The 72,089-nt window shown below is 43.6% G+C and overlaps 2 protein-coding genes across 3 annotated transcripts; one reads left to right on the plus strand and one right to left on the minus strand.

The window, feature by feature from the left end:
- Positions 1–14,088: 14,088 nt before the first annotated feature.
- Positions 14,089–16,679, plus strand: LOC133799532 (uncharacterized). 2 transcript variants are annotated; one of them, XM_062237542.1, is made up of 5 exons: positions 14,089–14,296; positions 14,877–14,986; positions 15,525–15,736; positions 16,037–16,190; positions 16,303–16,679. In XM_062237542.1, exons 2-5 carry the CDS (start codon positions 14,950–14,952, stop codon positions 16,437–16,439), a joined length of 540 nt encoding a protein of 179 aa, XP_062093526.1. In that variant the 5' UTR covers positions 14,089–14,296; positions 14,877–14,949; the 3' UTR covers positions 16,440–16,679. The 2 variants fall into 2 exon arrangements, with proteins under 2 accessions (XP_062093526.1, XP_062093530.1); XM_062237546.1 differs by having other exon boundaries at positions 14,096–14,296; positions 14,882–14,986.
- Positions 16,680–18,951: 2,272 nt separating this feature from the next.
- On the minus strand, positions 18,952–21,935 carry LOC133799525 (psbP domain-containing protein 2, chloroplastic). Its single transcript, XM_062237537.1, has 3 exons — positions 21,575–21,935; positions 21,305–21,463; positions 18,952–19,472 (listed from the first exon to the last, which is right to left on the minus strand). Exons 1-3 carry the CDS (start codon positions 21,872–21,874, stop codon positions 19,212–19,214), a joined length of 720 nt encoding a protein of 239 aa, XP_062093521.1. The 5' UTR covers positions 21,875–21,935; the 3' UTR covers positions 18,952–19,211.
- Between the last annotated feature and the right edge of the window lie 50,154 nt (positions 21,936–72,089).

Raw genomic sequence — 72,089 nt, forward strand, 5'->3', positions numbered from 1 at the left:
TTGCAAACTCCAGGTAGAAGTGAACAAGGACTGGACTATGATGAAAGATCCCTTCCGGAAGAAAAACAACTTCTGAGTTTGGAAAATAATCTGTCCATTGTGAATTAACCAAAGCTCGATCAATCTTTGAATAAATCTTCTCCTCTGCCCTCTATTTGTTATTCCAAGTATAGAAGCATCCTGAAAATTTTAAGTCCTCCAAGTGACAGAATGACAGGCAATCCTGAAATCTGCTAAAGAGTTTAGCAGTAACCTTTTTACCTATTCTCTCATGAAGAGAAAGAATCTCATTAAAGTCCCCTATCACCATCCAAGGAACAGCTATAGATACAGCCAATTCCTGCATATCTTTCCACAATTGTTCTCTAGATAATTCATCATTAAAACCATACACAAAAGTGATAAAGAAACTTCCTGCCCGATTTGGTACTTGTACCAAACAGTGAATCAACTGAGTAGTACATAACCTAATATCCAGATAATACACTTTCGGATTCCAAGCAACTATTATTCTACCTTTATCAATCCAAGGATTATTATTAGTGAAACACCATCCAGAAAACAAACTAGTATAAAGGGAACCCATATTTTTATTCTTCACTTTTGTTTCGAGAAGACTAACCAACCCAACATTCTTTGAAAGGATTAAATGTTTAATCTCTCGATGCTTATGTTGGCTGTTAATCCCTCGTACATTCCAGCAAAGTATCCTATCCATTGAGTATAGAGGGAACTCCCCCCCTCTCTTCCTGTATTGGTCCTCTGTAGCAGGTCTGTAATAGAATCATCTTCCAACATTTGAAACTGATTTGTCACACTAGTTAAAATGGCATTAGATTCCTTTATCTTAACCCCTTTTATCACTGTCTGAAAACCTTATGCATCTATATTTTCTTGACTTGAAAGTGGCATTGAATAACTCTTTTTAGGAATCCATGCTTGCTTGACTGATTTTCTCTTCCTGCATAAATGAGACTCATGTCCTAAACCAGAACAAATTTTACAAGAAATGGGTTTCCATTCATACTCCACCTAAATGTCTACTTCCTGATCAAATTCATTCATAAAAATTATTTGAGTAGGAAAATCCTGAGCCATGCTAACCTCAATAAGAATTCTGGGGTAGACTAGACGATCTCTGTTTTTGGTAATGTTATCGACTTGGATCGGCTTCCCAATCTGACCCAAAATCTTGAAAATGATCGATCTCCCCAATATTTGATATCTAGATGTAACGCCCTGGTTACCCCAGAACAGTTACGGTGAACAATGAACCGGAAATTTGACCCGCTACCCGAGTCCTTTGGTTAAAACGTGATCTAAGTGTTATTATCAGGTTAAGGTGGAAAACCAGTAAAAAGGAAAGGATGCATTTCATTAAGTAAACAAACTGCTCATGAGCCTTTCAAAATGTTTACAAGTAGTTCGTAATACAAAAGAGTCGCTACTGTTTCAAATTTACAATCTCCGCCGGCCTAAGCGGCAAAAATAGGGTAAACCCATAGTCTCTCTGAGAACACCTTGACCGTGGCGGTCAAGCGGCCCTGTATGTACACAACGTCGCCCAAGCTCTCCACTCAGGGTTGGTTAAGCTTCTCTTTTCCCTTACCTGCACCACATAGCACCCATGAGCCAAGGCCCAGCAAGAAAACACAATAAGACATGATATAATATCAACAACGATCATAATAACCACTCAGGACTATCAGTCCAAACAGATAGGTGACAATAGCCAAAAGTCACAATAATGAGCATCGCTCCCTCTAGCCATGTGACGATAGGGTCACCAGGGCTTAACGGGTAAATGATTCTTTCATAAGCTTGCTTAGGACAGGTGCAAGGGGATTAGTCACCAACATAACCTTCCTCACGACCCTAGAGTCGAAGCTATGGACAACGTCCCTTAGCCATGTGACAAACGGTCACCGGGGTCATATACCTTGGCTATAGACATCTGGTCGTAGACCAGGCAAGCGCTTATAAGTTCTTCGACCTTAGGGTCGGTCCCGCATTAATGCCATAGAGCCATTCAATGTGTGATCATCGACTTTAGAGTCGGTCCCTGACTAGTCAGTGTCTCAACAGGTAATCAGCGTTCACTAGCATTTAGTATGCAATCTGTGGATGCCAAAAATCCACCCAGAAAAAAAATCCCTAGTACGTGGTGAAAATACAAGGCTAAAGGTCACTTAGTCACACTATCAGGCCCAGACCTATAAGTCTTGTGAAGCCGGGATATTTTCCCAAGGGAAGCATCACTTAGTGGGCCATGAAGTGTGGCCTTTGTGGATGTCCAATATCCCATGCCCATAAAAGAACCAAGCCCCGCAAAACGCCCCTGGGTACCCAAACTCACGCCCCAGTAGCATCGGCCTCGCGAGGCCTCGCGTCCGAGCGAGGCCCCTGATGCGCACGCCTCGCGTCCGAGCGAGCCCCCGCCTCGCGTCCGAACGAGGTCCCTGACGCGCGCGCACCTCGCGTCCGAGCGAGGCCCCTGCTGCACACGTCTCGCGTCCGAGCGAGCCCCCGCCTCGCATCCGAGCGAGCCCCCGCCTCGCGTCCGAGCGAGGCCCCTGGTGCGCCCGCCTCGCGTCCGAGCGAGGCCCCTGGTGCGCCCGCCTCGCGAGGCCCCTGACGCGCGCGCCTTGCGTCTGAGTGAGCCCCCGCCTCGCGTCCGAGCGAGGCCCCTGGTGCGCCCGCCTCGCGTCCGAGCGAGCCCCTTGATACGCGCGCGTCGCCTCGCGTCCGAGCGAGGGCCATGATGCGCGCGCCCCCTTCGCGCCCCGAGCGAACTGCACCATCGCATGGCCACGCATGAGGAAGGGAGCCTCATGACGCATGGCCTTGCCAAGTAGGGCCTCGCGTAGCCTCGCACGGCCTCGCCACGCATGGCCTCGCCAAGAAGGGCCCCGCATGGCTTCGCCAAGTAGGGCCTCGCATGGCCTCACATGACCTCGCCCAAGCATGGCCTTGCGTGGCCTCATAAGAGGAGAGGGGCCTCGTGAGCAGCTAGGGAGCCGAGTCACCAAGGAGGTCGCAAGGAGGGCGTCTCGCCACGCATCCTTAGACGTCCGCCAAGGCCACATGCCTATCAACCGAACTCATGAGTGACCTCGGGAGGCTTAAGGAATCTCATGCCAAGGATCCAAGATCTCCACCTCACGCCGGGACCATAACACATGCCCAAGGTCCCATTCCTTACACCTTGAGACCCCTATGCTTAGAGGCTCCAGTACGAGTCGAATGGGACACATTTGTACGACCTAGTACTGAGTACGGATACCAGTGCCAGTGGGACTGCTGGGGCCAGAGTCATGGTCCGTACGTCTACGGCCATAGGTCAGAGCCGACACCGCTACCTCCTGCGCCACGACGCCTGCCACCACTCATCAGACATGGGTACAGACAAGTAGTGGGGGCATTCTCCTGACACCTGCTCCAGTGCTGGATGTACGACCCCAACCTCTGAAGCCACTATCCTGCCAGAGTACTTATGTACCACTTGGTCTCCTGGACCACCATGTATCCCAGGCCATCAGAGCCTACTATAAAAAGGACCCTTCTCCCACATGGGAGGGGGTTGGAAAATTCATTGTAAGAAAAGGCTGTTGAGAAATATACCAAGGCTTGCTCTATCATTTATCTGTGTTTACCTTTCCTTAAAGTTTATTCACAGTTCTTATATAAACATCACCTGACCTACCTTTGAGTTTTTCCGATCTAATTTCGTTGACGAGATTTCACCGTCAACACAATCCATGTCCACATATATCAACCAACATGCCTCAATAGCAAACCTTGCATGTCATATACCTATACAGGGTGCAACTGTATTCATACACTGCTTTCTTACCTTAGGTTCGAGTGAGAAGTATGATAAGGACGACCCCTGAGAACGATCGATCTTTTAGTTCCTTAGCGGTTACCTAATCACAACCAATTATAACCTCCATTATTGAGAATCCATAACAATAGGGTCTTAACCTAAGCACCACCCTCAGGACCTCGAAACATGCCCACACGGTGAGTAGATTCGATCCCGGGCCTTAAGGATTGAAACCCCAAGTCAAAAACCCTTAAAAACACTTAAAATGGGACTTAGAAGGAACAGGGTAGCGCTACAGCGCTCAACCCCTAGCGCCACAGCGCTATACTCAGAACCACCCAAGTGCCAGAAAGCCTCCTGAGGAGCGCTATAGCTCCCTAAGGTGGGCGCTGTAGCGCTACCTCCAGACCCAATCCCCCCTGAACCGACCTTCTTCAACTCCTTCGATTCTAACTCGATTCTAACCGACCTTCTTCAACTCCTTCAAATCCTATTCTTGATGCCAAATGATCCCAAAAACCATTCTAACACACCCCAAACATCACAAGCATGGGAAACCTAGCCAAAACTCCCAACAAAACCATGAATCCACCCTAGAAATCTCAGCTGCAAAATAAAACTAGAACAGAGCAAACCAGAGAAAACCACGGTTAGAAACTTACCCAAAGCTCGGCTTATGATGGTCTTCAATGGTGGAACACACTCCCAAACTCCCAAGGCTTGCTTCCCAAGCTTGAATCCTCAAAATTGGTTCAAAGACCACAAAAAAAGGTGAGGAGAAGAAGGTACGGGAGAACTCTTTTGCATACTCTGTTTTTCCACTTTCTTCAGCTGTCAAAGGTTATATCTATCCTAGGGGTGAAATGTCCATTTTACCCCTAGGTCAACTAATAGTTTCTAAAGACTCCCAAGGGCATATTTGGTACTTTCCTCCTATCCCGTTAATCATAATTAACGCTCTCCAATTCCCGCTATTCTCAATAATCTCAAACACCAATAATTCACAACCTGTTACCCTTTATCTCCCGGTAACGCTCTAATCATCAAAATCACCCCGAGACTCAACCCAAGTCCCGACACTTAAACCTGTTGTGACTAAACTGCTAATCAATATTCTAAGATCGTCTCATGTCGAATAGCTCGAACAAACCCACATCATAATGTGGTCTCAACACATATCATCGACATGCATACAATTAACATTATATTATAATATAATTCTCATAAACACATTTAATGGCATAATTAAACAATTATGGCCCTCTCGGCCTACTAATCCAGCCATTAAACCACATTAGGGAATCTGGGGCATTACACTAGACCTCCCAATTGAATCCAAGTTGAAACTGAAGAAATGTCTTCTTTAGAGAAATCATCAACAGGATTCCAAGGATTCATAATCAGAGGTTTTTTGCCAAAGAACAAGTAACCCCCATCCAACACACGATCACGATATTCCATGGCCAGAAAATGAATAATGAAAATACTTGAAGAAAGGATTCCTACTTTGTCCACCTGATCTTTCCATAACCATCTCACGAAACCCTCTAGGACTCGAATTGGGGGATTAGCACCGAGCACATAGCAAACAATCGAAGATTGCCAATAATTCATCTCCTCAACAATATCCTCCATATCTATTTTGATCCCTGGAGTCTTCTCCTGATTCATAGAATAACCATTGCCAGCCACATTCTTCCCACTGTAACTAGCACGATTCTCACCAGACGAGTTAGAATGTAAAATCGGAGAAGAAGCATTCTTACCCATATCCACATCCTGCGTTGCTTACTTTGAAACCGATAACCAATCCTCCACATTCATGCAGACTTCTTGTCGTTGTACTGGTATTGAAGCATCAAGAAACCGCCTCGCACTTGCCTCTTGCTTATCCTCAATCACCTCCAATTCTTGAACCCCTAAAATAACATCCATCCATCGAGTTTTGATGACCCTATCAGTAGATGAAGGTCCAGTTTTCTTAATCTTGTTCTTCGATTTGGCTTTCCCCCCATTCTTTGATCCCTTTGCCATGGCACTGATGAGAACACCGAGAGAGAAAGAGCGGGAAAAAAGTTTTTTTGCTCTGCCTCATTTGCTTTAGGGCAAGAGGGAGATTGTTTGGATTAGTGCCCTTTACATATGTATTGAACAATGTTTTATGAAATAAATAATTGAAATGAATTTTAGTGTATAGTTATTGTTTATTATTCTTAATATTAGAATAATATCAGAAAATTTCCAAATTTGTTATTGTGACTAGAATATTGTATTGGTACGAGATGATTCAGATTGTAAAGAACGAATTTAAATAGATTGCAAAAAACAAAGGTATATGGAATCTTTGGATTGAATACTGTAAGTATGGTTAACTAGTATTATGAATACATGTAATCTAGATCTAGATTACCGATGTAGTAGGACATCTTAGTGGAGGTACTTTGTATAAAGTGGTTATACATGAGCGAGACCCGATATGTTATTAATAATTAATAATATTATTTACTTTATAAGTATTAATTTAACATATTAATAAGATGATCATATACAAATTGATCTTAATTCTGAAGTTATTATGAACTCCTGTTTATGTCATATGAGTTCTTTAATTCACTCGTTATAGTTTGTCAGAATGACCAGGCTGAAAAATTTTGTTTTGGAAACTCATTGATGTAGATGGTTGGGGACATAATATACAAATATGAAATTTATACCTTTCCGAGAGGAATCGAATAATGGTTATCTTAAGGGTTGACTTTTGGAACTGAAAGGTTACTAAGCTCAAATTCATAAATTAGTTTATGAATTAACCTTCACCAGTAAAGTTAATAGTACTTAAGGAAACAATATATAATTAAATAGGTTAAACGGTAATTAATTCCTACTTTAATTATGAATCATTAATAGATGATTGAATTGTATGTAGTGATTAAATCGATAGACACTTTTTATATATTTAAAAGTACTCAATAAATAAATATCTATAATTACAAAAGTGTTGTCTCATATTTTTAGTGGAATAATATTGAGATTAATAAATTAAGGTGTTGACGGTGAAATCTCGTCAACGAAATTAGATCGGAAAACTCAAAGGTAAGTCAGGTGATGTTTATATAAGAACTAAGAATAAACTTTAAGGAAAAGTAAACACAGATAAATGATGGAGCAAGTCCTGGTATATTTCTCAATAGCCTCTCCTTACAATGGATTTTCCAACCCCTCATTCTGAGGGGTCAAGCCCCTTTTATAGCTGGGCTCTAATGGCCCCTTATACATGGTGGTCCCGTGAGACAAAATAGTATAAAAGTAGACTGTCAGGGTAATAGCACAGGTGGCAGTGGTGTGGGAAGAGTGGTGGAGCAGAGGATCATAGTGTCAGCCTGGTACATAGTCAGAGGCGTGCATATAGTGCCTCCACTCTCTGGACTGATCCGTACCCCCACTACCTGTGTGGTACAGGTGTCAGGGTCATGCTTCTGTCCTCCCCATGGTTGTACGTCATGCACCCGTACACATACGGGTACTATGTACCCAATGGTTATTCCACGTCCTACTAAGTGTAGGGAAGCTCAGGAAGAGAGATAAGGCTTCTTCAACGGGGCCTGCTGCGTGTGTGATGAGGCATGATGCCTACAAATGAGATGAGGGGCTTATCTTGTGAAACCATCACTTTGCATCCCCCATACTACGAGGCTCCTGATATATGGCCGAAGGGTGTTTAGTGGAGGCTATGTCTCTTGAGGCCTTTGACGTGGCCGGTGAGCGAGGCGAGGCACACGTGGCCCTTGGGCGAGGCCTTTGGGGACGAGGCCGCTATATACACGCGTGATTCTTGGGCGAGACCCTTGAGGGCGTGGCCGCTAGGCATGCGCGACCCTTGGGCGAAGCCTTTGGGGGCGAGGTGAGGTGACCTCACTGCGAGCCCTTGGTGTGCGAGGGCGCGAGGCCCATGTGCGCGCGAGGCGCATGTGCGCGCGGGCGCGAGGCCCCTGGTGCGCGGGGCGCGAGGCCCATGTGCGCTCGGGGCGCGAGGCCCCTGGTGCGCGCGGAGCGCGAGGCGCATGTGCGAGCGGGCGCGAGGCCCCTGGTGCGCGCGGGCGCGAGGCCCCTGGTGCGCTTGGGGCGCGAGGCGCATGCCTTGGTGAGACATGGGATACATCCTAGGTGCGAAATGTCTTCTTGGCGTGAGTTCCTTGGTGTGGGACACCTCGGGGCAAGGCTAGGCGCATGAGGTGTTGGCATGCGCGGGGTGCAACGGGGTGCTGCTAGAGTAGTGTTCGCGAGGCTGGGGCCTTAACTTCGAGGGGCATGGATAAGGGCCATGTGTGCATGACAAAGGCGTCTAACAAGGTGATGCGGCTTGGGGGCCTGGAATGACCTCGTGAGGCCTAGAGCCCTGCGAGTGTTTAACACTTTGATGGCCTATAATAACCTTCTGCCTTCATCGCGTACTTGGCGCCTTTGGTGCCCCTTAGCTGTTTACTTCTTTAAGGGACTAGAAACTTCTTTTGTTTTTCTTACTTGGTGGATTTTTGGCATCCACATAAGGTTATTATATTAAAGAGCTTTAATTAATAATCTAAATTTATTGGAGCTTGAAATTATATGTCCATAGGTCCCCGAGATGGCTCTATCAGCATTATTCAAGATAAGAGTTGAAATTGGGAAGAATCAGAAAAAGTGAATATTTGGAATAAATTTGTTCTTCAGGGTCAATTATGTAATTGAGACAAATTAATTAATATATTTTTTAAAAATTATTTTTTAAATAAAATGACATTTTCGAAAATAACATTTGAATAATTAAAATAATTTATTTTGAATTAATTATTTTTATTTATTTAAATAATGTGAAAAGATATTTTTGATAATTCAAATTGGATTTGAATTTGAAATTATATTTATTCATTAATTAATCTGATAATACAAGTTATTAGGTTTAGATATTTTTGAATAAATAATAATTAAAAGAAAGTGGTTGGAACACATACCTGGAATCAGGGATGTGTTACACGCCAACTACAGTGCATGGATTGTAGTTGGCGTGTAACAAAGTCCAAAAATGTGTCTTGGATATTTCTTTAATTTATTTAATTATTTAATAATTGGTTTATAATTTGAATTTTCAATTTTAAAATTTAATTAACGCTTTTATAAATCTATAAGAAAGAAATTATTTCATAATGAAGATACGCTTAATTGAGAGAATATTCTAGAGAGAAAATTCTAAGCTTTTCATAGAGAAAAAAATATAACGTAATATTTTTCTATCCCTGAAAACTATCTCAGACCTAATATTCCAAGATATCATGAGTTGAGTACATCTTGTGAATAATAAATTTTCCCACCATTACTCTACGCGCACACACACGTCTTGAGGTGTAGAGATACATTTTGGAAGATCTTAGTCTGAGTATACAAAAGACTGCTTTGGATTGGATGTTCGTTAGAGTTACTAAAAGATAGCAAGGATTCTTGATTGTTCTACAACTGGTAAACCCTTATCTTTTTCTTTCTCTTTGATTAATATTTTGCATGTTAATGGATCCATCATTTAAAGATTGTTTAAATTTTTTTTTTTGAAATCTCTGGGCCCACCACCCCGTGCTTTCTGCTGCGCACATGGTAAACTAGTTGCCAACAAGGTCTACCTGCTATAGTTATGATGTCCACTCCTTCCACTGGAGGCATTATGAGTGGATTTTTTGGAGCAGGTAGGATTACATAGGGTTTGGTTGATTGCCCGGAGCTGGTCGTTGATTTGGGACAACCTCCTGGTTGAAAGCTACTCGATTTCAAGCATATTGTGCTAACGACCCAGCTTAAATTAGTGTCTCAATCTCGTCCTTCAATTGACGATAACCATCTGTAGTGTCACCAATGTCATTGTGAAAACAACAAAACTTTTTGGGGTCTCTTTTAGCTCGCTGATTCTTCATGGGCTCAGGCTTTTTCCAGGGAAGGCGAGCAGAGTTAGCTAGGTATATGTTTTCTAGTGTATCCTTTAAATTAGTATACACTGTGAAAATAGAAACATATTTTTCCCCAGCCTTGTTCTTCTTGGCCCTTGCCTGGTCGCCGTCATTGTTCCCCTTACGCTTATTATTACCGACCTAGTTGTTGTTGATAATTGGCAAGGCTGGTGCTACCGTATTAGGCACTATTCCAATGGGCTGAATTGTGGCATGGTTTGCAGCCACCATTGTTGATTCTGTCTCCTTGAGATTTATCCATTCTTGAGCACGAGACAAGAACTCATCTGTGTTCTTGACTCCTTTTCTTTAGAGGTCTTTCCACAAATATTCTCCTTTGATGATTCCAGCTCGCATGACCATAAGCTTGGCACGGTCGTTTGCATCTCTGGCCTAAGCAGTAGCATTGGTGAATTTGTTTATGTTAGCCTTAAGAGATTCAATCGGTTGTTGTTTTTCGCTAAGGAATTAACTTCTACCCACTTTTCCTTAGCAGCTCAAAGTTGTTTCTTGAAATCTGAGGACAACTGATTCCAGGAAGTGATTGAGTGTCTTTGAAACTTTTCAAACCACATTTTTTCAGCCCCTGGGAACAAAACACATCAGAGATCGATGCTCACATTATGAGCTCGCATCAAAATGTTAAACATCCCGATGTCGTTAGACAGGTTAGTGGTCCCATCATACGTTGTCATGTGAGGCATCTTGAACCCATGTGGGTAAGGAGCTACGAAAATATGGGGTGCAAAGGGCTCAAGCTCTTCATCAGAATCATAATCGTCATTCTTCTTTTATGATAGAAGGGGTCTCATTTGATCTTCAATTAGCGCGAGTTGTTCATGGCTTGGATCATTTATTTTCGATTGATGGGAAGCTAATTATTAGCTCCCACCCCTGGCTGCATGTTATCCAAGCTATTGTCCCTCCAAGTGTGAGCTCGGTTATATGGGACATTCTTGTCTTCATGCCTAACAATAGGGTTGTCCCTTGGCTGAATATAACTTAGTTCACGGACTTGGCTCTATTGCCTTCGATGTGAGTTAAGATGCTCACGCAGGTCGGGTTGATAGTTACTGCAGATACTATGAGCATAATTTAGGTGATCTTTCAGGTCGGGTTCTTGCCTCTGAGATAAAGGGTTATGAACACTTTCCGACCTGTTCTCCTGACGGCTCTCTATCTAGTAGCTTATTTCAGCAAAGCTTACCCCCCGTGGTTGTGGTCGGTGATGTTGGTTATTGATTTGGACTTTGATCCAGTGTCACGAGATCGAGTGACATGTGTGAATTCTATCTGAGAAGAATTTCTTCAAGCTTGATTTAAAGGAGTCGAAGCCCAGGGAGGTGAGAGATGATGTGAGGGAGGATACCGTATAGGATAAGCGACTGGTCGACCACTTACATTCACAATCTGAGGTCGCCTTTCATCCACCACAACCTTTTTTTCTATTGGTGGTCTCTCCTCTTGATTTTGATTGTTGGATGAGACTCGAGGTGGTGAATTTGGGGGAATCCCATCTCTGTTTGCTCGCACCGAATTGGTCTTAGCTCCCTGAGCAGGTTGTTCATTCCTGGGAGCTTGTCCCGAAGGTATGGAGCTGGGAGTAGCGATTCTGACCGAGCGACTAAGATTTGCGCAATTACGTCCATGTGACTTGGTCCTTTGAGAGCCACCAACTCTCTTCCCAATATTTGGGTCAATTACAGGGGGTAATCGAGACATTATCTCATCAATTCACCTATTGGGGTGGGCGAGCTGATCCTTAAGCTCAACATTCTCATGTTTGATAGTACCACGTAATACGAGGAATAATAAGTTTCCCTCATGGGACGTGTCAACGAGCTGCCTGTATCCTGATTGTTCTCAACATTGTTTTGGGGATGTTTCCCAACACGTCGGGAAGTACCTTCTCCAGTAGGGATTGGCATTTGATGGTCTATTTAGTCAATAGGCAGGGCTTACTCATCCTCCCGCATCGATCTTCAGGTCACCATCACCATCTTTTTCAGAACTTTTGAATAAGAATCTCAAGCCTAATTTTATCTTTCAATGAAAGCACCAAACTGTCAACACGCTTTTTTGTCAACTGAGAATAAAGAATTTTGGAAGAGATGATTAGGCTTGCTATAAATCGTAAATAATTGACACACACTTTTACGTGGTTCACTAATGACAATCCACTGTTGAGTCTATTTTTAATGCAGTTTTTAACATGTGTTTAGAGCGCGTTTGAGTCTTTGAAGCGGATTTGTGCGATATTATGTGTGTGTTTGGTGTGTGTTTTCAGGGTTCAATAGTAGATAAAGGGATGGCGCAGATGTGGTGATAAATATGTTGAAAACAAGAAGATTTGAGAGATTTCTGCATGGAATATTGAAATGTGATGTTCAAGGGTGTCTAGAAGGATCACAGCAGTCACAACAGGGTTTAAAAAGTGATTGAATTTTTTTTGTGATAGAGCTGCGACACTTGTTAGTGGGGTTGCGACGCTCAATGGTAGGGCCGCGACGCTTGGACAAGTCAGAGACTAAAAATTGAGTTATTTGAGACAGGTCGCGGCGCTTGGTTGTGAATGTGACTGAATGAAGGGCATTGTCGTCCTATTTGGCTTCACAATTTTAGGGTTTTGTATTAAATACATTTTTTTAGAAGTTTTAGATAGAGGATATCAATTTTTAGGAAGGGAGGCAAGGAGAACGATTTCAGAGATCAATTTTAGAGTTTTTTTTCCTCTACTTTAATTTTTTTTATGTTAGATTTTAGTTTTTATGGATTTCGTTGATATGTTGATGAACTAATTTCAGTTTTAGGGTTTCTAATTGATTCTCTTGAATTTCTTTGATGAGTTAATGCAAAGTTTATGATTTCTTTTCTTCTCTATTGAGATTTGTTCAATTTGTGGCCTTATATGTGATTGATTAACCATCTATTTCCATAATTTATACGATTTTGAATCAAAATCTGAAAAGTGAGATTTGAATATGCTATAATTGTTCAAACATAAATTTAATATTGAACGAGAGTATCATGATTATTTGTGTGGTTTTTGAGTTTTCAGTCTTAATGCTTCCTTTATATGAATTTATCATAGAAATATAGAGAATTCTCATTTAGGTTGAGTTTAATATTTCGTAATCTGAATATTAGAAGTTTTGGTAAACTTGCCATCTTAATGAAGAAGGAAAATTGACACTTTTCCATTGATAAATAAAAGGAAGGATAGTTGATGAAATTTAATTCTCTAATTTGTTTTATTTCCTGAATTAATTCCTTGTGTTAGTAATTAAGCGTTAATTTAGAGTTCTTTATAATTGTTTATTCATTTATCTTGATTATTAGTTTATTTTGACAAATGTTGAGTATTGATCAATCAAATAGAAATTGAAATTAATTGTTGGTAATTGACATATAGTCTTTGTGGACGATACTCGAATTTACCAAACTTTATTACAGTTGTGATTACGTATAGTTGCATGGCATAAATTTCGCAACATCCACATAGTCCACGAGTCAATACTATTACTATATTTTTCTCAACATGATTGTTTAAGGCAATTTCTCCTGAATTTCCGTATACCAAAGCTTTGTCCATTTTCTTGTCCATTCCCTCTTTATTTATAGGAGATTAATTGATAGGTTTTGGTAATTTACAAAAATAAGTAACCATTTATTATGTTGATTATATTAGTTGCCTGATTAAGTGCATTTAATATGCAAAATCGTAATAATATTTATACAAATGTAAATCTCAAGCCATCAGGGATTCGTATTTGTACCTCATTCCTATCAATCATGAGCTGAATACTTACTGTGCGAGCTCAATCGCTCCATGATAGTTCGATCTGCTTATCAGGTTACACGAGCTATGTTTAGGCAACCTTAGGATCTACCTAAACAATCTCCTTGATTCCTCGACGACCTATGCTTGGACGAACCTAAGCATCTGGTAGTCAGCATCATGAATTTGGAACTAAAGAATTATTCATTAAATGTTGCACACTTATATCGCAAACAAGAACACTGTCATCGAACAAGAACTGTCATCATGAGTTTTGAGTTTTGATAATTTTTCACCTACAACAATTACAATAATTAGTTTTGATTTGTTAGATAATTATGAAAAAAAAATTATAATATCAATTATCAAATATATTTGAGTTTGTTGAAATTATGTATAATAAATTTAAAATATAAATATTAAAGTATTTTATTTTACTAGAACTTTTATATTAATTTTTTAAAATAATGTATAAAATGTAATCAAATATTCATTCCCGAGCTCAATTAAAGAGGCTACAAGTTTCCATACAATCCTATCTTCCCCTTGCCATTTCCATCCATCAAATAATTAGGCTCAGTCAGCAATTTGTCGATTAAGTGAAAACACAGTATCTCGTTTTCAGAAACCCTAAAATAAATTATCGTCAACTTTTCTTCTTCTTCTTCTTCCTTTCCATTTTTCACAGATCAACGCTCGTCTCCTTCCTGCCATATCCAGGTTTACTTTTATATATGTAATTATTATCTCGGGTATTGGAATCATTCCGTTGTTTGATTTTCTTAAGCATTTTTTAGCTTATAATCTTGGTTTCATTTTGTTCCCTTTTGATGTTGAAAGCCGTTGTTATTTGAGGATGTTGTGATTTGTGGGACTTCTTGTTTTGTGGTTTGTCAATATTTATTTGACTTTTTATCGTATGCTGTTGTAGCCCTTTACAAATGATGTCTAGAGAGTTATGTAGAGAAGTGTGAAGTTGGATTTGGGTAGAATTGATAACATTTCTGTTTGCATATTGGAAGAAAAAGTGTGAAATTGATGAATGGTCATGTCTTGTTGAAGTTGTTGGTTTCATTGTAATTTCATCCATTAACTCAAATATACAGCTTGTAAATTGATGGTTATCCACTAACTCAACTTAGGTTGGTTATGTCTAGTTGAAGTTGTTGCTTTCAAATCCACTTATCTAATATATTGTATTGATCAGTTCATTTGAAGTAAGTACATCAGTTGTTAGTATCACTTCTTGTTGGAGCTAGCAGTATTTATTTTTATTTTAATTTTTTAATTTTTTTTAAAGGTTAGAAGAGGAGGAGGAAGAAGAAGAGAAAAGGTGGGTTGGCTTGGAGCTCGGGTTTTGATTGACGGAAACAATGTCGGGAGGAAGCTCAAGGTCCACCATTTACATAGGTCACTGTTCCCTTTACCTTATTTACTTTTATTCCTTACTCTCTTTTTCGACTAAATGTAATAATGGATTTTTCATGAATTCGTCAGTCGCAGAGAAAAATGCTTTTCGGGAACGATAGTTTGGGGAAAATACATTGGTGTTAAATTATTTGCATTAGATCTAAGATTGAACTTTTATTCCAAATTTTCTATTTTTCTTTATTATTGAAATTTACTTTTTTTTTTCTTTTTCAAATTTTCTAGATAAGAAAATTGTTAGTGTTTTTTCTTGAAGAATTCAAATCAAGTAAATTTTAAGCTCTTAAGCTGAAATAGAAGAAAAAAGTAACAATCGGTATGAACTCAATTGAATTAATTTGGATTTATATAGAAGCCAAAATCTGGGAAAGGCTGACAGATAGGGAAGGAAGCAGAATAAATATAATTGTTAGTTTGTTTAGTGTAATAATCTAATAGTTTTACTATATGTTTTTTTTTCTTTAATTTGTTTTGTATTGTATTGTCCTGACTTTGTTATATGTTTCTGCATGTCTAATAGGCAATTTGGATGAGCGGGTTAGTGAGAGGGTGTTGTATGATATTCTGATTCAAGCAGGGCGAGTACTTGATTTGTACATTCCTCGAGACAAAGAAACTGATAAGCCTAAAGGTTTTGCCTTTGCTGAATATGAAACCGAGGAAATTGCTGATTATGCTGTCAGGCTTTTCACTGGTCTGGTCACTCTCTACAACCGGACTCTCAAGTTTGCTGTATGTTCCTTTTTGTTGTGCTCTCCATGGTCATACTCTCTTCAGTGGATTATATGCGTAATGGATAATGAGATATTTATATGATTAAGGATTTTATACTATCATAATGATTAGGTTATGTTTAGGATTAGTGTTAACCTTATGTTGATTTCTTAGGGCTGTTTCTAGTAGAGTTAGAATTGCTTATCTGTTGAAAGTTGAGTTAGAGATTACCTTCTTCTTGCTTAGAATAAGGTGCATTTTAGTGAGACTTCATGTTAGCTGAAGATTTTGTTAACAACACTTATTTTTTATGAACAGATTTCTGGCCAAGACAAGCCGTCACTTAATATAAATCCTGGAACTACTCCCACATCAAATGTTCCTCATAAACTGAGATCTCATCCTACACCGATTAACGAAATGGAACGAATATCAAACAGATATACGTCTTACCCTGTAAATTTCTCTCAAGGTGATTGACGTTTGTAATAATTATTGAGTCATTTTTCTATCCTCTTCTTAATCAAATTGCGACTAAAATCATATTTGAAAGTTGCTAAATAATATCTTTATTTCTGTATCAGTGCATCCTCCAGGTGTAAATAATGGAAACAATTTTGACCATAGTCGTCAAGTTTTTGGGGCGAATTTGGATAGCATTAACCGTTCTAGGTTAAGTCGCTTTGACACGAGTAATCCTGTTTCTTACTCTACCTACTAAAGTTGCTATAATATTAGTGTAGGTTAAAATCTCATTTTGGCAACTCTTTATGGCCTCAAATTAAATGGTATTCTAGGCAGATATTGAAGATAGCCTGTAAGCTCCGCCGCTGGAGTCAATGAGCTAATTTAGGTAAGCTAAGTTAGATGCCATTGTCGAATCTTGGTTGTTGTCTACCCATGTATGTGTGTGTATACAAGACTCGCCATATCTAATAGCAATTCTTTTTGTTCCGGCTTTTTTTTTTATTCTAATAATGCTACTATTTAATACTGTACTTTAAATGTCAGAACCAAATTAGCTATCAATTGATGTTTATTTGTTCTTGTGCTCTTGGCATGTTGAGTTAGAAACATAAATACCAAATAAAAGGAATTGCTTCAAATGCCCATAACTAACCATTTGATAAAAGTCAGAAAACTAGGTCCTGTAATGGAGAAAAAAGACCTCTAATGTTTTCTTTTTCCTGTAACATAACCACCAAACCAACCATCATTGTCTTTGAATTACATTCACTCCACTTAGCTCTGCGACGCTTGATACAGAATTAGAATATGCATCAGTAGGCCTTTTGTTTTAAGAATAGCAAATTAGATTGTGCATCAATCTATTACAAAATTAATTGTAACCCAAGCACTAAAACATCCAATAAGATACCCAAGTAAATAAGGTTTTTGGCAAAATGACTTATTTTTTAAAAATTATTTGATAATTTTTTGCAAAGAGACATCCGACACTTCAGACAATTTCATTTTTTAGACAGTTGATCATAATTTTAAATAGAAATCATTTTGCAAAAAATTATTAAAACTAGGCCAGGGTGCTTCAGAGTAAATGTTAGCGTTAGCTTTATTTGCAAGGCTTGGTTCATGACTAATCCTACATGGACAATAAATAAATTGTCCTAGTATAATATAAATGATTGTTTCTTAATGGACAAATGTAATGTCTCAACACTTAGCACAGGGCACCGTAAATATTTGACCCTCAAACCCCCAACCAGAAAACTCGATTTTTTGCAAAACTCATTGACTTCGGGTGAAATCTGATCCGAACCCGACATGGTTCGGGTTTTAAAATTGAGGACACAGGTTCGGGTGAACCCGAACATAACAAAAAAACAATTCAAAAAAATTAATGTTTTTTTCAAAAAAAAATTACTAAGGCCCAATTTGTAAAAAAAAATCAACATTATCAAACTAACAACAAAATTAAAAACAAAACATGTGATTAAAAAATAAAAGTGTCAAAAAAATAATATTTTTGAATTTTTTTTACCAAGACTCATTTTTGGACCAATCTCACCCGAAACCCGAGACCCGACCAAACCCGAAACCCGATATCACCCCAAAATCGAAAAATTTCAGACCGGATTCGATACTACTTTCTTCCATCTGAAACCCAATGCACCCGAAACCCGAAATCCCAACCCATGTGCACCCCTACGAGACACAACGCATATAATTCTTATTCTTGGTTAGCCAATCTTTCTCTCTAAATTCAGCTTGTGCTGTTCTTATGGTTTGTACTACGTGAAGGGATCTAAGACTCCATTAAGCTCTCGAGAAAAGAAATATCTTGCTGCTCCTACGATGAAGAATTTTATTTTAGTATCTTGCAAAATAGCTAACAAGATTTCAGTTAGACGACTTTATCCAAGGGAAGTTAAACGTAGTTCAAGTTTATTCACGCGAAGATCAGTTTAAACCCACACACCAGCTTCTTCTACTACATTTGTGTTTAATGAAAATTTCTCAGCTCAAATAACTGATGATATAAGCAAAATGGGAAAAAAAAAAGTTGTGCATTCAAACTCAGTGTCTCAACTTTCAACAAACTTCTCAACATTATGCTTTAACTTAATTTTCACTTCATGTTCGAGATCCAAAGGACATCATAGGAAGACCAATAATAAAATTACCGGATTGTTTATTGAATTATTCAGAATTTGAATCTTTAACTTCAATTTCACTAAACCTACAATAAAATACTTGGCATGACATATTTCCTAACTCACTAGTCATAATATGCAGAATAGAGTCATTGCCAAAAAAAAATACCATGAATCATGACCAGTATACAAATGGAGGTCCATAGATAATCCTGTTTCCTTACATAACACATCCATCTTACCTTGAATGATTTCCCTCCTACAAATTAATCCTCGGTTATAATCTATAATAAAATTTCTTTGTTTTAGAGCAATGCAGACATGTACACAAAGTGAAAAAAAATGATTGGGTAACAAGATATTAACAGCCTGAGTTTTGAATTATGGTGTAAGATCCAACAGAATTTCTAAGTGCAATGATCCCATATTTCAAACTGCACAATGGTGCATAATCCATGGAGTAAATATTTGCTTCAGAGGTAAGTAGACTGACTACATAGAATGAACCCGTATCATACGTGGATACATATTTGTCCATTTGTGCACGCATATTATGTAGTATCAAGTATGTGTGTTTATGCTATCCAATGATGTTTTCAATGATCGTAAAAACAGGTAGAGTTAGAAAAGAAAGGCTCTAGCTTGTAAGATTATACACGAGTACATATGTGCTCATACACATTAGGGGATTAGGCATGCATGCACAATCTCTAGGATGCTCAAAGTTATGCTATCAAAATGACAAGAAACATACAACAAAGCAAATTAATTTTCATTGTTGTTCCAGAATTGCCTTACCTTGGCCATCAAACGTCTGATAATAAGTGGTGAATTCAAATTTACATAAGCTGCACAGCACCTAGGCATCACCATCTTACATATTATACCAGAGGAGCTGAATCAAATGAATGAAGAACTTGCTCCAGTACTGTTCTTGTGTGGGTGTCCAGTGGGTTCTCAGGTTTATCAGAGTGAGAAATATTAAGAAGGTACAGCTTCTTTGAAGCAACAAATGCCGCTGAAAAGACCCTCTTCATTCCTCCCCTGGTGCTATCAACCTTGTACTCAAACTCATACACTTGCGAACCTCCCTGGCCTAATCTTTGTGCAACTGCAATTACCTCAGCCTCTTTGGTACTTTCCTAGATAACAGAAAAAATTGAGAAAATGGGGACTAAACTTTTCCAGATAGAGAGAGAACACATAAAGAAAGAAACTACATAAAGCTCAAGCCAGTATCACTCCGCCAAACTTATTTACATTTATTTCCCAACAAGATTTAAAAGGTTGACTACTATCTATGCTCTTTATACGTAGCAGTTGCAAAACATCAGCTGGGCAGTACATTGCTATCAATGTAACAACAAAATGTCAACGTAGCGTATTTTTTTTTTCACATGAGAAACAAAAATGGCGATGAAGATTTCAAAAATGATACTTAATAGGGATAAGGTGCCCCCAAAAGAGAAAAATTGAGAACAGAATTACTGAATAAAACTCCATTCCATAATCAAATTCAAAAACAAAATATTCAACTCTTTTCACATCAATTACCTATAAAGCCACCCAATACTTCAAGCTTCACCACAAAAACTCAATATCTTCTTGCTTATCCTAGAAGATATTATATTTCTTTCCAGCCACAAAGACCAACTGTTGTGCACATTTTTAGCACACAAAACGACCAAGAGTAAATGCGCAATTTTGCTTGAAGAAAAATGCAAGTTCGTATCACTTAATTCAAGCGATGAGCTAATCCTAGTGAGGATATTAGTTAACGAGTGGTAAAATGTATGAAGGCAAAGTATAAGCTTGTGGAGTGCTCGCGTATGATGGTGCTCTTGTGATCTTACAAGAGAAATTTTCAGTTTTCTCAAAACCTCCTCTCCTCTGCTGCATCTCACAATCTAACTAATTCCAATAGCAACAGAAAATCAGCAATTTGTGTGACTTCCCTTCCTTGGGATTTTTGAAAAGATGAAGCTCCCAAGCCCAAACAATGGGAGCAGAAGCTTGCTACTAGTGCATATGCAACTCTGAAATTCTGAATAACGCATTAAACCACTCTTAATAAAATTAGCTCATCATTGAGCCAAAAATCTTCTCCAACCAACAAATGACTAATAAACTCCATGGCATGGACTGGATTTAAAAATCCAGATAATAGAAATTATCAACACATATTAATAAGTTTAGCTATCCATTCTATGTAGGTTCCTAACAAAGTCTAATAAATGAAAGTAGGTTTTTAACCCATGAGTTATGTTGAGCGACTAGGCCAACAGTTTGCTCCCATTATGATATGTGCACTTCAAGTATGCACCAAAACATTACACACAATGACACAATAACTATATTTTTTAATATTGTGAGTCTCATCTTAAATAAATATAATTGGTTGAAAAAAATGTAAAGTCAGTTTTTTTTTAAAATATTTTGAAAAATGTGAACTCAAATGATAACCTTTTCGCTCTACATGGTTCTACAAGATATATACCATTATTCCATGAAAACAATGTTATGGGTGATAGTATTTGACTTTGATATATAATCTATTAACCAAAAAGGAAGCATTTGAGTTGCTCTGCATAGGATTTGACTGAATAAAAATGCATCATATCTGCTTATTTAAAAAGATTATCTATTCCTGAACTTGTCTAGCAGTTGCTGTGACACATTACACCGTTGTTACCATTTGAGTTCACATTAGACATTACACATTACACAGCAAACAATAAGCAGAGCTGTGACTTCTTATGAAACCCAACCATGCATCTCACACAATAAAATAACCTATGCAAATCCTGTCTATCAGGCCTTCATGGCTATTCCATGGAATTTTTCTCCGTTTTCTGATTACTTATCATTTTGGTAGAACTTTAAAGCCTTGGAAAGATATTCTATATACTGAAACCTGACAATGTAAGCTATTCCACCACGAAACTATCAGTATTTGAAATATCAAATTCAATACCTTGCGCCTTTCAGCGTGTATAAGTTTATCAACCACAAATTCAGGACTACCAAACTCTGTGAGAGCATTAAGACGAATTGGGTTCACCAAAACTCCAACATTGTTAGTACTTCCCTTATCAGCCTCCTCAAACAGAATAGTTGCTCCTGCTTTTTCAACCTAAACCATCCATAACCCAACCAAGAAGCTTATTTAATTACAAGGAAAAAATCTAAAATAAGAAAGAAAACCCTGAAGAGAGTAAAGTGGGCGGGTTACAAACTTGAACACCTTAATCCAAGAAGAAGGCCTGAGGAGAGTGAAACCCTCCTTTGAATCAATGTACCTCTCAAGCTCCAATTCTTGCGCAGACATGGCCATTGGCAAGTTTGGGAAAAACCCACTTAGAATTAAGGACAGGGATGAGAGACCGAGCTTCCTCTTGCCCAAGCATGATAATAGCGGTGGCTCTCTTTGAGCTTCATGGCGCCTGGGATTCAGAGAAGCTCGCGGGACTGGATTTGGGAATGCCGGTAATAAGAAGATATTGTAGTTAATGGAGGAAGCACACGTCCATGCCTTTACACCCATTGTTTTTTCTTTAATTACTTTCCGTAGCGTTTTGTGTGTGAATAATATATGTAATAGTGGTGAGGAGGCACAATGCCTGTTTTTATTTTATTTTTTGGAAAAAAAATGAAATATCATTTTTCATTTTCCAGAAATAGCACTTAGTTTTTATATTGTATGGCGGTTGCTAAACTTTACGTGTTAGTTTCCATTTTTTTTTTTATAAATTGGTCCCTAAATCTTTTATCTATCCAGCTGTGACCCTAATGTTAAAACTTTAGGAAAATTTCACTCTTTATGCTTAATAGTCTCTACTATTACCAAAAAATATCACCACTATTGACTCTTTCATTTTGATCCTAAACATTCCACATATACCAAAAATACATCTTCCATTATATCACGAAGACCAAAACCCTCTCTTCCTCTCTCTTTCTTTCTTTCTCACGAAACCTTCACCAAAACTCATGGTGAGTACCAAATTTCTTGTTGAAATTGTTGTTAGTCATCTCCATTGTCTTTGTAAATATCTCAATATCAAAGACAACATCCATTTTGAGGGATTTTGGAAGAGAAAAACTATGGGTAAAAAGATTGTTCATTTTTTTTGTATTAAGTACTATTTTTTTTACTTTTTTTTTGCTATTTCGAACAGATTTGACTATATATTAGTGTATTTTTTGGGTTTGTTACAGAGATTTTGCGATCTGCGTTTTTCTGGGTTTTCTACAACTTTGTTCAATAACAACTTGATAGGGGCTCGATACTATGTAGAAGACAATTAAGTTGTGAGCTTGATGTTGCTTGATAGTGGCTCGATTATAGCTCGATATGTATAACATTAATTTCTCGATGGTGCTCGATAGGGGTTCGATTGGACCCTTGACTATTTGGTTTAGTTATATCTCGATACGTGCTCGATGAGAGCTCAATAGGGGCTCGATAATAGGCAGATGGTGTGTATTCTGTTAAGATCTCGATTGTTGCTCGATTGTGGCTCAATTGTGAATCGATAGGGGTTCTCGATGAAGCTCGATTAGTGCTTAATAGTGGCTCTATAAAATGTTTGTTTATGGTCATTTTTGGTGATAAACTTGTTATTCGATATATGTTCGATTGAGGTTCGATAAGAGCTTGATAGATTTATTTTTTAAGCCTGAAAAAAAATTACAATTTTTTTTTAACAATTTCTTGGTTTTTTTTCATTACAAGTTCTATTGTTTATGTTTTTGTATCTTACAATGGTGTTTGAGAAATAGAAGGGAGGAAGTGGATTTTCAAGGATGCTTAATTCATGGTGATACCGTTGGAGAATGATGTAACGTACTTGCAACTTCTTGACATATTGCATAAGGAACTTCCTGTTGATAAACAAATTTATGGGTTGAAAATTGGAGGTTCCTTACACATGCGACAACCAATCGTTTACACTCATTCATGTTGAAAGTGATATTGGTGTCTGTGCATTCTTAGGAGTAACAACGAAAGAAATGATTGCCTTGTGTGTCACTCATGTTAAGAAGATTGTCATTTCATATCCATATTTCACTCCCAGTCCAGTGTTAATAAAGCTCATAGTGAGGTGGACACTTTTGTTCTAGAAAGAGATCTTGTGGGAGATCATGTGGGTACTGTTGGTGTTGATCCTATGGGTACTGTTGGACTTGAGGGAGATCCTATGGGAGGTCCTATTGGTGACCTGAGGGACAACCAGTATGAGTATGACCCCTATGTGAATGACAATCCAGTAGCTGAATTTAATGAGGGGTTGAGGTACGATTTAGAGGCATATTATAGTGCAGAAGTGCCGATTGACAGGTCTGATGATTTGCAAGTATAACAAGTACAAGAATAGTCAGTACGTCCTATTGCACGGGCGAACCTACCAAGTCAAGGACGTCGAACACCTGGCACCTGCACTAGCCGTTGTTGCGAAATTAATTAGCAATATAAATGTGTAAGTGTACATAGTCGACAAACAAGTAATAAAGTGATAAGTGAGTATCGTCTCCACAAGGATTGTGTTAGCAATAAATTGTGTAAAATCAACACTTAACAAATTGGAATAAAGCAAATGATATTGATTTGATTAAACCTAAAAACTAAACAAGAAAGTAAATAAAATAAACAAATGAATGAGAGAGCAAGACAATGATGATGAGCTAGAATAATTAATTCCTCATAAAATGTAAATCTAATGCTAATGATGCAGTAATGTTGTGGCAATCTGAGAATAATTAATCTAGAATTCCAATTTAGTTCATAGGCTTCCATCGAAGTCACTATGGTCAATTCTCTAATTAAACTAACATATGTTTATACAATCTAATTATAAGAATACATTCCCAAGCACCAATTCTAATAGATTATGCAAGGTAACAATATATATCTATATCGTTACAAAATTAAAATCAAAAGAAATTAATCTTGCACCATTCAAGTCTTATGTCTATTAATTATAACTCTTTTCAGCAGCCACAATTAATTCAATTACTCACTAAAGGTGATCAAGCAATAACAAGCACCAAGCATGAAAAATACTTGAATGAATAAAACTCAATTAGCATTTAGCATCCATAAAAAGTATCAAAATTACATAATAGAGTTCATTAATTATCCTAGCAATGAAAAGTTTAGCTCATAATCGATATCTCAAAAACACCCATTACAAAATAACTCATATTTTAGAAAATACAAGAAAAAGAAAATAAAATATTAAGGAGAAGGGTAAGAGAATCAAGCCAAAAAGATGTTCCCAAAATTGTCTTCCTCTCTTGAATCCTTCTCTTTCTTCTTATTTTTCTTTTTCTTCATTCTCCTCCTTGTTCAATGGTGGTTGCCTCATTTTCTCCCTCTGTACGTGTGTGTCTCAAAAAAGGGAAAGGTTCATAATACATTAGGTCATTCCCCCATTTACTACCCACGTGGGCCTCTTTTCCACTCCTCTTCCTTTGGTAACAAATGGACCCAAAGGTAATTAATGGTCCAATAGCCTTCTAATTAATATTCAACCTAGCTTAAAATGAGTCCAAGAACCAATAGTTAAAACTAATGGATTAGCTTCCACGTGAGAATCGATACAATATAATGACAAGCAACTACGCCGAAAGCTTCAACAACAAAACCAGAGACGCAAGAACCTTCCCAGTCACTACTTTTGTGGAATTCATTCATTTCACACTTCAGTCATGGTTTGCTGGGTGCCGTGATGAGGTAGAGAAGTGCACATCCAAATTATCACCACTGATGAAGAAAGATTGGGCAGGTATTGCAGCTAATGCAAGGTACTTGAAAGTCTACGCTCTTGGACAATTCGAATTTCATGTGGTAGACTCACTGTGTTCCCCATTCTACACTACTGAGATGTGGAGGGAGTCATATAAAGAAACAATTTACCCAATTGGCAACGAGGACGAGTGGACAATTCTGAGGACATAAAGAATATGAAAGTTAGGGTACCCGTTGGGAAACAACCAGTTGGTTGATCGAAGAAGAAAAAGGTTGGAAGAACGAAGACAAAACGTTATCCATCGACCGACGAAGTGTTGCGCAGAGAGCCTAAGTGTAGTATGTGTAACGACCCCAAATGTGCTAATGAGGCTTAAGGGCCTTGATTAGTGTGCCAGGAGGGCATTATTGGGTTTAATGTGATTTGAATGGTTTTATAGATTTAAATGCATAATTATATGATTAATAATGCTTGTATGATTATATTGGTATTAATGTGATATATATGGTATTATGAGAACCACATATTATGTGGGTAGGTCTTCAGAGCACGACTCGAGGCGATCCTAGGGCTAGATAGCGGGGAAAAGTCACAACGGGGCTTAGCAGTTGACTTTGAATAAGTCAAGGGTGTTTTAGGTATCGGGTAGCTATTTAGACTATCGGGATACGAAAATAAATATATGGAGATATTGTAGAGTCCAAGAACTTTACTTAGCTAGTTAGATAGTAGTATAACAGTAATAGTAGTATTTTTGTTATGACTGTGGATTTATTGGTTCAGACCAGGATTTATTTGGACACTCATAGTAACACTTGTAGATTTTCTAAGTTTAACCTATAGTCTAGGAATATTAATTTTAACCTAAGGTTTGATTAATATGACTGATATTGAGGGTAATATTTATTATATTATAAGGTTTAGATAAGACCCAATAAGATAATAGCACATGTCATGTGTATGTTTAATAATGATTGAGTATTTTGAGGATTAAATTTATTAAGGTTAAAATTTGAATATCCTAGGGTCAGTCAGCAGCTTTGAAAACGTTAGAGGGCTTAGTCAAGGTTGTTTACTCAATTCAAATTAAGCTAAAAATGTGTAATTTCGTGTTTAAATATTCAGCGTATGCCGATATATCGTAGCTACAGGGGGCGATATATCGCAGCACGAGAAAAAAAAAACGTCACACGATTGCCTCGGGCATACTGGCCCAGGCGATATATCGCCTACAAGGGGCGATATATCGCCTCCTTCAGGGCATTTTGAAACTTTTTGAAAATGTTCTCCATTCAAATCTTCAACCTCTTGATAAGTCCAGCATCTTTCTGAACGAGTCTTCAGCCTCTACTGAACGATAATTCAAATATTTTTCACTTAAAAAGCCATTATTTTTATTCAAGTTAAATGAAGATCTTTTCATTCCTAAACTCTATACATAGGACCTAGTACCCAGCCATTTATTCATCTATTAAGCTAAGTTCAGAGGCTGCAAGTTGTTAGGTTAGTGTGAGAGTGTAAATACTTGGGTTGGGAATTCTAAGCTTGATCATTATAAGCTTACCAAACACTTGGGAAGTAAGGTTTTATAGCATTTCGGTTCAAGGTTTAGATTGGCTATAGAAGAATTCAAGGTATTCCACACTCTAGTTCATTTGGTATTATTTTCTTTATGTTCTTGTAGTCTTCTACTCAGTATTCTAACCTTATTCCTTATTCTTGGTTAGGAAATCTAAGAACTTGCACATAAGTTTTTGGTAAGTATATTCTTAATGGTATAAGTTCTTCCATTCTTTTCATCTCATTCTCTTTAGTATACTCACTCTCACATTTATGGTTTTTAGGAGTGTTCCAAAGTCCCAAAATCTGTTCTCATATCCCGGTAATTTGGTAAGGAAAATAGGATAGGATTTATGTTATATGATTTTATATGTTATCTTATGATTTTATGTTATGTAATATGCTATGCTAAGTATGTTTGTAGACTTGGGCATATGACCTATACAACTAACAAGCCCCAAATAGATTATGGGCATATGACTTGCTTAGCTAGCAAGCCACACTAATCTAATGGGCATATGACTTGTTTAGTTTATGGGACCCCAAGTAATAATGGCCATTATAGTATGTATGTGACATAAGTGTTATGATATGTTTTATGTTTCTTTATGAAATTTATGTACATGGTTTATGTGTTAGATTTTCCTTGTTGGGCATTAGGCTCACTCCTTTTTGTTTATATGTGCAGGAAAATAGCTTTAGTGGTGGGAAAGGTTCTTGGTAGTTTTGGGCATGTGTATTGAGGCGGAATGGATTCAAAGAGCTGAGAGTTTCGATTCGAGGATGAAGTCTTTACTTATGTTTTTATGTGTATTTTTCCGCACTTATTTATGTAATCTCTTTTAATTACAATTATGTTATGTTTTGATTTTAAAACAATGGGATCCCATATCCGAACTTAAATTTTATGTAAGTTTAACCTTTATTTTTACAAGTTTTTAATAAAGTTATGATCTTTTCACTTGTAAGTTCTATTAAGGATTAGGGTTTATGGTAGTTTTCATTAATGGTCCAAAGTCTAGAGTAGTTGGGTCATTACAGATATATTTGAGGTTAGGATGTCTAGGCGGGAATATTGGGGAATTTTACCGTTTTGCCCTAAGGGACGTTTTCAGCACCCCGAGCCTCGGGATTGACCTAACGGGATAAGATAAACTTAAGGAAAACAGTAGACAGAATTAAACCGACCTTTATTATCAGCCTTTCCTCTCTATTCTCTCTCAAGGAACACAGGGAAAAGAAACACTGAAATCTTAAGGGAATTTGCTGGACTTTGAGCTGGGAATTGTTGGGAATTCAGTGGGGGATTTTGAAGCTTAGCTCAAAGATTATTCAGGGAACACTTAATCAAGGCTAAGGTAAGAATTAACTGTGTTGAAGTTAGAAGCTTTGAGTTCTTAGCTGGGTACTGAGATGATTGTATTGTTAATGTTTAAGGTTGAATTTGAGGTGATAAACTTGAGGCTTAGCTGGGATTTTTCTTAGAGAAGGAGTTCAACTGAAGAGGTAAGCTCTAATTCATGATTAGAGGTGTAAATTCGAGTTTTGCGTGGCTGTTTGGGTGTTTTGAGGTTGTTGAGTTTCAGAGATTGAAACATGGATTTCTATGTGTTTTAGGCTGAGTTTTCTGTTGAATTATGTTGCTAAAGTCATCCTAAAAGTGTTGGGAATGTTTGTTTTTTAATTAGGAAGCTTTGGGGTGATTTTGGGTAAGATTTTAAGGAATGAAATGGTGAAATTTCTGGGCTCGAAGGGAAGGGCCGCAGCTCTGTTCTAGAGCGCTGCAGCCCTAGGATGAAGATGAGCCAAGGAGGCTCGACCAAGGGTGAGCGCCGCGGCGCGTGTCTCCTTCCAGGCGAACCCTTGGTTCTGTTTTGAGGGCAGGGCCGCAGCCCTTGGGTGCACACTTGAACATTTGGGGATTTTAGGAATGGGAATGTGGTCTAGAGTGCTCAGGATTGATTTCACCACCGTGCTTGGTGGAATTCGGATTCCCGGAAGTTAGTTTTGTAACCGGAAACCCTAATTTGAATATTAATGGAACCCTATACCTTGGTTGTGACTAGGTGATAAAAGCTTAGGCTCGGGAATGGATCGTGCTTGAGGAGCGTTGCTCGTAATCCGAAACCGCAAAGATCAAAGGTAAGAAAAATGCTCCTGGTTGAATATCTGTGACGGGACTAAGGGTTCCCTATTGTGTATGCTTGAAAATATGGTATTATGCCATGCAAGCTAATTAGTGAACCATCAGCCAAAGGGTGCCAAGGGTTACACTAACGTACAGGGCGCGGCTTGGGCACTGGTAGCCAAGGACAACTTAATATGCACTGAGCTCGGTTTAAGCGGGCCAGAGTCAGTGGGGTAAACAGAGGGTGCGACCTAAGATGTCGACCCTGATTATTATGTGATATGAATGTTATAAGTGTTTGATTGCATCCATGATTCTAAATAGATGCTGAATGATTAATGTGGATTATTTGATGAGAGTTCGTGCTTAGCGAATTTACTATCTGTTATAACTGTTTGTGTTGCACATGTTTTCTTGCTGGGCCTTGGCTCACGGGTGCTACGTGGTGCAGGTAAAGGCAAGGGCAAACTTGACCAGCCTTGATCAGGAGAGCTCTGCGAGCGGAATGTACATGGCCAGCTACTCAGCCGCCACGATTGATGTTTAGGCAGGGACGCGAGACCCAAAGATTGTCTATTTTGCCTTAGTATGGCTAATAATTGTTTATGTACTTTTGGAAGTTTGTAAACCAACTTTTAACTCTGTTTCTTTTGGGATCCCGTGTATATAACAGTTTAATTATATAAAATGAAACTTTTGAGACCAAAACCCTTTTAACCCTAGCTCATACATGTTTAATGTCACGTTTTTAAATTAATGACTTGATTAGCAAGTCTTGCACCTTTATAAGTACACAGTGTAGCGGTCTTGGCTATCCAGGGCGTTACAGTATGTGTGGTGGTCTTGGCCACAACATGGCTTCATGCAAAGCTAGTCAATAAACTATTATATCAATTTGTACGCGTTTTTATTATTAACTTTGCTTGGTTTCCCTTGTTTTTATTTATTTTTTTTGGCCAAATTCTGTGTAGCTCGATATAAACTCGATATGTTTCAATAATAGCTCGATATGGGCTCGATGACTGCTGATATGAGCTCGATGACTGCTCAATGATAGACTTGTTAAAATGAATTTTAAACCTAACTATTTTCTTAGCTCGATGGCTGCTCGATATGAGCTCGATGGTTGGTCGATAATATCTTATTAAATTGAATTTAAACTTGACTTAGCTCGATTTTTACTGGATAATAGCCTATAAAATTAAATTTAAAGTTGAATATGTATGTTTCTTGATTGCAGCTTGATAACAGCTTGATAGAGCTCGATAATACCTTGATAATTCATTTACAATAGTTATATAGTTCTATAGTTATCATAAAAAAAGGTTTATACCTTTTTGGACCCTATGTTTTGTCACATTTGACAAATTACTTTTTGGACCCTATGTTTTGTAAAATAGTTAAAATAGAACCCTAAACTCAATTTTGATGAAGAAAAAATTGAATATAACAACACCATTTTTAAGCAGAATGATTTTATTTTTGTTCTGAATTGTTAGTTTGGTAAATTATTTGTGATTTTAGTTAAGAAAACATTGACCAAAATCGGGTTTAGGGTTCTATTTTAACCATTTTACAAAACATAAGGTCCAAAAAGTAATTTGTCAAAACACGGGGTCCAAACAGGTAATGGGACAAAACACAGGGTCTACAAAGGTATAAACCCTAAAAAAAAAAAACCCAAAACACAAGCAGAACATCTAAACGGCTTGTTTATACAGTCATCGTAAAAAATGAAGAGCCTATCATAATCGCTCTTATAAAATATGTCCAATAAAAAAATAAAATATACAAGTATTTGATGGTGTGGGAGCCAGTCAAGGTCGCACATTCTGATACCACAAGTCTGTCATCCACTTGTTCCTTAACAACTCTATATTTTCTTCACAAATGGTGTTCAATGGAAGGCTGGAAATGAGATGCTCGATATGCTTTATATCATACACACCACAATCTCCACTGTAAAAAATATATAAACATTAAATGTACAGTACTATAAATTTCCTTAGAAACTGATATAGTGTAAAGATGATGTTATTTACCTTCTCTTGGACTGAGTGAGCTCGTGTCGTTGTAGGCGGCACCATATTAACTGATGTGGACTCTTTCCTAATGCATGAATCTTCAACATCAAGCTATCCTTGAACAGTTTACTTTGCAGCAATAGAGAAGGATATTATATTTTAATATAATGTTTTATTAAATAAGTGTTACAAAAGGTGATTATTTAATCTAAGTCGGGGAATGTTATATTATTTTAAATAATATAATGTTATATTAAATAATGTGACATAATGTGATTTGTCACACCTTGTAACATATTATTGAGAGTCACAAAGTTGGATACATGTATGTGCCCAAATGTGACATATTTTGGAGTTAAAAAAATAGTTACAAATTTGTAACTCCCAAATATTACCCAATAATGTGTAGATTTGATATTACACATTTTGATTTGAAAATATCAAAGCCATAAGAGATATGGTTTTAACTCCCATAATGTGTATGGAAGTTACAAAATCAAGTGGGAATGAATTTGGAACGTTTTGGCAAATTTGGAAAATTGGTTGCTGAAAAAATGTCTTGGGTTGCGACTAGTGTTTTTCAGGCCGCGGCCCAAGAGGAAGAAAACATCGTGGGTCGCGACCCAAGTGGCTGACAACATTTTCCAAACTTCGGTTTTATCCAATTTTGAACGTTTCCAACATCCAAGTAACTCCCAAATCTCTATTTTAATTCCATAAACATCCAATTAATCATTGGTAACAGCCATGTGGTTGGTGGAATTTGAAATTCAAAGGGTGTCTCAAAAACTCTATAAATAGGAGCTTAATGCTCACTTGTAAGATACACCATTTTCCATCCACAAAGCACTTGGCTGGAAAATACACCATAGAGGCTTGATAATTCCAGAGAGCTATTTCCTAGAGAGATCCATTAGTGCTTAGAGAATATGGGGAAATAAGCTTTTGGACAAAGGTTTTAAACCTTGTTCAAGTTGGTGATCCCCACTACTCTACACTTTGGTTGTGTGAGAGTTTGTTCTTTTTATTGGTTTTATTTTCATTCTTTTGATTTTGTTGATCTTATTTACTTGTATTATTATTGTTTTGAGTTTGTAATCTTCTTCTTCTACATCTTTCTATTTACTTGTATTTTGAGCAATTGAGTTGTAATGTTTATTTAATCAATTACCTTGTCTATTGTATTTTTTGCATAGAGTTGTATTTTGGTTTTTCCATGTTTCCATTGAGTAGAATGGATAAATCTAGACATGCTTGGTGTCTAAAGTTACTGTTTGTAATATTTTGATTCAAGAAGGAATAAATTCAAAACATAAAGAATAATTTTAGAAACAAAGAGGTTTCTAGAATTAATGTTATCCAGATTTCCGGATAGCATTTAGATTGATGTCCTCGGGGAAGCAGAATTATCGATGTCTTTCACGGTAGGTGACCAGAGCTCGCGGCTGGACAGAAAGGCTTCGCCTCTCCTGTTTAGTGTCCGGATTACTCTTCCAAGCAGGCACAACACGGAAACTCGTCGACTCTCCCGGACTCCCGAAGGATACCCCTCGGGGAAGCCCCTTCCAGGAGAGGCTCTTCGAGTGGTCTCCGCGGAAACAGTTCCGTGCCTCGCACAAAACAAAACCGAACGGTCGAGTCCGGGAGAAGGCATATTTGGAATGATATCCGTCTGACACAGGATCCCGCCTGACACGCCCGTCAGGTCAAAGCCGCACACATCCCAGCACGCCTAAGGGTACCTTTTCGCCTACTGTTCCGCTGACAACTTGGAAAAGACGGCTGACTTTGTGTATTCCCCATACTTTCACGTAAATATACCCACATAGAGTCTTGTAGCCATGCTACTACAGTAATTGTATCCCCTATTTATGGCTGGTGTAATTAAGACTCATGTACGTAGAGAAAAACCCTAATCCGAAACCCTAGCTATAAAGACCCCTTCATTTTACAAGAAGAGGGACGGCCAACAGATTACATAGCAAAAACTCTACTAAAATCTCTCTAGCTTCATCTTCTTCAAGAGAACCCGAGAGAAACACTGTGAGTGGGTGAAGTTCTTGTGCACCAGCCATCTTACTGTAACCTTTTCCAAGTATAATAACATCGACTCGTGGACTAGGGCTTGTTAACGCCTGAACCACGTAAAAACACTGTTTGTTTAGTTACATTTTAGCACTTCTACAGTTCTTATCTTTTTATTATTCTGTTTGTATCTTTTTATTATTCCTCGGACCCAACTGGGAAGGCCCCTACGAAGTCCAAGAAAAAGTGGGCCATGGGACGTATCACTTAAAGAGACTCGACGGATCTAAAGTCCCGCGCGCCTGGAACGCGGAGCACCTCCGCCGTTACTACCAGTAGGCCCCGGACCATCTAGTCGGAAGTCCTTGGTGAAATTAGCAAAAGTGAAAAATGTGGAAATAATCCTCCCTGTTGTAAAACTCACGCCTAGCAGGCCAATGTAATGAAACACGGAGGGATTCACTCCGCTTTTACTGCACTTTTCATCCCTATGTTCAAAGCTGCATTTTAACAAGTGACCACGCGGTCCGGAGACGTCCGGACCCCACGCTCACTTGGGGGGGTATACATGGCTAAGGCATAGCCATACGCCCCTTGAACAAAACGTACACAGAACACCACTATTGTGCTAGCATTGTGTTTGAAAATTTTAAATTGTTTGAAATGTTTAAATTGTTAAACTTAGGTTTATTTGTTGCCATGAACATGCTTGCATTACGTGTCCTATGTGCATTATGTGCTTATGTGAAAATTGCCATAGAAATGCCTGCCATTATGTATCATGAAAAGTATCTCCTGTGTAGCCCAGCGATGGACAGGACTGGGGGTTGAGGCACGTTCATAGAGCTACGCCGAAACACCCCCAACTCCTTGACAAGTCCTTTGCAGAATACTCCGCGATCGCTGTAGAGCTTTGCTTCGCAAGCTCCAGCTCCGGGTCCCGCAAGGCGAAAGATGGCAAGATCCGCGATCGCTGTAGAGCTTTGCTTCGCAAGCTCCAGCTCCGGGTCCCGCAAGGCGAAAGATGGCAAGATCCGCGATCGCTGTAGAGCTTTGCTTCGCAAGCTCCAGCTCCGGGTCCCGCAAGGCGAAAGATGACAAGATCCGCGATCGCTGTAGAGCTTTGCTTCGCAAGCTCCAGCTCCGGGTCCCGCAAGGCGAAAGATGGCAAGATCCGTGATCGCTGTAGAGCTTTGCTTCGCAAGCTCCAGCTCCGGGTCCCGCAAGGCGAAAGATGGCAAGATCCGCGATCGCTGTAGAGCTTTTCTTCGCAAGCTCCAGCTCCGGGTCCCGCAAGGCGAAAGATGACAAGATCCGTGATCGCTGTAGAGCTTTGCTTCGCAAGCTCCAGCTCTGGGTCCCGCAAGGCTAAAGATGACAAGATCCGTGATCGCTGTAGAGCTCTGCTTCGCAAGCTCCAGCTCCGGGTCCCGCAAGGCGAAAGATGGCAAGATCTGCGACCGTTGTAAGCCTTGCTTCGCAGGCTCCAGCTCCAGATCTCACAAAATAATGCATGGCGAGCTCCTCGACCATTGCAAGTTTCAGCTCCAGGAGCAGACATGGTCGATCCCCCACTCACAGCAGGCCTTGCTTCGCAAAGCCCCTGCTCCGGGATCACACCTGGTGGGCGTGGCGATTTCCCCGACAGCAACGAGCCTTGCCTCGCAGGGCTCCATGCCAGGTCCCTGAAGTCAGCCACCATGAGGTTCGCAACAACAGTTAGTTTTGCTTCGCAAAGATCTAACCTTAAGTCTAGCGACGCTCACCAAAAGAACTCCCGTTCCAAACCATGGAACGACTCACCTTAGCAATCCCAGCGAACAGTATAACTACAAGTCCCGGGATTGGCTATTTGCCTCAGGAAAGCTAAAATACGGTGAAAGGAGCCTGGCCGTTGGAACCAGGAATCCTTCGTAACCTAGAAACTACGTGGGAAAAGACATCATCCGTTAAAGCTTCAAGTGGGAAGTGCATAGGTTTTGGCCGTTGGAACCAAAACCTCATACGCCCCTACAACAGTTTCTACCGTATAAATGTCTACCCTAAGCGCAAAGATAAATAAAGAACTCGGCAGAAAAGAAAGGAGAATGCTATAATTATGGCAAATATGTCCGCAATGAAAAACTCAAAATGAAAAATAATTAAAGATAAAACCCCTTCAAGCATTGGGGGTAACTGCAGCTTCCACGACCGCGGCCTCGGGGGCATCGGCTTCAACTGAGACTGGTGGAGTCGGCTCATTGGAAGGCGGAACTTTGTCATGAGAAGGTTCAGAGGTCCCCGCCTCTCCGGGATCTCCCACCTCAGGAGCTCCAGCACGTTCGTCAATGTTGAAAGTTTGGACGTACGCCTTTGGGCCTTGATCCCACACGAGTAGGTTCTCCCTCATGGCTTCGGTATCATCTCCCAGATAGCCTAATACCTCCGGGTTCACTTTCCAGAGTTGATGCATGAGGACCACATGCGATATATTAATCGTCCTATTCAGTATCACCTCAGCATCCTCCTTCTCCTTCAAGCGCTCCGCCTCGGAGGTTGCCAGCTGTGCCTCCGCGACAGTTATTTGAGCCCTCAATTTTTCCATTTCGGCCTTGGAGGCATCCCGCTCCCCCTTAAGAGAATCAATCTCCTTGCGCTGCTCCCTATTTTGGTTCAGCACGTATTGCTTCTCGGTCACATGCCCCCTGGCAGTGAATTGCAAGGCCCCGATCTCTTTATCCTTCTCGGCGAGCCCCAACTGCAGCATAGACACGAGATCCCTGCTCCTCTTATGGAGTTGCTCCTCCTCGTGCAGCTTACTCTGAAGAGTGGAATATTCCTCTTGCTGCTTAAGGAGGAGATCATTTTTTGATTGCAAGCGAGCTTCCAGGGTATCCTTCTCCACCTTGGCTTGGGACAGCTCTTCCCGGAGCTTGGAGTTTTCGGCCTTCATCCCATCCGACCGCTGTCTAAACTCATTCTCTGCCTTGGCCCGGTACTCTTGATATTTGGCAAGATATTTCTTGTCCGCCTCTTCCTCAGCCGTGCGCCGGGCCTGATCAATCTTCTCCGAAGCCTCCAAGGCCTGTTGGGTCAGTTTCTGCTTCTCCGCCTCCAAGGCCTGGCGAGCCAGTTGGCTCTCCTCCAGCTGAACCAGAACTGCACCAACCTCCCGGAACGAGCGTTCCGCGATCATAGAGGCCTGCAAGGAAAGACAACAGAATGAGCTAAAGCCGGACCAAAAGACAGATGATCCCAAAAAATAACAACTGACGGCTTACCCCGGACAGTTGCTGCTTCACAGCGTGTGTCAGCAACAGCGGATCCTTACTGCTATTGATGGCCCATTTCTCAGAATTGAGCTCGCATAAGCTCAGGGCCATGTCCTCCATCATCTCAGCTCCGAACGGCGCCAATGCACGTCCGAGCCTAGGCACCAGCCTCTTCTCCAAGGCTGGACCATCCAAAACCGCTCTGGCCGGGTGAAGGGATCTCACCCCCTCGGCCAGCTCAGCTCTCTTCACGGCAGACAAGTTATCTGCCCTTCCCTGAGTAACAGCCTTCTCCGCCTCTAACCGCCTCTTCAAAAAACTATCGGCCCGTCTTACACCCTCCAGGAGGGCAGCGGGGAAACTGGTTGGCTTCCGCGGGAAGTGGAACTTCAGGCCAGGCAGAGGAAGGTTGGTTGTCTGAGAAGAAGGAGACCCCGGAAGGGTGGACCCCCTTTGGGCTGGGGGAGGAGGCAGACGGGGTATTAAGGCCCCGGTCTGTTGCTTTTGCTGCTGCGGCAGCAGAAGTAATTTCCCTTGTTGCTGCTGCTGGTTTGGATGTTGTGGTTGCTGCAGCTGTGACGTTGGTGATTGTCTCTGTTGTTCTTGTTGCTGCTGTTGTTGTAGTTGTGCTTGCTGTCGTTGCTGTTGTTGTTGCCTTCGACCAGGAGAAGAGTGTCTAAGGCGTTTCTTCTTAGCACCCTCAGCATCTTCTCCGGGACGCTTGCTCATCCCAGTTGTCTTCACGGGGAACACAAGCCCTTCCCCGTCGCTGCTGCTACTCAAGACCATCATGGTCTCGGAAGGCCCGTCAGCAGGAGACTTCTCTACCCTCGGAGACACTTGCGCCTCGCCACTCGTCTTCTTGGGGGAGGCAGTTTTACCTCCCCTACCAGCCTTGGTCTTCCGTCCTTTCCCCGTGGACGGGTCTTGGCTAGTGGCAGCCTTCTTAATGAGCAAATTAACCCTCCCCAACATCTTGGCTTCTGGATACTCTGCAAGAAACGTACAAAGCAAGGTTAACGAACCAACAAGCAATGAGAAAGAAAATAAGTAAGAAGCGGCAATCAACAAAAAAGCACAAGCAAGCCCGCCAGCAGGGAACAAGAAACAAGAAAAAGAAAAGTTTGAAAGGGACGACCATGCACGAGAAACGTGGATGGCCTTCCCCGAGCAAAACAAAACATCGCTTCCTGCTCCAGGAAGCTCCCGTACTCCTTGAAGTACGGGAATGACATGCTGAGGGAAGAAGGGTCAACCATGATGACACCTTCTGGCAAACTACCGTCACTCAGACACCCGAGGAGCTCATCTACCCTATCGCAATATCTGTCGAAGGGTATCCTACGCGGATCTAGCCTAAGGAAACGGGGATCAAACCCCATGTGAGTGGTCCGGGAAACCTCAGACAGGCTGGGGGTGTGGATCAATTGAAAACTAGTCTTACCTCTCCCGGAGGTACTAGCCCCCGGAGCCCCTTCGTTAGGGTAAGCCGCGGCGTGGCGAGCCTCGATCTCCTCTTCCTCCGGCTGGGGATCGGGGAACCTCTCCGCCCAACTAGGAGATAAAGTATTTTCGTCCCGGGCTGCTTGGGTGATCACCTTGGACAGCTCCAGGGCAATCTGCTCCCGGATGTCAGCTGACACCTGACTTTGCCCCCTGCCACTCACTGGCTCGATGTTTTGGAAAGAGGCGAGTAGCCCATACTCCCTCAACGATTCGGAGGTCACAAGTCCCTCCACTTTTAACTCTGCCTCAGAAAGCCCTTCGTAGAACTTGGACCTCCTTATCATCTCCGCGCAGCGAGGTGTCCGCGGAACGACTTCTGCAAAAATCAAATACAAGCGTTAGAGATCCTCCCAAAAGGCAAATCAAACGCAAAGAAACAAAGTTGAAAAGGAGAGGAAGGAGCACTTACCAGGGATTTTGAAGTCCAAAGATAGGGCTGGCACCCTCTTCAGCGGGAAGCCAGTCGTCAGGAACCAGTATTCCCGGTGTTATCCAGATTTCCGGATAGCGTTTAGATTGATGGCCTCGGGGAAGCAGAATTATCGATGTCTTTCACGATAGGTGACCAGAGCTCGCGGATATACAGAAAGGTTTCACCTCTCCCGCTTGGTGTCCGGATTACTCTTCCAAGCAAACACAATACGGAAACTCGTCAACTCTCCCGGACTCCCGAAGGGGTATCCTTCGGGGAAGCTCCTTCCAGGAGAAGCTCTTCGAGTGGTCTCCGCGGAAGCAGTTCCGTGCCTCGCACGGAACAAAGCCAAACGGTCGAGTCCTGGAGGAGGCATATTTGGAATGATATCCGCCTGACACAGGATCCCGCCTGACACGCCCGTCAGGTCAAAGCCGCACACATCCCAGCACGCCTAAGGGTACCTTTTCGCCTACTGTTCCGCTGACAACTTGGAAAAGACGGCTGACTTTGTGTGTTCCCCATACTTTCACGTAAATATACCCACATAGAGTCTTGTAGCCATGCTATGACAGTAATTGTATCCCTATTTATGGCTGGTGTAATTAAGACTCATGTACGTAGAGAAAAACCCTAATCCAAAACCCTAGCTATAAAGACCCCTTCATTTTACAAGAAGAGGGACGAACAAATCAGATAGCAAAAACTCTACTAAAATCTCTCTAGCTTCATCTTCTTCAAGAGAACCCGAGAGAAACATTGTGAGTGTGTGAAGTTCTTATGCACCAGCCATCTTACTGTAATCTTTTCCAAGTATAATAACATCGACTCGTGGACTAGGGCTTGTTAACGCCTGAACCACGTAAAAACACTGTTTGTTTAGTTACATTTCAGTATTTCTACAGTTCTTATCTTTTTATTATTCTGTTAGTTATTCGTTTCCGAAAAACTCGGTAAACATTTTGGTGCTTTCATTGAGAGCTGTAGGAAGTTGTTAGTCAGCTCTTTTTCTGTGTACGTTTTTTGTATTCACTTCGTACTAAAGAGATGGTAACTACGCGAAAATCTGCTGTTGACAAAAATGCTACGGTCAACCCCGATACCGTGATGGAAGATGTGGTGCAGAGCGAACCCTTAGACTACCGAGGTGAAGACCCGACATCCCGCCAGGATCAGGTCAGTACCGAAGATACAACATACTTAGAAGACGAAGAAGAGTATGTCCAAGAAGGTTATTACAAGGACGGCTGCTACTATGAGAAGGACCCAGAACTGGTCCAAGTAGCCGAAGAACTGGTGGCCACTAAGGCCAAGCTTGCTGAGCAGGAGCGCGTCTCCGAAAGAATGCAACGCATGATGGAACGCCTCCAAAGTAAGTTCGGAGATCTAGGCGACTCGGACGAGGATACCTCTGTTCGAGGTGGTGCTGATGCCCCCATGCCGGATCCAGCCGCTGCTGGACCATCCAAAGCCGCCCCTAACAAGGGCAAAGAAAAAGTTGGAGAGCCTGTGCGCGCTGACGCCCCTGCACCTCCTAAAGGCGTGAATCACCAGGCCGACTGCCCCCCCCGCGCGCAGAAGGTCTCTGGCGCTCCTAAGCCCAGACGCCCTTCAGCCCCAAGGGGGCACTCTGTGCCTAAAGGGCCCGGTGCTAAGGCACCCAGGCCTAGGGGAAGGAACAACCGCCCCAGTGATTCCGTCAATCAGGACGGTCGGGCTGCGAACTCGCACTCCGAAGATAGCTGGTCCACGGTGGACCTAAGAAGAAGGTTGGAGGCCAAGTATGAGAAGGCCAAAGGGGAAAAAGCCCGGCCTCGCGGAGATGACCTCCGAAATCATATTAATGACAAGCTCCGGGGACGTGACCTCCCGGAAAGTGATACGAAGAGGCTCGAGGAACAGATTGCTGCCTTGACCAAGCTGGTCCGGAAGCAAAGTGGGGCCCTGTCAGATTCTGAGGAGGAAGACCCGGAACCATGTATTAGGAGGATCGCGGAAACGTCCCTCCCGGATAACTTCAAAATGCCTCACATAGAATTATATGATGGGAGGACAGACCCGCGTACCCACCTAGCTAAATACAATAAAATGATGCAAGTGGCGCGCGTCAGTGAGGACGCCAAATGCATGTGCTTCTCACTCACCCTTACCAAGTCTGCGGAGGACTGGTGGAAAAGATTAGCTCCCGGATCAATCCACAGTTGGAAGGAGCTACAGTCCGCGTTTAGGAGGCAGTTTATTGCTGCCCGCGACCACGACATGGAGGTTGGTTCCTTAACCAACATCAAACAGCAACCCACTGAGAACCTCAAAGCTTTCATTCAGAGAATGATGGAAGCTGCTGCAAAAACCAAGGTCAGCGATGACATGAAGCTGATCGCCCTTCAATCGGGCCTTACTGTCGGCTCCCTGCTATGGGGGGAAATGCAAAGGAGACGGGCAGAAACCCTGTCCGAATTCATGTCAAAAGCTCAGGGAATCATCAACCTTGAGGATGCCTACCAGCAAGCCTTTGGAGTTCCCCCGGCTCCAACCCCTTCCGTGACTGCGCCGAGCTTTGCTTCGCAAGCTCCCGCACCAGTCCTCACGCTTCCAGGAGCCCGATTCACTTCGAGTGTGTATGGGCCTTCCGCGTCTGCTCAGACGCCGGGTCAAACCCATTTCTCTGGGTATGGAGCGGTACAAACCGGATGTAGTATCGCTCCTAGCATGCCGCAGCCGCAAGCGGAAGCCCCGGAACGAAGTTTGAGCCAATCGCGGAGCAAACGAAGCGGAAAAAACTCCAACCGGGGAGACCATTCAAAGAAACCCCGAAAGGATTATGAGCCCAAGTTCACGGAATATACCAGTTTGATAGACTCGCGAGAGAATGTCTATCGGGCGACCTGTAATATGGTCAACTACAGGAAGCCCCCGAAAGTGTCTCACGGAGGAAGGCGTCCGCGAGACTCCAATAAGAGGTGTGAGTTCCACGGAGACGTGGGGCACACCACGAATGAGTGCCTTCAGCTGAAGGATGAGATCGAGTCCCTGGCAAGAGCGGGACACCTCGGTCAGTGGGTGAGAATACCCATAATCTATCCCGGACAGGGGGTAGTTCACGGAGCTGCATATTCACCGGGACAGAGGGGGGCCGCTAGCGCTCCTGGAGCCGGTCACCCCCAAGCTCCCGGGTCTCAGTTCCCAGCACTTCCTGCTCCACCCGCTCCGGCGCCCATTGCCTTGTTGGCTCCAGGACCAGGCAACCCATATCCGCCCGGCCTTGCTCCGCCACCCGTTGACGGACACATCGCCACCATTTCCGGAGGACCACACCTTGCCGGAAGTACCCGCAACTCCCAGAAGAGGTACTTGAAGGAGTTAGAGCACGTCGAGGAGATGTGCGCTTTGGTCCAATCACCTGCTCAACGTCCCCGAATGATGGATCTTCCCATCACCTTCACGGAGGACGATGCTCGACATGTGCACTTCCCCCACAACGATCCCCTCGTAGTGGAAGCCCAGATTGCCAATAAGAAGGTCTCACGGATCTTGATCGATAACGGAAGCTCCGTGAACATCCTCTTCAAAGCAGCCTTCCACGCGATCGGATTGACCGAGACGGACCTGGCCCCATGCCCCATCCAGCTTCAAGGTTTCAATGGGGACGCACTCATGCCATTAGGCAAAATTCAACTTCCAGTCACCCTCAGAGGAGAAAGCGACGCTTGTGCCTTCAAGCATAGCACATTCGTGGTGGTCGACTGCCCCACGGCGTATAATGCCATCTTAGGCCGACCAGTCCTGATCGATTGTGGGGCCATAACCTCGATACGCCACTTATGTTTGAAGTTTCCATGCGACGATGGGCGTATTGGCACCCTCCGAGGAGACCAAAGAAGTGCACGGAGCTGTTATAACGTCTCCGTCCGATCCGTCTACACGGTCCAAGAGACGTTTGCTGCCATTCCTTTGGCGGAAGAATTGCCAGAAACTGGGGGTGCTCAGGAGGCATACTTTGACGAACTCGACCCAAGAGTGGGAATCGAGAAGGCAATGGAGCCGATGGAGGAAGTCGAAGAGGTGATCCTCAACCCGGGAGAGCCCACCAAGGTCATTCAGGTGGGGAAAAACCTGCCGTCGGCCGTTCGAGATAAGATCGTGGCCACTGTGAAGGATAACCAGGATATCCTGGCATGGTGCCACGCTGATATGACGGGGATTAATCCCAATGTTGCGTGCCACGCACTCAACATAGACCCATCTGCAACTCCAATTCGCCAAAAGAGGAGGCCGCTAGACCCAGTGAGAGCCGAAGCCGTCAAAGCTGAAGTGGACAAATTGATGTCCATAGGCTTTCTCCAGGAGTCGCACTATCCCGTGTGGTTGGCCAACCCAGTTCTGGTCCCGAAACCCGATGGGTCCTGGAGAATGTGCATTGACTTCACGGACCTAAACAGGGCCTGCCCGAAAGATTGTTTCCCTCTCCCGCGAATCGATCAGATGGTGGACGCTACTTCCGGGTACGAACTCTTATCCTTCATGGATGCGTACTCCGGATACAACCAGATCAAGATGCATGTCGCGGACCAGGAACACACCAGCTTCCTCACGGATAAGGGTGTCTACTGTTACGTGGTCATGCCTTTCGGTTTGAAGAATGCTGGGGCGACTTACCAGCGTCTGGTAAACAGAATGTTCAAGGACCAACTGGGGAGGAACATGGAGGTGTACGTGGACGACATGTTGGTAAAGTCCAAGACCTCCGGGGACCACAGTAACGACCTTGAGGAAGCTTTCGCCGTGATCCGAAAGTACGGGATGAAACTAAATCCAAAGAAATGTACTTTCGGGGTCTCGTTTGGGAAGTTCCTCGGTTTTATTGTCAGCTCCCGCGGCGTGGAAGCCAACCCTGAAAAAATAAAGGCGTTCATAGATATGCCTTCCCCCCGGAAGCATAAGGATGTCCAGAGCGTTACCGGAAGGATAGCTGCTCTCAGTCGCTTCGTATCCAAGGCCACCGACAAGTGTATCCCCTTCTTCAATGTTCTGCGAGGGAACAAGAAGTTCGAGTGGACCCCCGAATGCGAAGCGGCCTTCCAACACCTCAAAGAACATTTAACCCGAGCCCCCATTCTGTCCAAGCCGGTCGAAGGAGAGGCGTTGTTCTTATACCTAGCTGTGACTGAGCACGCAGTAAGTGCCGCTCTCGTCCGGGAAGATGGCCGTATCCAGCTCCCTGTGTATTACGTAAGCAAGAGGCTATTGGACGCCGAGTCCAGATATTCGATGATCGAGAAACTCTCCCTCTGCTTGCTGATCGCTTCACGGAAGCTGAGGCCATATTTCCAGGCGCACACCATCAAAGTACTCACCAACCACCCTCTCCGACAAGTCCTGCAGAAGCCCGAGTCTTCTGGCAGATTGCTTAAGTGGGCCATGGAACTAAGCCAGTTCGACGTCCACTACCAACCGCGTGTTTCCATAAAAGGTCAAGCTCTCGCGGACTTTATTGTGGAGTGCTCGGGAATGAATGACCTCCCAGAAGATCCTGTCCCGGAACTTCCCACCTGGAAGGTCTACGTAGACGGAGCCTCAAATGAAAAAGGAGCTGGAGCGGGGGTTATCCTAATATCTCCCCAAGGGCATCAGCTCCAGAGCGCCATCCGTTTCGCATTCCCAGCATCCAACAACGAGGCAGAACACGAAGCCATGTTAGCTGGGTTACGACTGGCCAGAGAAGTCGGAGCCCAAAAAATCGAAGTGTACAGCGACTCCCTACTTGTGGTAAACCAAATATCCGGGGAATACCAGACGAAAGGCGAAAGGATGGCTGCCTACGTGTCTCTCTCCCGCGACCTACTGCAGCATTTCAAAGGCCACCAAATCCGCCAGGTCCCCCGGGACCAGAACTCACTCGCGGACACGCTGGCCAAGCTTGCAACGGACCCGGAGATTGAACAGTATGGCTTAGTCCCCATCGGGCACTTAGAAGCCCCCAGTACTGAGACACGAAGGATAAACGCCATCATCGACCATTCCCACTCCTGGATAGGACCCATCCTCAGATTTCTCACCACCGGAGAGCTCCCCACTGATAAAGCTGACGCAAGGAAGCTCCAATATCAAGCTCCCCGATACGTGGTTATGGATGGAAAGCTTTACCGCAGGGGGTTGTCCATACCCTTCCTTAGGTGTGTTGCCGGAACCGAAGTCAGCACCATCATCCATGAGATTCACGGAGGCTTCTGTGGCGATCATACCTCCGGGCTGAGCCTCTCCAAAAAGATCCTTCGACAAGGATACTTCTGGCCCACCATGAAGAAGGATTGTGTGGATTATGTCAGGAAATGTGAGCAGTGCCAGAGGTACGCCAAGGTTCCGCGAGCGCCGCCTACAGAAATTACCCTAATGACCAGCCCCTGGCCGTTCGCCGTTTGGGGCATTGACCTAGTAGGTTCCCTCCCAACTGGAAAAGGTGGAGTGAAGTACGCCATAGTCGCGGTAGACTACTTCACCAAATGGGCTGAAGCTGAACCTATGAACACGGTCACATCAAAAAAAGCACTGGATTTTGTCATCAGGAATATAGTGTGTCGTTTTGGGCTTCCACGGAAAATTGTGTCCGACAACGGAAGGCAGTTTGACAGTGAACACTTCACGAACTTCTGTGCTTCGCATGGAATTATCAAAAGCTTTTCCGCAGTCGCCAGACCCCAGGCTAATGGGCAAGTGGAAGCTGTAAACAAAATATTAAAGACCACGTTGAAGAAAAAACTCCAAGACTGCAAGGCTCACTGGCCGGAAGAACTTCCGCGAGTACTTTGGGCCTATCGCACAACAGAGAGAACTTCGACGGGGCACACGCCTTATTCCATGACCTTCGGTTGCGAGGCCGTCATCCCAGTAGAAGCTATGATCCCCTCTCACAGGCAAGACACCTACGATCCTACCCGGAACCATGCCCTCCTCCAGGAGTCCTTGGACATGATCGAGGAGCTCCGGGAGCAGTCGCAGGTCCAACTAACAATGTACCAAGGCAAGATAGCCCGACACTTTAACATGAGAGTCCAGAGCCGTACATTCGAAGTTGGAGATCTTGTCCTACGGAGAGTATTTCCTGCTACGCAGGACCCGGGAGTAGGAGTCCTCGGACCCAACTGGGAAGGCCCCTACGAAGTCCAAGAAAAAGTGGGCCATGGGACGTATCACTTAAAGAGACTCGACGGATCTAAAGTCCCGCGCGCCTGGAACGCGGAGCACCTCCGCCGTTACTACCAGTAGGCCCCGGACCATCCAGTCGGAAGTCCTTGGTGAAAATAACAAAAGTGAAAAATGTGGAAATAATCCTCCCTGTTGTAAAACTCACGCCTAGCAGGCTAATTCAATGAAACACGGAGAGATTCACTCCGCTTTTACTGCACTTTTTATCCCTGTGTTCAAAGCTGCGTTTTAACAAGTGACCACGCGGTCCGGAGACGTCCGGACCCCACGCTCACTTGGGGGGTGTACATGGCTAAGGCATAACCATACGCCCCTTGAACAAAACGTACACAGAACACCACTTATGTGCTAGCATTGTGTTTGAAATTTTTAAATTGTTTGAAATGTTTAAATTGTTGAACTTAGGTTTATTTGTTGCCATGAACATGCTTGCATTACGTGTCATATGTGCTTATGTGAAAATTGCCATGGAAATGCCTGCCATTATGTATCATAAGTATTATCTCCTGTGTAGCCCAGCGATGGACGGGACTGGGGGTTGAGACACGTTCATAGAGCTACGCCAAAACACCCCCAACTCCCTGACAAGTCCTTTGCAGAATTCTCCGCGAGCGCTGTAGAGCTTTGCTTCGCAAAGCTCCAGCTCCGGATCCCGCAAGGCGAAAGATGGCAAGATCCGCGAGCGCTGTAGAGCTTTGCTTCGCAAGCTCCAGCTCTGGGTCCCGCAAGGAGAAAGATGGCAAGATCCGCGAGCGCTGTAGAGCTTTGCTTCGCAAGCTCCAGCTCCGGATCCCGCAAGGCGAAAGATGGCAAGATCCGCGAGCGCTGTAGAGCTTTGCTTCGCAAGCTCCAGCTCCGGGTCCCGCAAGGCGAAAGTTGGCAAGATCCGCGAGCGCTGTAGAGCGTTGCTTCGCAAGCTCCAGCTCCGGGTCCAGCGAGGCGAAAGATGGCAAGATCCGCGACCGTTGTAAGCCTTGCTACGCAGGCTCCAACTCCGGATCTCACAAAATAATGCATGGCAAGCTCCATGGCCATTGCAAGTTTCAGCTCCAGAAGCAGACATGCTTGATCCCCCCACTCACAGCCGGCTTTGCTTCGCAAAGCCCCTGCTCCAGGATCACACCTGGTGGGCGTGGCGATTTCCCCAACAGCAATAAGCCTTGCCTCGCAGGGCTCCATGCCAGGTCCCTGAAGTCAGCCACAATGAGGTTCGCAACAACAGTTAGTTTTGCTTCGCAAAGATCTAACCTTAAGTCTAGCGACGCTCACCAAAAGAACTCCCGTTCCAAACAATGGAACGACTCACCTTAGCAATCCCAGCGAACAGTATAACTACAAGTCCCGGGATTGGCTATTTGCCTCAGGAAAGATAAAGTACGGTGAAAGGAGCCTGGCCGTTGGAACCAGAAAACCTTCGTAACCTAGAAACTACGTGGGGAAAGACATCATCCGTTAAAGCTTCAACTGGGAAGTGCATAAGTTTTGGCCGTTGGAACCAAAACCCCATACGCCCCTACAACAGTTTCTACCGTATAAATGTCTACCCTAAGCGCAAAGATAAATAAAGAACTCGGCAGAAAAAGAAAGGAGAATGCTATGATTATGGCAAAATTGTCCGCAATGAAAAACTCAAAATGAAAAACAATTAAAGATAAAACCCCTTCAAGCATTGGGGGTAACTACAGCGTCCACGACCGCAGCTTCGGGGGCATCTGTTTCAGCTGAGGCTGACGGAGTCGGCTCATTGGAAGGAGGAATTTGGTCATGAGAAGGTTCAGAGGTCCCCGCCTCTCCGGGATCTCCCGCCTCAGGAGCTTCAGCACGATCGTCAATGTTATAAGTTTGGACGTACGCCTCTGGGCCCTGATCCCACACGAGTAACTTCTCCCTCATGGCTTCGGCATCATCTCCCAGATAGCCTAACACCTCCGGGTTCACTTTCCAGAGTTGATGCATGAGGACCACATGCGATATATTAATAGTCCTGTTCAGTATCACCTCAGCATCCTCCTTCTCCTTCAACCGCTCCGCCTCGGAGGTTGCCAGCTGTGCTTCCGCGGCAGTTAGTTGGGCCCTCAATTTTTCCATTTCGGCCTTGGAGGCATCCCGCTCCCCCTTAAGAGAATCAATCGCCTTGCGCTGCTCCCTATTTTGGTTCAGCACGGATTGCTTCTCGGTCACATGCCCCCTGGCAGTGAATTGCAAAGCCCCGATCTCTTTATCCTTCTCGGCGAGCCCCAACTGAAGCATAGACACGAGATCCCTGCTCCTCTTATGGAGTTGCTCCTCGTCGTGCAGCTTACTCTGAAGAGTGGAATATTCCTCTTGCCGCTTAAGGAGGAGATCGTTCTTTGATTGCAAGCGGGCTTCCAGGGTATCTTTCTCCACCTTGGCTTGGGACAGCTCTTCCCGGAGCTTGGAGTTTTCGGTCTTAATCCCATCCGACCGCTGTCTAAACTCATTCTCTGCCTTGGCCCGGTACTCTTGATATTTGGCAAGATATTTCTTCTCCGCCTCTTCTTCAGCCGTGCGCCGGGCCTGATCAATCTTCTCCGAAGCCCCCAAGGCCTGTTGGGTCAGTTTCTGTTTCTCCGCTTCCAAGGCCTGGCGAGCCAGTTGGCTCTCCTCCAGCTGAACCAGAGCTGCACCAACCTCCCGGAACGAGCGTTCCGCGATCATAGAGGCCTGCAAGGAAAGACAACAGAATGAGCTAAAGCAGGACCAAAAGACAGATGGTCCCAAAAAAAAAAAAAAAAAAAAAAAAAAAAAAAAATAACAACTGACGGCTTACCCCGGACAGTTGCTGCTTCACAGCGTGTGTCAGCAACAGCGGATCCTTGCTGCTGCTGATGGCCCATTTCTCAGAATTGAGCTCGCATAAGCTCAGGGCCATGTCCTCCATCATCTCAGCTCCGAACGGCGCCAATGCACGTCCGAGCCTAGGCACCAGCCTCTTCTCCAAGGCTGGACCATCCAGAACCGCTCCGGCCGGGTGAGGAGATCTCACCCCCTCGGCCAGCTCAGCCCTCTTCACGGCAGACAAGTTATCTGCCCTTCCCTGAGTAACGGCCTTCTCCGCCTCTAGCCGCCTCTTCAAAAAACTATCGGCCCGTCTTACACCCTCCAGGAGGACAGCGGGAAAACTGGTCGGCTTCCGCGGAAAGTGGAACTTCAGGCCAGGCAGGGGAAGATTGGTTGTCTGAGAAGACGGAGACCCCGGAAGGGTGGACCCCCGTTGGGCTGGAGGAGGAGGCAGCCGGGGTATTAAGGCCCCGGTCTGTTGCTTTTGCTGCTGCGGTAGCAGAAGTAATTGCCCTTGTTGCTGCTGCTGGTTTGGATGTTGCTCTTGCTGCTGCTGCGGCGTTGGTGATTGTCTCTCTTGTTCCTGTTGCTGCTGTTGTTGTAGTTGTGATTGCTGTCGTTGCTGTTGTTGTTGCCTTCGACCGGGAGAAGAGTGTCTAAGGCGTTTGTTCTTAGCACCCTCAGCATCTCCTCCGGGACGCTTGCTCACCCCAGTTGTCCTCACGGGGAACACAAGCCCTTCCCCGTCGCTACTGCTACTCGAGACCATCATAGTCTCGGAAGGCCCTTCAGCAGGGGACTTCTCTACCCTCGGAGACGCTTGCGCCTCGCCACTTGTCTTCTTGGGGGAGGCAGCCCTACCTCCCCTACCAGCCTTGGTCTTCCGTCCTTTCCCCGTGGGCGGGTCTTGGCTGGTGGCAGCCTTCTTAATAAGCAAAGTAACCCTCCCCAACATCTTGGCTTCGGGATACTCTGCAAGAAACGTACAAAGCAAGGTTAACGAACCGACAAGAAATGAGAAAGAAGATAAGCGGAAGACAAGACAATCAGCAACATAAAAGTACAAGCAAGCCCGCCAGCAGGGAACAAGAAACAAGAAAAAGAAAAGTTTGAAAGGGACGACCATGCACGAGAAACGTGGATGGCCTTCCCCGAGCAAAACAAAACATCGCTTCCTGCTCCAGGAAGCTCCCGTACTCCTTGAAGTCCGGGAAGAACATGCTGAGAGAAGAAGGGTCAACCATGATGACACCTTCTGGCAGACTACCATCACTCAGACACCAGAGGAGCTCATCTACCCTATCACAGTACCTGTCGAAAGGTATCCTACGCGGATCTAGCCTAAGGAAACGAGGATCAAACCCCATCTGAGAGGTTTGGGAAACTTCAGACAGGCTGGGGGTGTGGATCAATCGAAAACTAGTCTTACCTCTCCCGGAGGAACTAGCCCCCGGAGCCCCTTCGTTAGGGTAAGCCGCGGCGTGGCGAGCCTCGATCTCCTCTCCCTCCGGCTGGGGGTCGGGGAACCTCTCCGCCCAACTAGGAGATAGAGTATTTTCGTCCCGAGCGGCTTGGGTGATCACCTTAGACAGCTCCAGGGCAATCTGCTCCCGGATGTCAGCCGACACCTGAGTCTGCCCCCTACCACTTACTGGCTCGATATTTTGGAAGGAGGCGAGTAACCCATACTCCCTCAACGATTCGGAGGTCACAAGTCCCTCCACTCTCAACTCTTCCTCGGAAAGCCCTTCGTAGAACTTGGACCTCCTTATCATCTCCGCGCAGCGAGGTGTCCGCGGAACAACTTCTGCAAAAATCAAATACAAGCGTTAGAGATCCTCCCAAAAGGCAAATCAAACACAAAGAAACAAAGTTGAAAAGGAAAAGAGGAAACACTTACCAGGGATTTTGAAATCCAAAGATAGAGCTGGCACCCTCTTCAGCGGGAAGCCAGTCGTCAGGAACCAGTATTCCCGGAGGTCTGGAACCCTCGCGGTATGACAAGTGGGGCACATCACATCCGGGTGCCTTTCTAGCCTGTAAAACCCCACCTTGTCTGAGTGACCCCTCATAGGCTGAGACTTCAACCCATAAAAGTACAGCACCTCCTCCGGGGTAGGAGCTTCCAGTCTCCGGGACTTGCAAAAGATGAACCACCCCGCTAAGAGCTTGTAGCTGGGAGGAATTAACTGGAAGGGGGCAATCCCCGCCTTCACACAGAAATTGGCGAAGTAACTCCTTAGGGGCAAGTGCGCTCCGCACACTATGTGTGCCCAACTCCAGGCACCAAAGCCCTCGTGGCTCTGGCTAGCTGACTCGCCCAGCACCGACAGACGGTGCCACATCAGACCTGGGATGTTCTTCAGGCCTGCCTCAGAGGAATACAGCTCCAGCATGCCATCATTCCTGAAAAGGTTCGGTTTTTGGTCCATCTCCCAGATGGAACTATTGGAGGTTGGTGGGCTAGCCGCGACCGCTTTCGCCTTTCCTTTCCCCTTTCCACCAGCGACAGGAGAGCCCTTCTCTTGGGCAGAATCAGCCTCCCCCGCAGCAAGGAGTTGTTCCTTCGAGATGTTCGTCACTGGACAAAAGAAAAGAAAGAAGAAAACACTCTAAGCAGTCAGCACCCTTGTCATACCCTAGTGGTATCAAAGGCGTCGGGGAGACCCTCCTCGAAAACTGCTTGGAGAGGCTCCCACCGAGCTTACCGAGGGATTGGCACCATGCCACCCGAAGGACAGCAAGGAACCAGACTCAGACCCCGAGCCTAAGCCCACCAAAAGAAGTGTTTTTCCAGAGAAAGACACCCTAAAGGCGTTCATGCTTATGCCCTAAAACAGCAAAACAAGGGACGACTTTCCAAACGCAAATCGCCAAAACATGCAGAAAAGGCTACTTATCGACTCACAATCAATCACGTGCCTACCAAAGCCCTATTCACAAATGCACATAAGCAATAATGGCAGAAACCTCTACTCTAACAACTACCAACAACCTAAGGTTTGGGAGGAAAGAGCAAAGTAGAAATACTTACTGATATTCGGGTAGTTGGAGGTTGAAGGAGTAACTGGATCACTGCACAGCACGATCGCGAGAAGTAAAAGCTGCAAAGACGAACGGCGATTCAAACCAGGAACTTCGGGGAATAAACCCACTGCCAAATCAAAAAGAAAAGTTTCCAGATACTTACCAAAAGAAATGGCAAGTTCGGGGGAATGTAAGCTGGGAAGCCTGAGAGTTCGAAGGTTTGGAAATCTGAAAATCCTAAAGATGGAGAATCTGAAAGCGTAAAGAGGAAGAAAGGTCCTTTCCCTCGTTTTTATAGCAGGGAAGAGGCCGTTTCGAATTCCTCAAGTGGACGGTCCCGATCTTCCCATTCCGTGTGCATCAGATCCAACGGCTGGAGAGGAAGCGACGATCCTATTTATGACTCCTCGGATGGGAATAAAGTATTTATTTCCCATCATTACACCACCTCGGGCCCGGAGTACCATTAAAAACCGTCAAATCATTAGTTAGATGACTGACGCACGCATACTCAACCAGTCGCCTCACGCACACGTCTTGGTCGCAGAACCATTCCCAGAATGACACGTGGTCCTTGCCGCACTTGAGTACTTGATCTCAAACAGAAGAAATTCTCTTTCTTTTCCATACTAACACTCAGGCGGGAAAAAGGAACCCTTCCGGGAACACAGAAGGTGCCCCCTCGCCTAATCTAAGAAACCGATTGTACAAGCTCCCGGATCCCTCAAAGCTCCGTGACCTGGGGGGGTAAATGTTATCCAGATTTCCGGATAGCGTTTAGATTGATGGCCTCGGGGAAGCAGAATTATCGATGTCTTTCACGATAGGTGACCAGAGCTCGCGGATATACAGAAAGGTTTCACCTCTCCCGCTTGGTGTCCGGATTACTCTTCCAAGCAAACACAATACGGAAACTCGTCAACTCTCCCGGACTCCCGAAGGGGTATCCTTCGGGGAAGCTCCTTCCAGGAGAAGCTCTTCGAGTGGTCTCCGTGGAAGCAGTTCCGTGCCTCGCACGGAACAAAGCCAAACGGTCGAGTCCTGGAGGAGGCATATTTGGAATGATATCCGCCTGACACAGGATCCCGCCTGACACGCCCGTCAGGTCAAAGCCGCACACATCCCAGCACGCCTAAGGGTACCTTTTCGCCTACTGTTCCGCTGACAACTTGGAAAAGACGGCTGACTTTGTGTGTTCCCCATACTTTCACGTAAATATACCCACATAGAGTCTTGTAGCCATGCTATGACAGTAATTGTATCCCTATTTATGGCTGGTGTAATTAAGACTCATGTACGTAGAGAAAAACCCTAATCCAAAACCCTAGCTATAAAGACCCCTTCATTTTACAAGAAGAGGGACGAACAAATCAGATAGCAAAAACTCTACTAAAATCTCTCTAGCTTCATCTTCTTCAAGAGAACCCGAGAGAAACATTGTGAGTGTGTGAAGTTCTTATGCACCAGCCATCTTACTGTAATCTTTTCCAAGTATAATAACATCGACTCGTGGACTAGGGCTTGTTAACGCCTGAACCACGTAAAAACACTGTTTGTTTAGTTACATTTCAGTATTTCTACAGTTCTTATCTTTTTATTATTCTGTTAGTTATTCGTTTCCGAAAAACTCGGTAAACACCCGGAGGTCTGGAACCCTCGCGGTATGACAAGTGGGGCACATCACGTCCGGGTGCCTTTCCAGCCTGTAAAACCCCACCTTGTCTGAATGACCCCTCATAGGCTGAGACTTCAACCCGTAAAAGTACAGCACCTCCTCCGGGGTAGGAGCTTCCAGTCTCCGGGACTTGCAAAAGATGAACCACCCCGCTAGGAGCTTGTAGCTGGGAGGAATCAACTGGAAGGGGGCAATCCCCGCCTTCACACAGAAATTGGCGAAGTAACTCCTTAGGGGCAAGTGCGCCCCACACACTATGTGTGCCCAGCTCCAGGCACCAAAGCCCTCGTGACTCTGGCTAGCTGACTCGCCCAGCACCGACAGACGGTGCCACATCAGACCTGGGATGTTCTTCAGGCCTGCCTGAGAGGAATACAGCTCCAGCATGCCATAATTCCTGAAAAGGTTCGGCTTTTGGTCCATCTCCCAGATGGAACTATTGGAGGTCGGTGGGCTAGCCGCGACCACTTTCGCCTTTCCTTTCCCCTGTGCACCAGCGACAGGAGAGCCCTTCTCTTGGGCAGAATCAGCCTCCCCCACAGCAAGGAGTTGTTCCTTTGAGATGTTCGTCACTGGACAAAAGAAAGAAAGAAGAAAAAACTCTAAGCAGTCAGCACCCTTGTCATACCCTAGTGGTATCAAAGGCGTCGGGGAGACCCTCCCCGAAAACTGCTTGGAGAGGCTCCCACCGAGCTTACCGAGGGATTGGAACCATGCCACCCGAAGGGCAGCAAGGAACCAGACTCAGACTCCGAGCCTAAGCCCACCAAAAGAAGTGTTTTTCCAGAGAAAGACACCCTAAAGGCGTTCATGCTTATGCCCTAAAACAGCAAAACAAGGGACGACTTTCCAAACGCAAATCGCCAAAGCATGCAGAAAAGGCTACTTATCGACTCACATCAATCACATGCCTACCAAAGCCCTATTCACGCATGCACATAAGCGATAATGGCAGAAACCTCTACTCTAACAACTACCAACAACCTAAGGTTTGGGAGGAAAGAGCAAAGTAGAAATACTTACTGATATTCGGGTAGTTGGAGGTTGAAGGAGTAACTAGATCACTGCACAGCACGATCGCGAGAAGTAAAAGCTGCAAAGACGAACGGCGATTCAAACCAGGAACTTCGGCGAATAAACCCACTGCCAAATCAAAAGAAAAAGTTTCCAGATCCTTACCAAAAGAAGTGGCAAGTTCGGAGGAACGGAAGCTGGGAAGCCTGAGAGTTCGAAGGTTTGGAAATCTGAAAATCCGAAAGATAGAGAATTTGAAAGCGTAAAGAGGAAGAAATGTCCTTTCCCTCGTTTTTATAGCAGGGAAGAAGTCGTTTCGAATTCCTCAAATGGACGGTCCCGATCTTCCCATTCCGTGTGCATCAGATCCAACGGCTGGAGATGAAGCGACGATCCTATTTATGACTCCTCGGATGGGAATAAAGTATTAATTTCCCATCATTACACCACCTTGGGCCCGGAGTACCATTAAAAACCGTCAAATCATTACTCAGATGACTGACGCACGCATACTCAACCAGTCGCCTCACGCACACGTCTTGGTCGCAGAACCATTCCCAGAATGACACGTGGTCCTTGCCGCACTTAAGTACTTGAGTTCAAACAGAAGAAATTCCCTTTCTTTTTCATACTAACACTCAGGCGGGAAAAAGGAACTCTTCCGGGAACACAGAAGGTGGCCCCTCGCCTAATCTAAGAGACCGAAATACCCGGAGGACTGTACAAGCTCCCGGATCTCTCAAAGCTCCGTGACCTTGGGGGGTAAATGTTATCCAGATTTCCGGATAGCGTTTAGATTGATGTCCTCGGGGAAGCAGAATTATCGATGTCTTTCACGGTAGGTGACCAGAGCTCGCGGATGGACAGAAAGGCTTCGCCTCTCCTGTTTAGTGTCCGGATTACTCTTCCAAGCAGGCACAACACGGAAACTCGTCGACTCTCCCGGACTCCCGAAGGATACCCCTCGGGGAAGCCCCTTCCAGGAGAGGCTCTTCGAGTGGTCTCCGCGGAAACAGTTCCGTGCCTCGCACAGAACAAAACCGAACGGTCGAGTCCGGGAGAAGGCATATTTGGAATGATATCCGTCTGACACAGGATCCCGCCTGACACGCCCGTCAGGTCAAAGCCGCACACATCCCAGCACGCCTAAGGGTACCTTTTCGCCTACTGTTCCGCTGACAACTTGGAAAAGACGGCTGACTTTGTGTATTCCCCATACTTTCACGTAAATATACCCACATAGAGTCTTGTAGCCATGCTACTACAGTAATTGTATCCCCTATTTATGGCTGGTGTAATTAAGACTCATGTACGTAGAGAAAAACCCTAATCCAAAACCCTAGCTATAAAGACCCCTTCATTTTACAAGAAGAGGGACGGCCAACAGATTACATAGCAAAAACTCTACTAAAATCTCTCTAGCTTCATCTTCTTCAAGAGAACCCGAGAGAAACACTATGAGTGGGTGAAGTTCTTGTGCACCAGCCATCTTACTGTAACCTTTTCCAAGTATAATAACATCGACTCGTGGACTAGGGCTTGTTAACGCCTGAACCACGTAAAAACACTGTTTGTTTAGTTACATTTTAGCACTTCTACAGTTCTTATCTTTTTATTATTCTGTTTGTATTCGTTTCCGAAAAACTCGGTAAACAATTAATATTCAAATTTTTATCTTGGATATTAAACTATAAAATAGTGGGGGTGTTGGCTATGGTCAAAATCACTATTTTAAAGAGGTAACTATTTTAATCAAACTATAGCTAGCAAAATTTTTTGAATAAAAATAATGAGAGTGTCTAAGTATGCATACATGAGAAAAGAAATGATTCAAATTGAATTATTTCTACATCTCAAGGGATGGGACTTAGAGTCCCTAAAGAGATTCATGGTTGATGGTAACCAATCTTAATACTAGTAACCAAACTAGTATTAGGTTCTATAACCTGGTTACCCCAAGACAGTTATGGTGAACTTTGAACCGTGCTTAACTCGCTAACTGAGTTCTTTGGTTAAAAACGTGCTTCTAGGTGTTATTAATAGGTTAAGCTTGCCCTTCTTCCCAAAATCTCAGATGGACCTACAAATCTAGGGCTCATGTAACACCCTGGATAGCCAAGACCGTTACACTGTGTGTTTATAAAGGTGCAGGACTTGCTCATCAAGTCAAACAGTTAAAAACATGAATTCTAAAGTCATTGGAGTGCTAGGGTTAAAAGGTTTTGGTCTCAAAAGATACTTTCCATATAATTAAACATTTTACACATGGGATCCCAAAAGAAATAGTGTTTAGAAGCCTGTTTACAAAATTTCCAGTGTACAGACAACCACCAGCCTTTCTAAAGGCAAAACAGAAGTTTATGGTTTTCCTGTCCCCGTCTCCCCTCAACCGTGGTGGCTGAGCAACTGATCATGTACATTCTGCTCTCAGAGCTCTCCGAGTCAGGGCTGATCAAGCTTGCCCTTGCCTTTACCTGCACCACGTAGCACCCATGAGCCAAGGCCCAGCAAGAAAACATATCATATTACATGACAAGCAACAACAACATTTGAATAACCTTTTAAGCATGTTCATACACTCGACATACCATAATAATCACAAAGCAAGAATTTTCAATCAAAGAATCAGCTAATCATCACCTAGCTATATAGCATATCAATCCACCAATCAATAATAACAAACAAATCACATAATAATCAGGGTCAACACCTTAGGTCGCACCCTTTATTTACCCCACTGAGTCCGACCTGCTTAAACCGAGCTCAGTGCATAATAAGCTGTCCTCAGCTATAAGTGGTCGAGCCGCGCCCTATGTTGTGGTTTACTATTTACATGGCATAATACCATCCTTTATAAAGCATACAAAATAACGAACCCTTAGTCCCATTATAATTCCACAACCGGGTGCAGTTTTCTTACCTTTAATTTTCAAGTTTACAGATTATGAGCGATGCCCCTCGAGCACGATCCGCTTCCCGAGCCCTAGCTTAACACCTAGTCACAACCAAGATAGGGAGTTTCTTTAATAATTGCGGTAATATTTCTGAATGGAGTTCTAGCTTATGGGACATCGAATTCCACCAAACACGGTGGTGGAATCGACCCCGAGCACCCTAGGTTAGGTTCCCGCTCTTAAAACCTCAAAAAGATCAAAGGTGCTCCAAAGGGCTGTGGCCCTTGAAACCTAGCCGCGGCCCGCCCCTAAAACAGAGGCTAGGCCTCTCTGAAGACAGACACACACTGCGGCCTTGCCCTGTGGCGCCGCGACACTTCCCCATTGCAGAGCCTCCTTGGCTCTTCCTTACTTCGCAGGGCCGCAACACTCTAGAACAGAGCCGCGGCCCAACCCTTCGTGCCCAGAAAATCTACCATTTCCAACATCCTAACCTTATTCAAAACCACCCCAAAGCATCCTAATTCCAAAACCCATTGATCACAAGACTTTTAACATGATTCTAACAACATAATCCAACATAAATCCAACTTAAAAAAACTCATCAAAACTCCACTTTGATTTCTGAAACCTAGCAACTAAAGAACTCAAGAACCAGTCATGCAAACTCAGATTTTAGACTCTAAATTACGAATTGAAGCTTACCTTCTTGATGAACCACTTCCTCAACAAATTCTGAGCTAAAACCTAAGCTTCTCAGCTTCAATTCAACCCTTAAACATCAAAACCATAAACACCTTTAATACTCAGCCAAAACTCAGAATTCTAGTGCTCAAGAATGAAATTCAGTTCTTACCTTGGTCCTGATTGAATGTCCCTAAGCTGGAGCTAGGCTAATGCCTCTCAAACTCAGCTCAAAACACAGAATTCCAGTTGATTCACCTTAGGTTTCTACAGCCTTCTTGAGAGAGAAAAGAGAAAAGAGGAGAAGAGCAAGAAAATGGGTCGGTTTCCTTATTTTGTTTTACTGCTTTTGGTTTACTTAGTCTAATCTTAGCTAATTAAATCAATCCCAAGGCTCGGGGTAACGGAAACGTCCCCGAGGGCAAAATGGTAAAATTCCCCAATATTCCCGCCTAGGCTTCCTAACCTCAAATATATCTCCATATATTTATTTCCATTACCCGATAACCCAAATAATCATCTAATACCCAAATTACCCCTTGACTTGCCCCAAGTCAAACACCAAGCCCCGTTGTGACTTCCCGCTGACTAGCTCCCTAGGATCGCCTCGAGTCGCACGCTGCAGGCTTACCCACATAATAATGTGGTTCTCACAAATATAACATACAACCACATTTACATTCATATAGCCATACAAACATGTTTATCATATAATCACACTTTAATTTAGTAATTTCCACACATAAACCAATTATGCCCTCCCGACACACTAACCAAGGCCCTTAAGCCATATTAGTGATTTTGGGTCGTTATAGCTCAACTTGCCCTTCTTCCCAAATCTCCTCACCCCTTTCCATGGCGACACTCTAAGGAAGATGTAGTCTCCCACTTGGAACTCCACGTTCCTGTGCTTGGGATCTGCATAACTTTTTTGTCTACTCTGAGAAGCGAGCATCCGAGCTCAAATATTCTCAATGGCCTTACTGGTCCTCTGAACTGCCTCAAGACCCAAGTATCTCGTTTCACCTGTCTCATCCCAATGAATGGGAGATCTACACTTCCTACCATACAACATCTCATAAGGTGCAACTCCAATAGTGGACTGATAACTGTTCTTGTAGGAAAACTCTATCAAAGGTAGATACTTACTCCAGGATCCACCAAAGTCCAGCACATATGCCCGCAACATGTCTTCTAATATCTGGATCGTCCTCTCAGATTGCCCATCTGTCTGAGGATGATAAGCAGTACTGAACTTCAACTGTGTTCCCATGGCCTTCTGTAAACTCCCCCAGAACTTGGAAGTAAAAGTGGGATCCCGATCTGACACGATCGACCTCGATGCTCCATGGAGGCGCATGATCTTTCTCACATAGAGATCTACATACTGATCAACTGTATATGTAGTCTTCACTGGAAAGAAGTGAGCTGACTTGGTATAGCGATCCACTATAACCCAAATAGAATCATGTTGACCAACAGTCCTGGGTAACCCAACCACGAAATCCATCGTGATGTCCTCCCATTTCCACTCTGGGATATCCAGAGGCTGCAATAACCCTGCCGGCCTCTGATGCTCAGCCTTGACCTGTTGACATGTCAATCACTTAGCCACATATTCCACTACATCCCTCTTCATCCCTGGCCACCAATACAATGATCTTACATCCTGATACATATTCATGGTGCTTGGATGCAAAGAGTAAGGTGTAGTATGAGATTCATCCAGAATCTCTCGCCTCATAGCAGTGTCTAACAGAACACATATCCGCCCCTTGTATTGCAGCAAGCCTAAATTAGACACTGTATAATCTATGGATTCTCCAGCCAAAACATCCTCTCTGATCTTGATCAGCTGTGGACCCAACCGGCCCTCCTTGATTCTTTCCAATAGTGTAGACTGTAGCGTAATATTGGCCAACTGGCCCACCAACAACTCTATACCAGCTCTGTTCATATCATCTGCTAACTCTCTAGCTATCAGCCTCGCACTATAAATCTGTCCCGGACCCTTCTGGCTTAAAGCATCAGCTACCACACTGACTTTTCCTGGATGATACAAAATCTCACAATCATAATCTTTTACTAATTCCAGCCAACGCCTTTGTCTCATATTCAAATCTTTCTGTGTGAAGAAGTATTTTAGGCTCTTATGGTTTGTATAAATCTCACACTTCTCCCCATAAAGATAGTGCCTCCATACCTTTAAAGCAAATACCACTGCCGCCAACTCCAAATCATGAGTGGGATATCTCTTTTCATACTCCTTCAGCTGACATGAGGCATAAGCGATTACCTTTTCTGACTACATCAGAACATAACCCAAACCTTGATGTGAAGCATCGCAGTAAATCATAAATTTCTCCTAATCTGTTGGAAGACTCAGAACTGGAGCTGTAATCAATCTCTGCTTCAGTTCCTGGAAGCTATTCTCACATTTGTCTGACCACACAAACTTCTGATTCTTGCGTGTCAGCTTAGTCAATGAAGTAGCAATCTTTGAGAACCCTTCCAAAAAATGCCTATAATAACCTGCCAATCCAAGGAAACTTCTAACCTCAAAAGCATTATTTGGCCTTGGCCAATCTCTGACTGCCTCAATCTTTGCTGGATCTACCTTAATCCCCTCCTTACTGACAATGTGCCCAAGAAAGGATACCTGAGATAACCAGAACTCACATTTCTTAAACTTTGCAAACAATCTGTGTTCCCTTAGTCTTTGCAGAACCAACCTCAGATGCTGCTCATGCTCTGACTCCGACTGAGAATAAACCAGGATATCATCGATGAAGACGATCACAAACTGGTCCAGATAATCCTTGAACACTCTGTTCATCAGATCCATAAAAGCAGCTGGGGCATTAGTCAATCCAAAAGACATGACTAAGAACTCATAATGCCCATACCTGGTACGAAAAGCAGTCTTCGGTATATCTCCCTCCTTAACCCTCAATTGATGATAACCAGAACGAAGGTCGACCTTTGAGAATACTTTCTTACCTTGCAACTGATCAAACAGATCATTTATTCTTTGCAAAGGATACTTGTTCTTAATTGTTAGCTTATTCAGTTCTCTGTAATCAATACACATCCTCAGAGAACCATCCTTCTTCTTTACAAACATAACTGGCGCTCCCCAAGGTGAGAAACTAGGTCTGATAAAACCCAAATCCAACAGCTCTTGCAACTGTACCTTTAATTCTTTTAACTCAGCTGTGGCCATTCTGTAAGGTGCTCTAGACATTGGCTCCGTCCCTGGTGCCAGTTCTATCATGAACTCTATCTCTTTGTGTGGTGGCAACCCTGGTAAATCTTCTGGAAACACATCCAGGAATTTACAGACTAATCTGGTCTCTTCTGGTCTCACTGGCACGACCTGAGTGGTGTCAACCACACTGGCTAAGAATCCAATGCAACCTTCTTGCAATAGATCTCTAGCCTTCAAAACATAATTCATAGGTATGCGGGGTCCATGCACAGTACCAACAAACACAAAAGGATCCTCACCTTCAGGCTCAAAAGTGACCATCTTCCTTCTGCAATCAATGGGTGCCCCATACTTCACTAACCAATCCATACCCAGTATCATGTCGAAGTCAATCATAACCAACTCTATCAAATCCACTGACAAATCTCTGCCCTCCACTGTCACTGGAAAATATCTGACCCATCTCTTGGATATCACTAATTCCCTAGTGGGTAATAAAGTTCCAAACCCCACAGCATAAAAATCACAGGGTCTACACAGTCTATCAATAATTCTACTAGCAACAAAAGAATATGTAGCACCAGAATCAATCAAAACATTATAAGGGGTTCAAGCACTAAGAATGTAATGCCCCAAATTTCCTAATAAGGTTTAGGACCTTGATTAGGAGGCCGGGAGGGCCATAATTGATTTATTGTGTAATTAAATGATAATATGCATGTTTAGGTGTATCAAATATGCATGTGAACTCATTTATGAGTAATTGGGTGATTTTCATATTTTTGCCATTTCAGGCATATTTGGCATATATGTGATATGTGTGTGGTGCTTTATTATTCTTTGGTTATGCCAGGGTTACCTAGCACAAGACGATCCTAGGAGGTAAGCTAGTGGGAAAGTCACAACGAGATTTATTCTTGACTCGGAGTGAGTCAAGGGGTATTTAGAACATTACTAGGTTATTGGGTAATGGGAATTAATATTTGGTGATAATTGGGAGTTAGTAAGATCAGGGGAAATTCTGGAGGTTTTGACTATTTTTTCCCTGGCAGTGTTTTCGGGACCTCAAGCATTAGGATTTGGTTGAGGCTACTTAAGCTTGAAGTAACCTTTTAGGAAATAAAAAGAACGTTCTGTATGTTCTCTCTCCCTTAAAGTTCCATTTTCGTCTCCCGGTCGCATTTTCAAAGGAAACTTGAGTTCTAGGACTCAGATTCAAGCGAGGATCGAGGCATAGCGATCCTAGGGAAGATTAGAAGCTTATTAACCAGAGGATTTAGTTGGAAACAACTCAATAAGAGGTAATTCAAGTTTTAAGTTTTTAAAGTTTTTGAGCTTGAATTGGACTTTGTGTTTTGATGAGTTTTTGTTAGATTTGAGGCTTGGGTTTTGTTGGTTTTGGATGGTGGGATGTTTGGGAACTTTGATTTTTGAGTTTGGAGATGTTTGGATATGTTTTTGGGAGGTTTTAAAAGGTTAAAGTCAGAGAAGAATGGCTGGTCCGAGGTCGGGCCACGACCCTGTTCTTGGGCGCCGCAGCCCAAGCTCGATGAAGCAGGTGGAAGGACTTTGGGAGTTCTGGGGGCCGTAGCACTAGGTGTAGGGCACCGCGATGCTTGCCCTTGATGCCCCTCTTTTCGCTGGGGGCCGTGGCTCAGTGAGTTGGGGTCGCGGCGCTTGAGGGTAATTATGGCCAAAATTATGTTTTAAGCTTGGGAACTCAAACCTTAGGCCTCGGGATCATTCCTACTACCCGGATTGGTGGGGTTTGATGTCTCAGAGGCTAGGTTTTGGTTCCAAGATTGGTTTTAGAACTTGAACTCATTGGATCATCATTTGTGGTTGTGACTAGGTTATCACTAGAGGCTTGGAGTAATGATCGTGCTTGTGGCTTGTTTATTGGTAACCTGTGCTTGGACCAAAGGTAAGAAAATTGCACCCTGTGTATGTATGACATGCATGGTTATTCTTGATGCATGTTGGATGTTTAAATGTGACATGCATGGTTATTATTGAGGCATGTCAAGTGATTAAATGTGATGCATGTGTTGCACGAGAAACATGTGATGAGGGCATGCTATGAATATTGAATATGAGATTGTTCAGAGCTTGAGCCTCTGTGTTTATGCATGGTCCTAATTATGCTAGCAATTATTAAGTAAGCATGTTGAATGCCCTATATTCGAACATTTGACATATGATATATGTTTTGTAGCATTGCTTACTTGTGTATGGCACTGGTCGCGTATTACTGACCCGAGAGTCAGAAACGGCATAAGCGTCGTGAACGCAGGGCCAATAAAAGATTAGATCTAATCGATATCAGCATTGAATGACTCTGGGAGCATTAATGCTGGACCGGCCGTAAGGTCGATGGAAATTCTAAGTGCTCGACTAGTCTAGGTTAGTTACTCAAAGCTAGGGCCAAAGGCCTAGATGACTGTTTGTCGTATGGCTAGGGAGCAGAATCCCATGGTTGTGACTCTATGGTCATTCGGTAGGTTATCTTGGTGACTAGTTCATCAAACACTTATCTTGTTTAAGCTAGTGAAATGATCACTTATCTATAAAGCCCCGGTGACCCTATCGTCACATGGCTATTGGGAACGGAACCCACCTTAGTGACTATTACTCTTCTATTTGGGGCTAAAAGCACGAGATGATTATTATGATCATCGGTTGGTGTTGTATATTCATCATTTTGTGAACTCATTTGCCTGCTTGAATAGGGCTATATTTGCTAGGCGTGTGCCTTATGATTTGATGTCATGATATGACTGTTCATGAGCATATTGAGTTTTCTTGCTGGGCTTTGGCTCATGGGTGCTATGTGGTGTAGGTAAAGGCAAAAGAAAGCTAGACCATCCTTGAGTTGGAGAGCTTAGGTGACGATGTGTACATATGCAACTGCTCGACCCCCACGGCCGAGCTTTGAAGAAGAACTAGGGTTAAACCATGTTTTGCTGCTTAGATCGGCTGGTTGTAAATATTTTCTTGTAATAGACCTTTAAATTATATTTTTGGGATCCCAATGTATATAATAAACGTCTAATGAAACGTTATATCTTAACCAAAATTTTTAATCCCTAAACCGCTAATCATACTTAGTTACACGATTTTGGCCAAATGACTCGATTAGCGAGTTTAGCACTGTTTACAAGGCACACCGTAATGGACCCTGGAGTTTAGGGCGTTACAACTTGGTATCAGAGTGAGCCAAGGTTTATGGTTCCTGAAGACAAGCTGGGCATGTACACTCGTCACTGAAGATATCTTCACTCAGAGAATGGTAACTATTTATGTAGTTATGTGCTTAACTGCTTAAATAGAATGTAAATGCTTTACGTGCACATTGTATTAGTGAGCATGAGATTCTGATAGAGCCTGGCTCTTGACTACATGATTATATGCTCCGTGAATATGTATATGAATGTGATCATATGATTACCTGCTCCATGAATATATAATTGTAATATTTGCATGCTGGAGTTGGAGGCATGGTGTGAATGTAGGAAGAGCAGGGATTATGATTGGTGTATTAATGCCATGGGCATGTTTTTAGCATTGCAAGTGGTTTGTAAATGTGGTGTGGTAAGATTGATCCCATGGGGGAAAGTTCTTGATATGTTCATCATGATTAATGGGTCAAGTTATTGACTGCAGATTCAATCAGCATGCATATAGCCAAGGCAGATTATGAGGCCTAGTGGTGGTTATACAGAGGCTGGGAGTTATAGCTAGGGTATTAGTTCTTCATCTGCTCCTATAAATTTTCAGCAGATGTTCACAGATTTGCAATCAAGATTGTAGAGGCATGAGGAAGAGATTAGGTGTTTGAAGCAACAACAAAATCTGTTGGGGAGCAGTTCTTCCTTGGTTATGCCATGGGTGGCATCAGCTTTGGCTCAGCCTAGGGTTGAGAACAGATGGGAATTTCTTTGTGGAAGATTCCAAGAGTATTACCCTCCAGTCTTCGAGGGAGGCCTAGATCCATTTATAGCTGAGCAATGGACGGGCATGATCAGTTTCATTATTGATAGTATGGGACTGGTAGGTCACGATAGGGTGGCTTGTGCGACATCTGTTTTGCGGGATGATGCCCGAATGTGGTGGGAGGTAGTATCCCAAACACGAGACACAACTATTGTAACGCCCTACTGCCTTAGAGCCGTTACTGAGTGAGTTTAAAATGTGAAATTAACTCGCTAATTGAGGTTTTTAGGACAAAAGTGTAATTATATCGTAATCAGAGTCATAAACTTGAGAATAAACCTTTCATTGAAAAATTATAAAACGTTTAACATTTGGGATCCCAAAAACATTGTTTAGAAATATGTACAACTCAAAATATAACTAGAGTCGACTAAACGACAAAATTTAAGTTTAGTACAATCATCCCCCAAAAGCACCTCTGGCCGTGGCAGCCAGGCATACCAGACATGTACGCGCCGTTCGTCACGCTCACCATACTCAAGGCTGATCGACTTTCCCCTTGCCTTTGCCTGCACCATAGAGCACCCGTGAGCCGAAGCCCAGCAAGAAAACCCTCACAAGCGGATAATATATGCACATCAAACACTTAACATAAAATCAAGCCTTCATCAGGCTACACACATACGACCATGCCGTCCTAGGCGCTTTACCAGGCCCTGGGTACACGGTCTATACCGTAAGGATATCCCAGGTATCCCTTGGGGTCTCGCCCTGGCAACTCGCACTCTGCGTGCTAAACCCTGCTCTCGGCCCCTTGCCGTTCTCGACCTTCGCTGTTCCTGGCCTTCGCCGTTCCCGGCCATCGCCGCTCCATCATTTATATACACACATAATATAACTAAACATATATTTAAACACATATAAATGCCATTAAAGGGCCACGCCCTGCAACACAGTTATATAGGGTCGAGCCCTGCAACTTAATCATATAGGGCCGAGCCCTGCAACACAAGCTCTATGGGAACAGTAGTTTTCTTACCTGTTTCCCCAGCTTTCCAAGCACCGATGTTCCGAGAAAAGTTCCCTAGTTCGAGCCTCACCGAAACCCTAGTCACAACGTATTAAAAATTTCCACCCATCAAGTTCTAATCCATTAAATAGCTTTGGGTCATAATTCTAATATTTGGAACGTTGAATTCTATCAACCCGGGTGATAGAATCCATCTCGAGCCTTAACTATTGAATTCCCGAGCCTAAAACCTCTTAAAAACCCAAAAAATGCACTGAGCGTCACGGCCCTAAGATCCCATGCTGCGACCCTAAGCTTAACCAGAGGCTCAGCCTCTTTTCTGCCAACATGCGCCGCGACCCTACTATAGGGCACCGCGGCGCACCCCTTCTATCAAGCCACACCATTGTTCTAAAGGGCCGCGGCCCGACCCTTTGAACCCAGAAAATTCCTCCATTTTCTCTCCTAAAACCAAGCCAATTATCCATAAAAGTCAGCCTAACAATCCAAACATTCATCACAGAAGTTCTAACACAGCCTTAACATCAAAACCTAACAGAAACTAGCCTCAAAGCTCAACCAAACACTCAAGAGCAATTCACCACTTACTCACATGCAAACTCTGAAAATACCAACAACTATTCAATACAATTTACTAAGATTAAAGCTTACCTTTAACTGGGTTAGATCCCTGGGTTAATTCCCTAAGCTCCAAGCCACTAGCTCCCAAAATCCTAGCTCCAACTCCCAAAATCCCAGCTCCATTTCTTAGTCTTTGGTTGATTTCACAAAGAGTTCTCCCAAGCTTCCAATGGAGAGAAAATCTTCAAAAGAGAGGTGAAGGAAGAGATAGGGTCGGTTTAAAGAAATCTGGGGGTTTCCTATATTTTGTTTTATTTAACTTAAGTCTAAGAGGTTACCTCAAGGCTCGGGGTGCCAAAAACGTCCCCGATGGAGAAATGGTAAATTTCCCCAATACTCCCTCCTAGGCATTCTAACCTCGAATATATCTCCAAATATTTACTTTCGTAACCTGATAACCCCATAAGATGTCTAATACCCAAAATACCTCTTGACTCGCCCCAAGTCGGATTTTCGACCCCGTTGTGACTTTCTAGCAACCGCTCCCTAGGACTGTCTCGGATCGTGCAACACAAATATATCGCAGGTATATCACAATTATCACATTTATGACCTTAATGAGCTAAAATTGCAATCATGCCCCTAATAGACAGACGGGGCCCACATGCATATTTAATTCACCTAAACACACATCACTAATTACATATTCACATAAATTCTCATATTATAACAATAATTCACTTATTGCCCTCCAGGCACGCTAATCAAGGCCCTAAGCCTTATTAGCAAATTTGGGTCGTTACAACTATCCCCTCCTTACAGAAATTTCATCCTCGAAATTACCTGAATAACTCGGGATAACACTCTCGCATCTCTGATTCTAATTCCCATGTCGCTTCCTCGACTTTGCTGTTCCTCCACAACACTTTCACCAAGGCGATGGTCTTGCTCCGCAAGACTTTGTCCTTTCGATTGAGAATCTCTACTGGTTTCTCCTCATAAGAAAAATCCTAATCCAGCTCCAAAATTTCATAACTCAGGACATGCGTTGAATCAGACACATACTTCCGGAGCATGGACACGTGAAACACGTCATGAACCACTGATAAGGCTGGAGGCATCGCCAACCTCCAGAATCTCAAAGGGGCCCACAAATCTAGGGCTCAACTTGCCCCAAACACCAAATCGTTTCACTCCCCTCAAAGGTGAAACCCTAAGGAACACATGGTCACCAACCTAAAATTCCACGCTCCTGCGTTTCAGGTCTGAATAACTCTTCTGGCGACTCTGGGAGGTGAGCATTCAAGCTCTAATCTTCTCAACCACCTCATTAGTCCTCTGAACCATTTCAGGACCTAAATACCTCCTCTCACCTATCTCATCCCAATGGATAGGTGATCTGCACTTTCGCCCATAAAGCATCTCATACGGAGCCACTCCGATAGTCGCCTGATAACTATTGTTGTACGAGAACTCAATCAATGGAAGATACTTACTCCAAGATCCCCCATAATCTAGCACACAGGCTCGTAGTATGTCCTCCAATATCTGAATCGTCCTCTCAGTCTGACCATCTGTCTGAGGATGATAAGTGGCACTAAACTGTAACTGTGTGCCCATAGCCTTCTGCAGGCTTTCCCAGAACTTGGAAGTGAAGGTGGGGTCCCTATCGGATACTATCGACCTCAGAGCCCCATGCAGTCAAACAATCTCCTTCAAAATATAGCTCAGCATACTGCTCTACAGTATAAGTCGTCCTGACTGGTAAAAAGTGGGCAGACTTGGTGTACCTATCCACAATCACCCACATGGAATCATGCTGTTCCATGGTCTTCGGCAACCCAACCACTAAGTCCATGGCGACATCTTCCCACTTCCACTTTGAAATCCCTAGAGGCTACAGCAACCCTGCTGGCCTCTGATGTTCAGCCTTGACCTACTGACAAGTTAAGCACTTGGCCACATAATCCACCACATCCTTCTTCATGCCTAACCACCAATACAAAGCTCTCAGATCTTAGTATATCTTCGTCGTACCCAGATGTAAGGAGTAGGGAGTGGTATGAAGTTCATCTATAGTCTCTCACCGAATATCTGAACCCATCAGATCACAGATCCGACCCTTATACTTCAGTAACCCCATCTCCGAGATAGAAAAGTCCTTAGTCGCTCCGACTAAGACGTTCTCCCTGTAACCCCTCAACTGGGAATCATTCCTCTGTGCCTCCTTGATCCTCTCAAGGAGTGTGGAATGAAGAGTGTTGTTGGATAACCGACCAACCACCAACTCTATACCCGCTCTAGTCATCTCCTCCGCTAGCTTATCGGACATCTGTCTCGAACTGAACAGCTGTCCTGGGCCCTTCCGGCTCAATGCATCAGCAACTACATTAGCCTTCCTAGGATGGTATAGGATATCACAATCATAATCCTTAACCAACTCCAACCACCATCTCTGGCGCATATTCAGATCCTTTTGGGTAAAGAAGTACTTCAAACTCTTATGGTCGGTGTATATCTCGCACTTCTCACCATATAGATAATGTCTCCAAATCTTAAGTGCGAACACCACCGTTGCTAATTCTAGATCATGCGTGGGATATCTCTGCTCATACTTCTTTAATTGTCTCGATGCGTAGGCTATCACCTTCCCAGCTTGCATCAACACACACCCTAAACCCTGTCTGGAGGCATCACAATAAACCACGAACTTCTCATTGTCCGTCGGCAGACTCAACACTGGCGCGGTGATCAGTTGCCGCTTCAACTCTTTAAAACTATTCTCACATCTGTATGTCCAGACATACTTCATCTTCTTCTTTGTCAACTCTATCAATGGTGTAGCTATTCTGGAGAACCCCTCAACGAACCGCCGATAATACCCTGCCAATCCCAGAAAACTTCTCACCTCAGGAACACTGCTCGGTCTAGGCCAGTCTCTCACTACCTCAATCTTATTTGGGTCGACCAGAATTCCCTCCTTACTGATGATATGGCCTAGAAATGTAACTTGCGGTAACCAGAACTCGCACTTGCTGAACTTAGCATATAACATATGCTCTCTTAATCGCTGCAATACCAAATGTAGATGCAACTCATGCTCTGCCTCCGACTGAGAGTACACCAGAATGTTGTCGATGAACACAATTACGAACTTATCTAAATAATCCTTGAAGACCCTGTTCATCATGTCCATAAAAGCTGCTGGGGCATTGGTTAATCCAAAGGACATAACCAGGAATTCATAGTTTCAATACCTCGTGCAGAAAGAGGTCTTTGGTATGTCCTCTTCTTTGATCCTTAACTGATGATAACCTGACCGGAGATCTATCTTAGAAAACACTCTTTTTCCCTGTAGCTGGTCAAACAAATCATCAATCCTAGGCAGTGGGTACTTATTCTTAATGGTCAACTTGTTCAACTCCCTGTAGTCAATACACATCCTAAGAGATCCATCATTCTTCTTGACAAACAACACTAGAGCACCCCATGGCGAGAAACTCGGTCTGATGAACCCCAAATCCAGTAACTCCTGCAACTGAATCTTCAACTATGCCGGAGCCATTCGGTAAGGTGTCCTAGATACTGGCTCCGCTCCTGGTACCAACACTATAACAAAATCAATCTCTCACTGCGGCGGCAGCCCTGGCAGATCTGTTGGAAATAAATCTGGAAACTCGCATACTAGCCTGGTCTCCCCCGGTCCAACCGACACAACCTTAGATATATCCACAACACTCGCTAGGAATCCTATGCAACCTTCCTGCATCAGGTCTCTAGCCTTCAATGCCGAAATCATAGGTACCCGCGGTCCACTAGCTGTTCCCACAAATACAAAGGGCACCTCCCCTTTTGGTTCAAAAGTCACCATCCTGCGCTTGCAATCAATTGCCGCCCCATACTTTGATAGCCAATCCATCCCTAGGATACGTCAAAGTCATCCATCGCAAGTTCAATCAGATTAGCAAACAATTCCCTACCATCTACCTCTACTGGTAAAGCTCTAATCCACCTCCTAGAGACTACCAGTTCCCCAGTCGGCAACAAAGTCTGAGAACCCCTAGCATACAAAACACTAGGTCTACACAACTGATCTATCACTCTAGCAGACACAAACGAATAAGTAGCTCCCGAATCAAAAACTGCAGTATAAGAAGAACCAGCACTAGAGATCTGACCTGTCACAACCGAGGGGCTAGCCTCCACCTCAGTCTGAGTCAAAGTAAACACCCTGGCAGGAGCGAGACTGTCGCCCTGCTTTGGCTCCTCCTTCCTGACTTGTGGGCAGTCCTTCTTCAGATGATTGGCACTCCCACAAACAAAGCAAGCATTAATCCTGCACTCACCTTGATGTCCTCGTCTGCACCGAGGACACACTGGGAAACTCCTCCACTTGTCACTTCCGCCCTGACGACCACTAAAACCACCCCGTGCCCTCCTATCTGAACTGGGAGGAACAACATAATCTAGGGCCTTCTTCTTCTGCTCACTGGAGCCTCTACCACGACTGGATCCAATAAAAGGAGGCACTGTCCTCCTGGCATCGCACCTGACAGCGCTCTCTCTCCAAATCTGGTCCTCGGCCCCCTCAGCTGTAAGGGCCTTATTTACAACCTAAGCGTAGGTAGTAGTCTCTAGATCCAATGTGATCTTCACATCATGGGTGATCATAACATTCAATCCCCGTATGAACCTGTCTATCTTGCCGCATCTATCGGCACTAAATCTGGCGCAAACTTCGCCAATCGGTCAAATTTCAGAGCATACTTTGTCACGATCATTCGGTTCTGGGTCAGGTTAATAAACTCATCAACCTTCGTAGCTCGGACTACAACACCATAATACTTCTCGTTGAAAATGTTCCTGAACTCTTCCTAGGTCATAACTGCCACATTTCTCCTCTGAACTACTACATCCCACCAGATGCGGGCATCCTCTCTGAACATGTAGCTTGCACAAGCTACCCTTTTGCTCCCCTCAACTCTCATAAAATCAAGAATACAGGAAATCATATTCATCCACTGGTCTGCCCGCAGTGGGTCTAGTCCACCCTCAAAAGTGGGAGGATGCTGTTTTCTGAACCTCTCATACAGAGGTTCCCACTTGTTCTCCACAACAGGTTGGACTGGAGCTAGCGCCATAACCTGCTGAATTGACAACCCAGTAACCTGTGGAGGGGCCTACTGCCTCAACTGGCGGAGTTCTTCCTTTGTTCATTGCAGTCTTGCTTCCATTTCAGCAAACATCTGTTGCCAATTCTGTGGGGCAGGTGGAGGGTCCTGACCCTGGTTATCATCCTCGACCCGACTGCCGCGGAGTCTATATGACTGACGAGGCATCTCAACAAATATGCCTGCAATCAATGACGCCGCTTATCAGGCATGACAACAACATCCAAAACCACCTCCCAATCACATCAGTCAACCATAAGCAACAATCCACATAACACAGAGATAGCATATAGCACACAACGGGCCATGCCCTGACATCATGCAGACATTAAATCATTCTTTATGCTCTATATGGAAAAAGCAGGCAAACAGGGCATTTAAGCACATAATTAGACATACAATTCAATTATTATCAACCATCCCTGAGTCGAGCTTGCAATTGACAGCGAGCGTACATGTTCGGTCATTTTCCAGAAACCATAAACCTTGGCTCGCTCTAATACCAAGTTGTAACGCCCTACTGCCTTAGAGCCGTTACTGAGTGAGTTTAAATTGTGCAATTAACTCACTAATCTAGGTTTTTAGGACAAAAGTGTAATTATATCGTAATCAGAGTCATAAACTTGAGAATAAACCTTTCATTGAAAAATTATAAAATGTTTAACATTTGGGATCCCAAAAACATTGTTTAGAAATATGTACAACTCAAAATATAACCAGAGTCAACTAAATGAAAAAATTTAAGTTTAGTACAATCATCCCCCAAAAGCACCCCTGGCCGTGGCAGCCAGGCATACCAGACATGTACGCGCCGCTCGTCACGCTCATCATACTCAAGGCTAGTTGACTTTCCCCATGCCTTTACCTGCACCATAGAGCACCCGTGAGCCGAAGCCCAG

Source organism: Humulus lupulus, chromosome 1, assembly GCF_963169125.1.
Source record: "Humulus lupulus chromosome 1, drHumLupu1.1, whole genome shotgun sequence".
Taxonomy (NCBI): Eukaryota; Viridiplantae; Streptophyta; class Magnoliopsida; order Rosales; family Cannabaceae; genus Humulus; species Humulus lupulus.

Coding starts and splice junctions, on each gene's coding strand:
- LOC133799525 (XM_062237537.1), bottom strand. CDS start 21,874: ATGGGTGTAAAGGCATGGACGTGTGCTTCCTCCATTAACTACAATATC. Junction 21,464..21,574: donor GGCCTTCTTCTTGGATTAAG/GTGTTCAAGTTT, acceptor TGGATGGTTTAG/GTTGAAAAAGCAGGAGCAAC. Junction 19,473..21,304: donor TACACGCTGAAAGGCGCAAG/GTATTGAATTTG, acceptor TCTGTTATCTAG/GAAAGTACCAAAGAGGCTGA.
- LOC133799532 (XM_062237542.1), top strand. CDS start 14,950: ATGTCGGGAGGAAGCTCAAGGTCCACCATTTACATAG. Junction 14,987..15,524: donor AAGGTCCACCATTTACATAG/GTCACTGTTCCC, acceptor CATGTCTAATAG/GCAATTTGGATGAGCGGGTT. Junction 15,737..16,036: donor ACCGGACTCTCAAGTTTGCT/GTATGTTCCTTT, acceptor TTTTATGAACAG/ATTTCTGGCCAAGACAAGCC.